The 72,089-nt window shown below is 44.3% G+C and overlaps 1 long non-coding RNA gene across 5 annotated transcripts; it reads left to right on the plus strand.

The window, feature by feature from the left end:
• The first annotated feature begins 21,234 nt into the window (after positions 1-21,234).
• On the plus strand, positions 21,235-59,523 carry LOC125754382 (uncharacterized). 5 transcript variants are annotated; one of them, XR_007408393.1, is made up of 4 exons: positions 21,235-22,713; positions 39,369-39,505; positions 40,349-42,436; positions 58,836-59,523. It is a non-coding gene; the product is annotated as an uncharacterized LOC125754382 (long non-coding RNA). The 5 variants fall into 5 exon arrangements; XR_007408392.1 differs by having other exon boundaries at positions 40,756-42,436; XR_007408395.1 differs by having other exon boundaries at positions 40,756-42,436; positions 58,849-59,523.
• Positions 59,524-72,089: the final 12,566 nt, after the last annotated feature.

A 72,089-nucleotide genomic window follows, 5' to 3' on the forward strand; every position in this document is an offset into this window, starting at 1 on the left:
TCAATACAATTCTATTCTTTTCAATACAATTCTATTCTTTTTTATTCGATTCGATTTGATTCTTTTCGATTTGATACGATTCAATTTTTTTTGTTTGGATAAGATTCAATTCCATTCTTTTCAATTTCATCTTTTCGATTCAACTCGATTCTTTCCGTTTCGATTTGGTTCTTTTCGATTCATTGCTTTTCGATTCGATTCAATTCGATTCTTTTCAATTCAATTCGATCCAATTCTTTTCGTTTCGATTTGATTCTTTTCTATTTTATTTGATTTGATTCATTTCAGTTAGATTCGATACTGTTCGATTCGATTCTTTTTGACTCAAGTCCATTGGAATCGATTCGATTATTTTTGACTCAATTCGATTCTATTCGATACGATTCCTTTCGATTCGATTCTTATTGGTTCTGTCCGATTCGATTCTTTTCGATTCAGTCAATTCGATTCTTTTCGATTCGATATGATTCGATTTGTTTCGATTTTTATCGAATCTTTTCGATTCGAATCTATTCGATCCTTTTCTATTCAATTTGATTCAATTGATTCTTTTTGATTCAATTCGATTCGATTCGATTCGATTCCATTCGGTTCTTTTCGATTAGATTCGATTCGTTTCTTTTAGATTTGATTCGATACGATTCTTTTCAATTCGATTCGATTCGTTTTGATTCGTTTCGATTCTCTTTGATTTTTTGATTCGATCTTTTCAATCGATTTGACTCGATTCGATTCTTTTCAATTCAATTCTTTTCGATTCGATCTGATTCTTTTCTATTCGATTCTTTTCGATTCGATTTGATTCATTTCTATTCGATTCAATTCTTTTCGATTGTATTCGATATGATACAATTCTTTTTGATTCCATTCGATATGATTCATTTCGATTCTTTTCATTTTGATTCGATTCGTTTCGATGCTGCTCAATTCGATTCTTTTCGATTCAATTTGATTCGTTTCGATGCTATTCAATTTGATTCTTTTTGATTCGATTTGATTCTTTTCTATTCGATTTGATACTTTTCGATTCGATTCGATTCGATTCTTTTCGATTCATTTTGATTCCTTTCGATGTATTCGATTTGATTCTTTTCGATTCGATTCAATACGATTCGATTCTTTTCAATTTGATTCGATTCTTTTCGGTTCGATTCTATTTGATTCTTTTCAATTCAATTCGATATGATTTGATTCTTTTCGATTCAATAATACCATTCGATTCTTTTCGATTCGATTCAATTCCTTTCTTTTTGTTTTGATTTCTTTTCGATTCGATTCTTTTCAATTCGATTCGATTATGTTCGATTGGATTCTTTTCGATTCAATTCGATTCGATATGATTCTTTTAGATTCGAGTCAATTCATTTTGATTCGATTTGATTCTTTTCGAATCAATTCGATTCAATTCTTTTCGATTCAATTAAATACGATTCTATTCTTTTGGATTCGATTCGATTTGATTCTTTTTGATTCGAAACGATTCAATTCGATTCTTTTCGATTTGATTCGATTTAATTCGATTCTTTTCAATTCGATCTTTTTGATCGATTCGATTCGATTCTTTTCGATTCGATTCTTTTGGATTCGTTTCGATTCTTTCCATTTCGATTCGATTCGATTCTTTTCACTTCGATTCGATTCTACTCGATTCATTTAGAATCTATTCGATTCTTTTTGATTCGATCTATTCGATTCAGTTCGATTCAATTCGATTCTTTTCGATTTGATTCGATTCTTTTCTACTCCATCTGATTCGATTCGTTTTGATTTTTTTCGATTTGTTTCAATTAGAATCTATTCGATTCTTTTCGATTCAATTCGATTCGATTCGTTTCTTTTTTATTCAATTCCATTCGATTCGATTCGATTATTTTCGATTCGATACGATTCAATTCGATTCTTTTCGATTTGATACGATTTGATTCGATTCTATTCGATGCGAATCAATTCAATTCGATTCTTTTTTTTTCGATTCGATTCGATTCTTTTAGATTTGATTTGATACGATTCTTTTCAATTCGATTCGATTCGTTTTGATTCGTTTTGATTCTCTTTGATTTTTTGATTTGATCTTTTCAATCGATTTGATTCGATTCAATTCTTTTCTATTCGATTCTTTTCTATTCGATTCTTTTCAATTCGATTTGATTCGATTCGATTCTTTTCTATTCATTTTGATTATTTTCAATGCTATTCGATTCGATTCTTTTTATTCGATTCGATTCTTTTCGGTTCTATTCGATTTGATTCTTTTCAATTCAATTAGATATGATTCGATTCTTTTCGATTCAGTTCGATATCTTTCAATTCGATTCGATTCAATTCGATTTTTTTCGATTAGATTCGATTTGATTGTTTACGATTTGATTCGATACAATTGGATTCTTTTCGTTTCGATTCGATTCTTTTCGATTTGATTCTTTTCGATTTGATTCAATTCGATTCTTTGGATTTGATTCGATACTGTTCGATTCGATTTAATTCTTTTGGATTCAATTAGATTCGTTTCGATTCTTTTAAATTCGATTCAAATCTTTTCGCTTTGCTTTGATTAGTTTCTAATCCTTTCATTTCAAATCGATCGATTCTTTTTGATTCGATCTATTTGATAATTTTCGATTCTGTTCAATTCGATTCAATTCTTTTCGATTCGATTCTATTCTTTTCCATTCGATCTGATTAGATTCATTTCGAAGTTTTTCAATTCGATTCGATTCGAATCTATTCGATTCTTTTCGATTCAATTTGATTTATTTCAATTCTTTTCGATTCAATTCAATTCGATTCAATTCCATTCGATTCGATGCTTTTCGGTTCGATTCGATTCTTTTCGATTTGATTCAATTCGTTTCAATACTTTTCGATTCGATTCGATTCGATTCTTTTCTATTCATTTCGATTCTTTTCGATGCTATTCGATTCAATTCTTTTTGATTCAATTCGATACGACTCGATTCTTTTCCATTCGATTCGATTCTTTTCGGTTCTATTCAATTTGATTCTTTTCAATTCAATTAGATATGATTCGATTCTTTTTGATTCAATTCGATACCATTCTATTCTTTTTGATTCGATTCAATTTGATTCTTTTCGATTCGATTCGATTTGATTGTTTGATTTGATTCGATACAATTGGATTCTTTTTGTTTCGATACTTTTTTTTGTTTCGATTCTTTTTGATTCGATTCTTTTCAATTTGATTCGATTCGATTCTTTGGATTCGATTTGATAATGTTTGATTCGATTCAATTCTTTTGGATTCAATTCGATTCGTTTTGATTCGAATCTTTTCGCTTCGCTTTGATTCGATTCTACTCTATTCATTTCAAATCGATTGGATTCTCTTTGATTCGATCTATTCGATTATTTTCGATTCAGTTCGATTCAATTCAATTCTTTTCGATTCGATTCGATTCTTTTCCATTCGATCTGATTCGATTCGTTTCGAATTTTTTCGATTCGATTCGATTCAAATCTATTCGATTCAATTCAAATCAATTCTTTTCGATTCAATTCAATTCGATTCTATTCCATTCGATTCGACTCTTTTCGGTTCAATTCGATTCGATCCAATTCAATTCAATACTATTCTATTCGATTCAATTCTTTTTGATTCGATTCGATTCTTCTCGGTTTTATTCGATTTGATTCTTTTATCAATTAGATATAATTCGATTCTTTTCGATTCAATTCAATACCATTCGATTCTTTTGATTCGATTCAATTTGATTCTTTTCGATTCAATTCGATTTGATTGTTTACGATTTGATTCGATACAATTGGATTCTTTTCATTTTGATTCGATTCGTTTCGATTCTATTCTTTTTGATTTGATTCGATTCTTTGGATTCGCTTCGATACTGTTCAATTCGATTCAATTCTTTTGGATTCAATTCGATTCATTTCGATTCTTTTCGATTCGATTCGAATTTTTTCACCTCTCTTCAATTCGATTCTACTCTATTCATTTCAAATCGATTTGATTCTTTTTGATTCAATCTATTCGATTATTTTCGATTCGGTTCGATTCGATTCAATTCTTTTCGATTCGATTCGTTTCTTTTCCATTCTATCTGATGAGATTCGTTTCGAATTTTTTCGATTCGATTCGAATCTATTCGATTTTTTTCGATTCATTTCGATTCGAATTCCTTTCTTTTCGAATCAATTTGATTCAATTCGATTCTTTTTGATTCCATTCAAATCGATTTTTTCGATTCAATTCTTTTAGATTCGAATCAGTTCAATTTTTTTATTTGATTCAATTCGATTCGATTCGATTCTTTTCGATTCGATTCGATTAAATTCGATTTGAATATATTTGATTAGATTCTTTTCAATTCGATTCTTTTCGATTTGATTTGATTCGGTTCTTTTTGATTCGATTTGATTCTTTTCGATTTGATTCTATTCCTTAAGGTTCAATTCGATTTTTTTATTCAATTCTATTCTTTTCTATTCGTTTCGAGTCGATTCTTTTCGATTCTAATCGATAGTTTTCTATTCTTTTCTATTCTTTTCGATTCTTTCTTTTCGATTCAATTCGATTCTTTCGATTCTTTTCCACTCAATTCTTCTCGATTCGATTCAATTCTTTTCCATTCAATTCGATATTTTCGATTCGATTCGATTCTTTTTTATTAGATTTTTTCGATTCGATTTGATTGTATTCATTTTGATTTGATTCAATTCGATTGGATTATTTTCGATTCGATTCGATGAGAATCGATTATTTTCGATTCAATTCGATTTGATGCGATTATTTTCGATTCAATTCAAATCAATTTGATTATTTATGATTTATTTTGATTGGATTCGATTCGATTATTTTCGATTCGATTCAATTATTTTTGATTCGATTCGATTCTTTTCATTTCGATTCGATTAGTTTTCGATTCAATTCGATTTGATCGGTTCGATTATTTTTGATTCGATTCCAATCGATTCGATTATTATCGATTCAATTCGATTCGATTCGATTTGATTATTTTCGATTCGATTAGATTCGATTTTTTTCGAATCAATTCGATTCGATTCAATTCGATTATTTTCGAGTAAATTCAGTTTGATTCGATTTGATTATTTTAGATTCAATTTGGTTTGATTCGGTTCGATTATTTTCGATTTGATTTGATTAGAATTCGATTATTTTCAATTTGATTCAATTGGATGAGTTTAGATTATTTTCGATTCGATTCGATACTTTTCAATTCAATTCGATTATTTCCGATTTGATTTGATGCGAATTGATTATTTTCGATTCAATTATATTTGATTCGATTCGATTATTTTCGATTCGATTCGGTTCAATTCGATTCTTTTCAATTCAATTCTATTCTTTTCAATTCGATTCGATTCTTTTTGATTCGATTCAATATTTATGATTCGAATTGAATCGATTATTTTCGATTCAATTATTTTTGATTCGATTAGATTATTTTCAATTCTATTCGTATCCATTATTTTCAATTCGATGTGAGTCGATTATTTTCTAATCAATTCTTTTTAATTCGATTTGATTCGATTCAATTCGATTTGATTATATTCGATTCGATACCATTATTTTTTATTCGATTCTATTTTTTTCTATTCGATTTGATTATTTTCGATTCGATTTGATTCTTTTCGATTTTTTCGATTTTCCATTTGAATCGATTCGATTATTTTCGATTCGATTATTTTCTATTCGAATCGGTTATTTTCGATTCAATTTGATTATTTTCGATTCAATTCAATTCGATTATTTTCGATTCGATTCGATTCGATATGAATCGATATTTCGATTCGATTCCATTCGATATTTTCGATTCGATTTGTTTCGATTATTTTTTACTCAATTCGATTTGATTCGATTATTTTCGATTTGATTCGATTCTTTTCGTTTCGATTCGATTGTTTTCGTTTCCATTCTATTTGATTGTTTTCGATTCGATTGATTTAATTCGATTACTTTCGATTCGATTCGATTCTCTGCATTTACATTCTTTTTGATTCTATTTGATTCGATACTTTTCGATTCAATTATTTTAGATTTGATTCGATTCTTTTGGATTCGATTCGATTTTCGATTCGAATCCATTCGATTCTTTTCGATTCGATTATTTTAGATTCGATTTGATTATTTTCGATTCAGTTCGATTATTTTGATTCAATTTGATTAGATTATTTCTATTCGATTCGATTCGATGCGAATCGATAATTTTCGATTCGATTCAATTCGAGGATTCGATTCAATTATTATCGATTCGATTTGATTTGATTCTTTTCGATTCGATTCTTTTCGATTCGATTATTTTCGATTCGATCCATTATTTTCTATTCGTTTCAATGATTTATATTTCAATTTGATTAGATTATCTTCGATTCGATTTGATTCGATACGAATCAATAATTTTCTATTCGATTCAATTCGATGATACAATTCGATTATCGATTCGATTTGATTCGATTTTTTTCAATTCGATTCGATTATTTTCAATTCGATTCGATTGCATTCGATTCGATTATTCCTGATTCAATTTGATTCGATTATTTTTTATTTGATTCGATAATTTTCGATTCGATTCGATTATTTTCGATTTGATTATATTCGGTTCTTTTAGATTCGATTATTTTCAATTCGATTCGATTATTTTCGATTCAATTCTATTCGATTATTTTCGATTCGATTCAATTAGATGCGAATTGAATATTTTCGATTAGATTCGATTCGACTAGGTTATTTTCAATTCTAATCGATTCAAATCTTTTTGATTGGATTATTATCGATTCAATTGAATTACTTTCGATTCGATTCGATTATTTTCGATTCAATTCGATTGGATTATTTTCGATTTGATTTGATGCGAATCGATTATTTTCGATTCAATTCGATTTGATGCGATTATTTCTTATTCGATTTGCTTATTTTCGATTCGATTCGATTTGATTTGATTCGATTCATTTTGATTCGATTCGATTATTTTCGATTCAATTCAATTCAATTTGATTATTTTCGCTTCGATTTGATTGGATTTGATTCGATTATTTTTTATTCGATTCGATTATTTTTTATTCGATCGATTCTTTTCGATTCGATTCAATTATATTCGATTCGATTCGATTGGATTAATTTCGATTCAATTCGGTTCGATTCGATTCGATTATTTTCAATTCAATTCGATCGATTCGTTTCAATTATTTTCGATTTTATTCGATTCGATTTGATTATTTTCGATTCGATAAGATTACTTTCGACTCAATTATTTTCGATTTGATTTCATTATTTTAATTCAATTCAATTCGATTATTTTCGATTTGATTCAATGTGATTCGATTCTTTTTGATTCGAGTATATAAATTCGATTCGATTAATTTCGATTCGGTTCTTTTTGATTCGATTCGATTCTTTCGATGAGTTTCAATTATTTTCTATTGGGTTCGATATTTTTCAATTCGATTTGATTCGATTATTTTTTATTCGATTCGATTCAATTAAATTCGATTCGATTGATTATTTTCAATTGAATTCGATTAAATTTGATTATATTCGATTCGATTCGATTGTATTCGATTCGATTATTTTTGATTCGATTCGATTTTTTTAATCAATTCGATATATTCGATTAGATTATTTTCGATTTCATTCGATTAGATTCTTTTGATTCGATTACTTTCGATTCGATTCGATTCTTTTCGATGTGATTCAATTCGATTCGATTATTTTCAATTCGATTTGATTATTTTCGATTTGTTTGTTTTCGATTCGATTCAATTCTTTTCTATTCGATTCGGTTCTTTTCGATTCGATTCATTTCTATTATTTTCTATTCGTTTCAATTCTTTTCGATTCGATTCAATTATTTTCGATTCTACTCGTTTCCATTATTTTCGATTTGATTCGATGTGAATCGATTATTTTCTTTTTTTAATCGATTATTTTTTAATCGATTCATTTCAATTCGAAAACAATAGAATCAAAAAGAATCAAATCGAAACAAAAGAATCGAAACAAAAAAAGAATCGAATCAAATGAAATAGAAAAGAATCAATTTGAAAGGAATTGAAAAGAATCGAATCGAAACAAATCAAAAAGAATCGAATTGAATCACATCGAAAAGAATGAATTCGAAACGAATTGAAAAGAATCAAATCGAAAAGAATCGAATTGAATCAAATCGAATTGAAAAGAATCAAATCAAATAGAATAGAAAAGAATCGAATTGATTTGAAAAGAATCGAAATGAATCAAATAAAAAAAACGAATAGAATCGAATGAAATCGAAAAGAATAAAAAAGAATCGAATCGGATCCCTGGGTGGCGCAGCGGTTTGGCGCCTGCCTTTGGCCCAGGGCACGATCCTGGAGACCCGGGATCGAATCCCACATCAGGCTCCCGGTGCATGGAGCCTGCTTCTCCCTCTGCCTGTGTCTCTGCCTCTCTCTCTCTCTCTCTGTGACTATTGTAAATAAATAAAAAAAATTTAAAACTGAAAAAAAAAACGAATCGAATCGAATAGAATCCATTCGAATTGAAATGAAATAATCATATCGAATCTAGACGAAAAGAATCAAATAGAATCGAATCGAATGGAAAAGAATCGAATCGAATCGAACCAAAAAGAATCAAATTGAATCGAATCAGAATCAAAAAGACTCGAATCCAACCGAATCGAATTGAAAAGAATCGAAACGAATTGAAAACAATTGAATCGAAACGAAAAAAATCGAATCAAAAGAATCAAATCGAATCGATAGAAAAGAATCGAATCGAGTCGAATCGAATTGAATCGAAAAGAATCGAATCGAAAAGGATCGATCTGAAACGAAAAGAAGCGAATCGAATCAAATCGAAAACATTCTAATCAGAAAAGAATCGAAACGAATCAAGAAGAATCGAATCGAATGAAATCGAATCGAAAATAATCAATTTGAATCGAATCGAAAAGAATCGAATCGTATCGAATCGAATCGAAAAGAATCGAATCGAAAAAATAGAAAAGAATCGAATCGAATTGAATCGAAAAGAACGAATCGAATAGAATAGAAAAGAATTGGAACGAATCGAATCGAAAAGAATCAAATAGAAAAGAATTGAATCGATACCACAGAATCGAATCAAATCAATTCGAAAAGAATCGAATGAATCGAATTGAAAAGAATCGAAAAGAAACGAATCGAATCAAAAAGAGTCGAATAGAAAAGAATCGACTTGAAACGAAAAGAATCAATTTGAATCGAATGGAAAAGAATCGAATCGAATCAAATTGAATTGAAAATAATTGAATCAAAAAGAATCGAATCGAATCGAAAAGAATCGAATTGAATCGAATCGAAAAGAATCTAATCGAATCGAAAAGAATCGAATCGAATTGAAAGAATCGATACGAATCTAATCGAATGGAAAAGAATTGATTCGAATCGAACCAAAAAGAATCGAATTGAATCAAATTAAAAAGAATCGAAAAGACTCGAATCAAACCGAATCGAATCGAAAGAATCGAAACGAATTGAAAATCGAATCGAAAAGAATTGAATCGAAACGAAAAGAATCGAATCGACTTGAAAAGAATCGAATCAAATCGAATGGAATTGAAAAGAATCGAATCGAATCGATAGAAAAGAAACGAATCGAAATGAATCGAATTGAAACGAAAAGAATCGAATCGAGTCGAATCGAATTGAATCGAAAAGAATCGAATCGAAAAGAATCGAATCAAAAAGAATCGATCTGAAATGAAAAGAAGCGAATCGAATCAAATCGAAAATATTCTAATCAAAAAGAATCGAATCGAAACGAATCTCGAAGAATCGAATCGAATGAAATCGAATCGAAAATAATCGATTTGAATCAAATAAAAAAAATCGAATAGGAAAGAAGCGACTCGAAAAGAAAAGAATCGATTCTAATCGAATGGAACAGAATCGAATCGAATTGAATGGAATCGAAAAGAATCGAATGGAATCGAAAAGAATCAAATTGAATCAAATCGAAAATAATCGAATTGAATCGAATCGAAAATAATCGAATTGTATCAAATTGAATTGAAAAGAATCTAAACATATCGAATCCAATCAAGAAGAATCGAATTGAATAGGATATAAAAGAATCGAATCGATTCGAATTGAAAAGAATCGAATCGAAACTAAAAGAATCGAATCGAATCGAAAAGAATCAAATCGAAACGAAAGAATTGATGCGAATTGAATCGAATGGAAAAGAATCGAATCTAATCGAATCAAAAAGAATCGAATTGAATTGAATCAAAAAGAATCGAAAAGACTTGAATCGAACTGAATCGAACTGAAAAGAATCGAAACGAATTGAAAAGAATCGAATCTTATCGAATTGAAAAGAATAGAATTTCATGGAATCGAAAAGAATCGAATCGAAGAGAATCGAAAAGAAATGAATTGAATTGAAAAGATTCAAATCGAAAAGAATCGAATCGAGTAGAATCCAAAGGAATCAAAAGGATCAAATAGAAAAGAATCGAATTGAATCGAATAGAATCGAAACGAAAAGAATCGAATAGAATCCAAAGGAATCAAAAGGATCAAATCGAAAAGAATTGGATTGAATCGAATAGAAACAAATCGAAAAGAATCGAATCAGATCGAAAAAAATCGAATCGAATCGAATCCAAATATATCGAATCGAATTGAATAGAAAGAATTGAATCGAAAAGAATCGAAAAGAATTCGAAAGAATCGAATCAAATCGAATCAAAAAGAAAAGAGGCTAATCTATTCAAATCGAATCGAATCAAAAAGAATTGAATCAAATCTAATCGAATCGCATCGAATCAAAAGAATCGAATAGCAACGAATAAAAAGAATTGAATCAAATGGAAGCGAAAAGAATCGAATGAATCGAATCGAATCAAACGAAAAGAATAGAATCAAATTGAATCAAATCAAAAATAACCGAATCGAATAGAATCGAAAAGAAAGGAATCGAATCGAAAAGAATCGAATAGAAAAGAATCAAATCAAATCGAAATGAAAAGAATCAAATCCTGCACAGGGGTTTGCAGCTTATGGCCACACAGGGCAGACAGCTGGCCCGAGTCCCACTGCTCTCAGCCGCGTTTCCGCTCCTGTGCCTGGGAACAGTTGGTGCCACCATCCTTGGGTCCCGTGGGATCCTGAGCCCACCCTGTCGCTCCAGGGACTGTACCTGACTTCTCCACCTGAACACCTTAAGGCTGGTGTGTCCCCCACTCTAGGAGACTTCTGAAAGTTCACATTTTGTGCTCTGCTGCATATAATACTGTGCGTAGAACCATCAGCTGGCTCCCTGCCCTTGTGGGATCCAGGGCTATGTCTCCCCAAGATAAACTGATTGATTTTTTTTAAGATTTTATTTTTCTGGGATCCCTGGGTGGCGCAGCGGTTTGGCGCCTGCCTTTGGCCCAGGGCGCGATCCTGGAGACCCGGGATCGAATCCCACGTCGGGCTCCCGGTGCATGGAGCCTGCTTCTCCCTCTGCCTGTGTCTCTGCCTCTCTCTCTCTCTCTCTCTGTGACTATCATAAATAAATAATTTAAAAAAATTTTTAAAAAAAGATTTTATTTTTCTGTAATCTCTACAGCCAACATTGGGGTTGAACATGCTACCCCAAGAACAAAGTCCCATGTTCTTATGAAGCACACCGAGCCAGTTAGGCTCCCTTTGATTGATACATGTTAATTGAAGCAGGGATGTTGCATGTGTCAGGGCAGTAATTGAGCCCACGCTTTGAGGTGTGGTGGAGTCATTTGGACCTTGATCAATGTTAAAGAAACCATAGCTTCCCTGGGAGCCCAGGGAGCAGGGACCACATACGTGAAAATTTGATAATTTCCTTTTCTGTAGTAGTTACCTTACTGACTATTTATTTAAAGTCTATTCAATGGTAAATGTCAATCTAGGATTGGGATACAGTGAGATCGTTCTAGGATTCGGAGGTTACTAAAGCTCCCCGTCAAGGATTCAATGTTCCAGTTCGATGCAGAGATAGGCAAGGAAGCAAAGAGTTATGAAACATGGCACTGGGGTGCCTGGCTGGCCTGGTTGGGGTATCTTGAACTCAGGGTTATGAGTTTGAACACCGTATTGGGTATAGACGGACATAAAATTAAAATATTTAACAAATAATAAATGGATGAACAAATAAAGCATGACATCAAAGGTAAGTGTTTGCTTATGTCTCACCTGCGAACTATTCTTGATGGCCCCGCTTACACTACTTGGCCCAGATGACGTCCTCCACAAGGGATAGTCCCGCCCGAGTGGAAGTGGGCGTCTTTCATTGTAAGACCTGTGGTTCCCCTCATTCTGCAGGGAGAGAAGGGCCACGAAGGCACGAGTTCGGGGGATCAGCATACACCTAGAAAATGATCATTTCTGAACCCGGTAGCCAGAGCTCAGCCTCCTTTTAGGACCGGATATCATAAAGAAGCCTCTTTGGTCATTGGTTTGGATGCAGGGTGGAGGCTAAACTAGAATTAGGAAGAACAAAGGAGGAGGAAATCCAGAAGCTGAAAGAGAGGAGGAAAGATTTCACCATCCGTAGCCTTCACAGGGACCTGGTGTCCTTTCCTAAGAGGGGCCCCCCCATTGAAGTATGCTTCCTGTCCCTCTGCTCTCCTTGTAGGAACCCAGCAGGCACATCTCCTTGCCTCCAGCACCTCTGCAGTAGTGATTTATAGCGTCTTCCATGTATCCTATTGGGGACCACAGCGTCATGTATGTAAACATTCGCCTGCTGTTTGACAACATTGGGGGATTCCGACTTTTGTTGGTTTCAGTGTGAGTGTGTGTCTATCACATGCAGCTATCACGTGCAGCTATTGGATCCTCTGGCTGGGTCACCCAAACACCAAAATGGTTGGCACAACATCATTTCTGGTGCTGGCGCTGGGCAGCTAGCTGGACTCTCCTGGCCGACCCGGGGCTGGCTCGTGCAGTGACTTTCAGCTGGAGGGTCAGCTGAGCTGGAAGTTCTGGCTCGGCCACATTCCCATGTCCGGCAGTGGGTCCCGCTGAGCACCAGCTGCTTCTCTTCTCCCCGATGCCTCTCCAGCAGGAAGCCAGACCTTGGGGCTGCCCTGGGGAGATCTCCAGAGGCGCCGGGTGCCCATTACGGAGAGCCATGGGGCAGCCTGTGTGTGGGAGTAGGGGTGGTGATGAGGCTAGGGTTCCTCGATCCCCTGTGCTGCCTGGCCTTCATGCTGAGCCCCATGCTCACCCAGCCCCGACTCACTCGGGCAAGGAGGGTGCCATCTACACGCTGGTGTGAGAGATCCAGCACCACAAGGTGTGCACACTGAGTCCACCTGGTGAGGGTGGCCCAGGTGCGTGAGCTGCAAGTGTGGGACCCAGGAAATTTAACAAAAATCCCTTACCCCTGGACAAACAGAGCAGGACTGATTCCATTTTGTGCTACACCGCCACCTCCCCTATGACCCCCACATAACCTGCTTATGTCTTAAGGCACTGCCCCAACCCAGTCAAGCCGCTGGGCACACCCTAATCGGAAATCGGCTCATAACAATGTAACCCTGCTCTGTGCCCGCCAAAACTGTGGGCCGATTCTGACCAAAGTAATAGTGCAGGTCAAGTGGATCCTATAGGTTAAGGTGTCATTCAATCGGCCACCTGCGTGTTGACCGACACGACTGTGCAACTTTCTGTGTATCCCATGGGCCACTGGCCCCTTTAAAGCTGCTATGCCTATTAGTCTCAAATGCCTATTATCCCAAATCCCTGCTCTGCTGTGTCGGGTGCACTTGGACTCAAGCTCCAGCTTGTAAAGAAATCCTCGGAGTTTGCATCGGTGACGGCTCATCAGTGGTTTCTTGGATTTGCAATCTTGGGCACAACACAAGGGCTTGCTGTCCTGACATCCCTTCCAGGGTCATGCTGACGGCCCCACAGGCCCTCTGTTCCCCAGGCACACAGGCACAGAGATGTGGGGAGGGGAGGAAGTACCTCAGAAACCAGCGAGCCCCGGCCCCCTTGACAGAGGGAGCAGAGACCTCCCAGGTCGCTTTACATAGACCCTGGTGATCTGAGGCTCCCTGGCTGTCACTCTGTCCCAGACCCTCCTGGCCCATGGGGCACAGGCTGAGTCACAGTATAGTTTGTTGGGTCCTGACTCTGGCGTCTGGCCGCCCCTAGAAGGCACGTGGGGACATCAGCTGTGTGTGCCTTGCAGTGCCCATGCAGGAGCTGTTTGGGGACTGGGTGGTGCCCCTTCCTCCTCTCTGTGGGTCTATCCACGCCCAGTGCACAGAGTTCTGGGAGACACAGAAACAGGCCGGCTGTGCATTTTCGCACCACAACACATGTCAATAGACATTCTACCGCAAACGGGCTCAGAGTCGAGGGTGCGCGCCTTCCCCTGTGGAGGGAATGTCTGTCCTTTAGGGGAGGGCAAGAATCACATGGGTGGGGTGTGAGTGCTGGAGTCCCCCAACTGGAAGCATGTGTGGACCTCGGGTGGGGGCGTGTGTCCTGAGGTTTCAGCCTGAGAGACGGTTCTGAGGACAGCAGAGCTGACCTAGACCTGCAGCTCATGGGTTCCTAGCTGGGTCCCCGCAGGGCAGCTGGACCCCAGCCACGGGGCCCCTGCGGCCCCAGCACCTGGAGGAGTCTGCCTCCTGGTGTGGGTGCGGGTGGGGCCCACCGGCCCACCTCTGCTCTCCCCAACCTTGGGTGTCCCGGGATCCCCAGGGTTGCCCTAAGTCAGCGACCTGGATCTGTGGGGAATCCCCAGGGCCCAGGACGCCACATCCAGCTGTGAGAGGGCTCGCTCAGTGTGGGGCCAGAATCCATCGCTGGACAGGGCCATGGGGGCCTGATCCCATTAGTCTTTTTCTTGGGCCTGGGGCGGGGGCTCAAATCACACCCACCCTCACAGAGCCCGGGGCCAGGGCAGTCCAGATCTCCCTGGGTTAGGGGCTGGTGTCCTGTGCAGGGTGTGCCACCCTCCAGGACGAACAGTGGGCAGAGGCAGGGCACAGTGCTTCCTCTGCACCACTCAACTGCACACACCCTGTTGGGGGCTTCCTGTCTTCCCTCCTCCCTGCAACCCCTGAGTACTCTATGGGACACCTGGGCTTCTGATGGGAGCAGGGTTTCCAGAGAACCCCGGGGAGGCTGAGCATGTCCCACAGGGGGCAACCACACCGGGTCCTTGCTGGGGGCCGATGGTGTCTGGGTGGATGGTGTGGGGGCAGGGGTATGATAGTGGTGGAGTGTGGGGGATGGTGTAGGTGGGATCCCATTGAGGTAGAGGATGTAGGTGGATGGAGTGGCAGTGGGGAATGAGGGAGATGTCGTGGGGGGCCTTCGGACACAGGGCATCCCCTTCCTCTAAGATGCACAAGGAGACGTCTACACTTAAAGGAGACTCCAGTCTGGGGTTTGCTGCAACACATGCCCCTGGGGCCGGGTGTGGTCAGTGAATGGCCCTGGCTGGACTGGGGGCATTATACAGGGTTCATCATATTATGTGTGTTTTCAAATTGCAAATTGTCTCAAATTAAATGCATAGAACTTAGAAACATGTAAAGAACTGAGAGTGGGTGTCACTCTGATCCGTCCAACCCACATGGGATCGAAGTGTGTCCTGCTCCTGCCGCGGCCATTCCACCTGGCACCCAGGTCCGGTTCCTGCCCCCCATGTCCCCCACCCCATCCCCTGCTTCTCAGGGGGTCGTCCCTCTTCCCTTTGGGGTTCAGCTCCCATGGCAAGCCCTGGAGGCCCCATCCTAGTGGCCTCCTCATCCCCGAGTCCCTGGGGGTGGGGCACAGAGGTCATCCCCAACACCCTACCATGGAGCGGTTTGTTGTTGGCTGCTGTTCTGCCCCCCGACTCGGAAGTCCCGTTTTCCCTACCCGGAATGCCCTGGTCCTCCCTGGGTCCTGATCCCCCCTAGCCCCTCAACCTCACCCTACCCCGTAGTAGTCCCAAAATATGATGTGACTGCATGAACGTCCTGTTGACGTCCAGGTCCACCTGTGTGATGTCCCTGGAGGAGACCAGGTCCTCCTCTCTCATTTCCTGTGGGAAAACCAGGGAGGAGGAGCTGGCATCAGGGACACAGACCCCGACCTTTCACCAGGTGCTCTCCTGGGCAGGGAGCCCTGGGGCCACCATGGTAGTGTGTCCTGCCGAAACCTCCTTCCTTCCCCTGGGAGCCTGGGGATGGCGGGAGTGCCCACCGTTCCCGTGGGACCTGTGTGAGGGCCTGTGCCCAGCTGTTGTGGGCGGGGAGGTGACTGAGGGTCAGCATGGGTGGGAGAGGGACAGGAGGTCAGTCCAGGTGGGGAGGGGTCATGGGGGTGTTGTGCCCAAGATGGCGAATCCGAGAATCCACTAAAGAGCTGACACTGATGCAAACACACGTGGGTTGTTTTACAAACTCGAGCATGGGTTCAAGTATACGCCACAGAGTGGAACAGGGACTTGGACCCGAGGAGTGTTTTAGCTTACTTTTAAGGGCTGGTCTCGGGGACCTCCAGAAGGGCTGGAGCAATTCCTCCAGTTCTGTTTACATTTTGATATGGGGCCTTCAGGGGCATTGAGCTCTCTTCTCATTCTAATTGGGTTTCCAGCCCTTTGCTTAGGCTCAGTTTTTATTCTATTGTGGGGCTTTCTAAGACATTAAGCTGTAAACTTTGTTTTTTTACAGTAGCTGAAGTAATGCAAATTTCAGCTCTTCTTCACAGGGGCCTGGGATTGCTGGACGTGTGCTAATACTGAACGTAAAGTAGAATGGCCGTAATGTTCTCAGCCTCCACGCATCCCGTCCCATCCTATCTAGCTCATGCCCCCCTCCCTGGAGCTCCTAAGAGAGAAATTGCAAATGACCTCAGCGTGGCTACCTGTGTTGTGGGACAGGCCCAGGGATTTGAGATTAGGAAGAACTGGGGCACGGGCTTCCCAGCTGTGCAGCAGGATTCGATGCTGCAGACTCTTATTCCCTAAGGCTATCTTGACAACTGACTTTGTACATAGAAAAGTTCTCCTTTGTCTTTAAAAGTGCAGGAGCGAGTTAAGCATTTTTTCTCTGCCCATCTGATTGCTAAGATTCCACTCTGAGACATATTTCCTGTTAATAAGGATAATTTACTATCCATAATACTATGGTTAAAATATTCTGACACAAGTAATTCAAAGGGATGAGGGTTTCTCATCTCTTTCTTCACAGCTCAGTCACTCATCAGGAAATGCATCTTTATTGATTTGGAAATGATTGAGAGACATTAGTACCAATGGTCCTATTATTACGTGAAGGATTCTTCCCTGAGATTCTTCCCGTTTCAACTGACACTGAAACACTAGGAACTCTTTGGAAGTCAAATGTCAAGGAAATAAATGTTATACATTGCTAATTTTAAATGCACTTGCAATATGGTGTCTATTATAATAGAAGTATTTTTATCTGATTTTTGCTATTTATTATCCTTTCCTGCTTCAAGGTTGAGGAGGCATTATACGTGTTCATAAGTGTTTTTCTTTCCTTCTGATATAAAATTCTTACTTTGTTCCCATCGAAGGAACTTTTTAAGAATAAGGCAAAAGATAATTCAAGGATTCTTAAAATGTCTTCACACTGGAGCCTGATTCATTTAAGTCAATTTTCAAATTAAATCTTATTTCTTAGAAAGAAAACAAAGATTTATAGGGAAATTGAGAAGATAGTACAGAGAATTCTCATGCACTTGCACTCAATTTCTCCAATTATTGATATCTTATATCAGTACGGTACAAATATTAGCTAATGAATCAATATTAAAATTTTCGCAATAACCAAAGACCATACTTTATTCAGATTTCCTTAGTTTTTGCTAAATCACCATCCCTCATACCACACTCCATTTGTCCTCATGTTTTCTTAGGCTCCTCTGGATTGTGACAGTCTTTCAGCCTTTCCTTGTTGTTGTTGAACTGGAACACTTTGAGAAGTAGAGTATTTTGTAAAATTTCCCTCAGTTGGGACATGTCTGTTGTTTATCTCATAATTGAACTGTTTTTGTGATTATATACAGAGATATACTGCCATTTTTATTATATCATGTAAAGGATAGATACTATCAACACGATTTATCAGTCTTGGTATTGATCTGATCATCTTGCTGAGGTAGTGTTTGTCAGGTTTCTCTGTAGTAAAGTGATTCTTTATTATTATTATTATTATATTATCATTATTATTTTAAGTTTTTCATAATATATTTTGTAGAAGGAAGTTACTATGTGTATTCCACACATAAGATTGGGAAGCTACGCTCAGGAACTTGAGGGTGGAATGTCTGCACAAATTATTTGAAAATCTTCTACATGGGAGATTTATTTTCCCTCTGGGTTTGTTTCTTTTTTAAAGATGCTATTTATTTATTTGAGAGAGAGAAGACTGATAAACATGTGCTAGAGGGACAGAGGGCGAGGGAGAAGCAGGTTCCCTGCTGAACAGGGAGCCTTCCTTGGGACCTGGATCATGATCTGACCCTAAGGCAGAAGCTTAACTAACTGAGCCACTCAGGTGCCACTCTTTCTTTCTTTCTTTCTTTCTTTCTTTCTTTCTTTCTTTCTTTCTTTCTTTCTTCTTTCTTTCTTTTCTTTCTTTTCTTTTCTTTCTATCTTTCTTTCTTTCTTTTACTTAATAATAAATTTACTTTTTATTGGTATTCAATTTGCCTACATACAGAATAACAACCAGTGCTCATCGCGTCAAGTGCCCCCCTCAGTGCCCGTCACACATTCACCCCATCCCCGCCCTCCCCCCCTTACATCACCCCTAGTTCGTTTCCCAGAGTTAGGAGTCGTTATGTTCTGTCTCCCTTTCTGATATTTCCCACACATTTCTTCTCCCTTCCCTTATATTCCCTTTCACTATTATCTATATTCCCCAAGTGAATGAGAACATACAATATTTGTCTTTTTCTGATTGACTTACTTCACTCAGCATGATACCTTCCAGGTCCATCCACGTTGAAGGAAATGGTGGTTATTTGTCGTTTCTAATGGCTGAGCAAGCCCACCTTTCCTCTGTCTTCATCTTGGGAGTCTCCCATGATATGAATGTTATTGTTTTAATAAGTGGCTGAGTTCCGAAGTCTGCCTTTGTGGTCCATAACCTTCCTTGTTTTTAAAGCTTCCACTTGGGACTGCATCTCAGTTATAGCATTTTTAACGTTGGCCGGACTAGATTTTAATTCTTTCATTTCTACAGTAAGGGATTCTCTAGTTCTTCTGTGCTCTTTCTCCAGCCCAGATTCTATCTTTATAATCATTGTTTTAAACTGTAGTTAGACATCATATATTTGTATTGATGGACTTCCTGGCTGTGAGTACTACCTCATATTATTTTATGGAGGTGAATTTCTCCATCTCATTATTTTTTCCAGAAACGAAAGAAGAGGGATCCCTGGGTGGCGCAGCGGTTTGGCGCCTGCCTTTGGCACAGGGCGCGATCCTGGAGACCCGGGATCGAATCCCACGTCGGGCTCCCAGTGCATGGAGCCTGCTTCTCCCTCTGCCTGTGTCTCTGCCTCTCTCTCTCTCTCTCTCTCTCTCTGTGACTATCATAAATAAATAAAAATTTAAAAAAAAATTAAAAAAAAACAGAAACGAAAGAAGAAAAAGAAAAACCAAGAAAAACAATAACAACTGCCGTCCCAAAAAAAACTACCAGATTATTTTTGCCTGGTTGTTAAAAGATTCTAAATCCCAAAATAAGAAACACAATTAAAGTACCATGAAACTAAACATAAGAAACATATAAGGTACATACATAAAAATTAAAATAAGGCAATTTATAAAATAGAATCAAAGAAAATACATGAAAATAAAGCACAAAGTACAAAGGAAGCTAGACCCTACTTTCCAGGCAGAGCTAAAGCTCTGCAGCCTCTGTGGTCCAACAGCTTGGTGGCAGCGAGTGGTCTGTGTGGGGTCTGGGAATGGGCCATGGCGCTGATTGTCAGGTGCACATCTGCCTGAGAGATGCACCTGCGGGGTCAGAGGTGGTGTGGGCTTTAGCGCCTCTGGCCTCCAGCGGGTCGCACTGTGCTGATCCCTGAGACTCAGCGCTGATGGGAGGGATACGGGTGGGGACGCTGGGTCCTCTTGCTCTGGGGCTGAGCATCCTGCCCCCCAGTCTGCAGGCCCACCACAGAAGAGCCGCGAAACCCCTGGGTCTCTGCCGCTTCTCTTAGAACCCTGCTTTCACTCTGCCTTCGTCCAAGTTTCTTTTGGTTTTCTTTTTTTATCTCAGACTGTTGTGCCCAAGATTGCGAATCTGAGAAATCTCTGAGAAGCCGACACTGATGCAAACACACGAGGGTTTATTTACCACCTCGAGCTTGTGTCCAAGTATACCCGACAGAGCGGAGCAGGGACTTGGACCCTGAGGTGGCTTTTAGCTTAGTTTTAAGGGCTGGTCTCGGGGACCTCCAGAAGGGCTGGAGCAATTCCTCAAGTTCTGTTTACATTTTGATATGGGACCTTCAAGGGCATTGAGCTCTGTTCTCATTCTAATAGGGGCTTCCTGCCCTTGGCCTGGGCTCAGTTTTGATTCAATAGTGGGGCTTTCTAGGACATTAAAGCTGTAAAAATCAAAGGATTCCACACCTGGAAGGGGGACGTCACACTGTCCCTATATGCTGAAGATGCGGAACTAGAAACAGGAAACCCGAGAGCCTCCACCGAAACCTGTTAGAACTAAGGATGGGTTCAGTAAAGTCACGGGACACAAACTGAAACTACAGAGCAGAGTAGCCTTGCTGTGTCCTGACAATGAGCACTCAGGAAGGAAAGGAAGGATGTGAAGGCCTTCTCAGGAGCATCAAGGAGAATAAATGAGACTGAACCAAAGGAGCACAAGACTTGTGCACTGAGCCATACCAGGCTCTGGGAGGCCGTCCTGGGCTTGTGGGGTGGGAGCCTCATCTTGTGAAAATGTCCACAGTTCCTGAAGCCACCCTCATTTTCAAAGTCATTCCTATCAAAATCATGGTGACAGAACTTAGAAATAGGAAAAAAAAACATAACATCCATCCTCCTCAACAAATAACCCCGGACAGCAAATCAGTATTGGAGAAGCAGGACAGAGTGAGATGCAGCACTTTCCTATTTTCCCTGTTATGCCCCACCCCTCCAGCGACCCTCAGTTCATTTCCTATCGTTAAGAGTCTGTATTTCTTGCATCTGTTTTGATCTTATTTGTCTTTCCTTCCCTTCACAGTAGTTCATCTGCTTTGCTTCTTTAATTCCACCTATGAATGACACCACACGGTCATTCTCTTTCCCGACTGATTTATTTCACTTAACATGATCCCTCTAGTTCTATCCACGTCATTGCAAATGGCAAGATTTCCTTCTCTTTGATAGCTGAGTACCATTCCTCTCTCTATGACCATCATCTATCTCCCATCCTCTTTATCCATCATCTGCCTGAGGGCACCAAGGACTCCTCCCACAGTGTGGCTACTGTGGACCCGGCTGCTGTGGACATTGGGTGCAGTTGTCCGACGTCTCACTGCATCTGTATCTTCGGAGTGAGCTCCAGGCCATACACCTGCTGGTCGCAGGGCGGCTCTATTTGTAACATCCTGAGGAGCCTCCACACTGTCCAGGGCGGCTGCACTAGCCCGCAGTCCCACCCACAGTGGAAGAGGGTTGAGTGAGTTTTGCAGGATGTGGTAAAAGTCTGGTCCACATTTCATTTCATGTCCTGTGGGCTCCAATTCCTTGTCCTTAAGTATTTCTGGGGAAACCGGGTGTTGGGCTCCGTTTCAGTGAGATGTTTCCGATGCTAACAGGCCACAGCTGGAGCCTGGATGAGGCAGGTGCGGCCTCTGGAGCACCCGACTCCTCCTGCATGGCCTCCTGCAGCACCTGAGTGTCCCGCAGGGGGCACCCGAGCCCAGGCCCCACCCAGGGGTGCGCATGCGCAGTAGTCCTCCTCTGCCTTCACTAACAGGAGCCAGCCTGTGCTGGGGAGGCCTGAGGAGGACATGGGGACGCGTCCACGCTGATGAATCCCAGCCTCCTCAGGACCCGCGGGAAGTCTCAGGGGGAAATTGGGCCGCGTTCACACTGACAGGAGCCCTGGTCTCCTCAGGACCAGCGCTGAAGTTCAGGAAGATATGGGCCCGCATCCACACTGCCAGGAGCCCTGGGCCACCTCAGGTCCCGCGGGGAGGCTTCAGGAAATTGTGGGCCCGCATCTACGCTGACAGGAGCCCCTGAGCCGCCCCAGGACCCACGGGGACACTTCAGGAAGATGTGGCACCGCTTCCACTCTGGCAGGAGCTCCCGGCCCCCTCAGGATATAAGTTGAGGCTTCTGGAAGCTAGGTGCCCCATTCACGGTGACAGGACCCCCATCCTCCTCAGCACCTGCACTTTGGCTTCGGGACGTATGGGGATGCGTCTATGCTGACAGGAGCCTACAGCCTCCTCAGGATTCGCGGTGAGTTTTCTGGGGGACGTGGGGCCATGCCCAGGCTGACAGGAGCCCCGGCCTCCTGAGGACCTGCTGTGAGGGTTCCAGAGGATGTGAGGCATAGTCCACAGTGATAGGAGAATCGGCGTCCTCAGGACCTGCTGACTATGACTCAGGAACATGTGGGGCCACGTCCGCACTCACATGAGCCTGGATTATTCAGGACCCCGTGGAGGACTCTGGAGGCGCCATTGGGGGCCACGTCCACATCAGAAGGGACTACTCACAACCATAGGGTAAGTGAATGGGTAGAATAAATGGTAGGGTCAGGGGAGGGGAGGCAGTTGGTGGTTAGGCTTAGGTTAGATGTTAGGAGTTATGATTATGCTTATGGTTACGGATTAGAGGTTAGGTGAGGCATAAGTGTAAGGGTCAGTAGTTAAGAGTTAGGATGGGGGTTAGGGTTAGGGACAGGATTTAGAGTTAGGGTTAGGGTTTAGGCTCTAGGGATTAGGGCAGGAGGTTTGGAGTTGGGGTTAGGGTTATGGTTAGAGTTAGGGTTGGGCTTAGGTTTGCATTTAAGGTTAGGGGTTAGGGTGTGAGTTAGGGTTAGGGTTAAGGGTTAGGGGTTAGAGTTAAAGAAGGGCTAGGTTTAGGGTTAGGGCGAGGGTTAGGGTTAGGATAGGGATTAGGGCTAGGGTTAGGGTTAGTGTTTGGTTAGGGGTTAGGTTTAGGGTCAGGTCATGGTCAGGGTATGGATTTGGAAAAGGGTAAGAGATACGGTTAGGGAGTGGGAAAGGGGTTAGTTTTAGGGTACAGGTTAGGGTACAGTTTGGGATATGAGATAGGATTAGTATTAGAGTGTTAGGGTTAGCGTACTGGTTAAGGTTAGGAATAGGATTTGAGTACATTAAGTTAAGGTTAGGGTTAGAGGGTAGGCTTAGGGTTAGATTTAAGGTAGGGGTCAGGCTTAAGGGTTTAGGATAGGTTTAGGAGTTAGGGTGAGGGTTGGCAGGAACATTCAGTGAATGTGTTTCGGTCTTGGGGTTTGTGTTTGGCTTTTAATTAGTGATAGTTCTTGTTTAAGGGTTAGGTTAACATTAGGATTAAGTGTAGGGTTAGGGTTATGTCTGTGTATGGTTAGAGTTTGGGTCTTGGCATGTGCCTGCACTGGGACTCCTAGTATCTTGGGCAGTTTAGTTTTATGCACTCTATTTAGGTTTTGGGTTCAAAGATAGCCTGACTCCACCAAGTCAGTGGCCTCCCCAGAGAATCAAAATCCAGGCTTCTGCTGGGGTCAGAATAGACAGGGCAGGCTTCTCCCGAGCTGAGCTAAGGAGGGGATTTGTGCCTCTAAATACTCTATTTGGATTTTCAGTTGCCTTTCTGATTTTATCTCTTGTGTGCACATGTTTCATCAATCATACCAATTATCATTTTAAAGTTTTACTTGAATTCCTGTTTGTAAACACAGTATGATATAGTTTCAGGTTTACCACATAGTGATTCAATCCTTGGATACAACTCCTGGTACTGGTCACAGGTGCCCTCCAGTATCCCCATCCCCTGATTCCCCATTCCCCACCTTCCTTTGGTGTTGATTAGCTTATTCTCTGTGGTTAAGAGTGTGTATCTTGGTTTGCTTCTCTCATCCCCCCTCTGCCCCTTTGCCAGTTTGTTTGTTTTTTTAAAATTCACATGTGAATGCCATTGTATGGTATTTGGTATCTGTCTTTCTCTGACTGACTGAGTTCATTTGGCATAAGTCCTTTCCACTTCTCCCACGTCATTTTAAATGGCTTCATTTCATCCCTTCTGATGACCCAGTGATGTCACAGTGTGTATATTTAGCACATCGTCTCTGCCCATTCTTCTGTCGATGGACATCTGGGCTGTATCCACTGATTGGCTTTTGTTGATAACACTGCTAGAAACACTGGGCTGCGTGTCCCTCTTCCAATCTACTAAACTACTTTTGTATCCTCGTGGAAAATACCTAGCTGTGCAATTTTGGAATCGTAGGGTAGCTCTATTTTTAACTTCTTTTTATTTTATTTTTATTTATGATAGTCACAGAGAGAGAGGCAGAGACGCAGGCAGAGGGAGAAGCTGGCTCCATGCACCAGGAGTCCGACGTGCGATTCGAACCCGGGTGTCCAGGATTGTGCCATGGGCCAAAGGCAGGTGCCAAACAACTGTGCCACCCAGGGATCCCCGATTTTTAACTTGTCGAGGACCCTCCAAACTGTTTTCCACAGTGGCTGCACCTGTTCGCATGCACACCAGGAGTGTAACAGGGCTCCCTCTTCTGCATAGCCTCACCAACACCTGTTGTTTCTTGTGTTGTTAATTTTAGCCATTCTGACGGCTGTCAGGTGACATCTCATTGTGGTTTGCATTTCCCTGATGATGGGTGACGCTGAGTGTCTCTCCGTGTGTCTGGTGGCCATCTGGATGTCTTGTCAGAGACAAAGTCCATTCATCTCTTCTGCCCATCTGTAGTTGGATAATTTGTATTTAGGATGCTGAGATTTATATTTGCTTTATGTATTTTGCATACTAACTGTTTATTGGATGTGTTGTTTACAAATATCTCCTTTCATTTTGTATGTTGCCTTTTAGCTTTGGTTGTTTCCTTCACTTTGCAGAAGCTTTTAAATTTGATGAAGTCCCAATAGTATTTTTGCTTTTGTTTCCCTCACCTCAGAGGCATATCTAGAAAGAAGACCCAATGGCCAATATCAAAGACGTTGCTGCCTATCTTTTCTTCTTTGTATATGGTTTCAGGTCTCACATTTAGGTCTTTCATCCATTTTGAATTTATTTTTTATATATATGGTGTAAGAAAGTGGTCCAGTTTGATTCTTCTGCATTTGGCTGCCTGGTTTTCCCAACACCATTTGTTCTTATCCTGGGGTCAGTGTTAGGGTTTGTTGAAGAGACTGTCTTTGTGCCATTGGATATTCCTTCCTGCCTTGTTGTCGATTAATGCATCATAGAGTTACAGGTTTGTATCTTGTTTCGGCTTTCCATTCTGTTCTATTGATCTAAGCGTCTCCTGTTGGGAGATTCTTGATTGATGATTCAATTTCTTTGCTGGTTATCTGCCTGTTCAAGTTTTTTATTTCTTCTTTTTCATTTTTGCTATGTTATATATTTCTAGGAATTGATCTATTTCTTCCAGGTTCGAGGTTGCTGGCATATAATTTTTCATAATGTTCTCTTATAATCGTTTGTATTTCTCTAGTGTTGGTTGTTATTTCTCTTTTCCCATTTGTGATTTTATTTGGGTCCTTTCTCATTTTTTATATTTTTTCTTTTTTAAATATTTTATTTATGTATTCATGTGAGACACAGAAAGGCAGAGGTAAAGGCAGAGGGAAAATGAGGCTCCAGCTGGCCCTGATGTTGGACATGATTCCCCAGGACCCCGGGATCATGATCTGAGCCAAAGCAGATGCTCAACCCCTGATACACCAAGGTACCTTGCTGATTCAATTCCTTTGCAAATTATGGGTCTGCTCACATTTTCTATTTCTTCCCATTTCAGTTTTGCTCATTAGCACATTTCTAGGGATTTGTCCATTTCTTCCAGGTCCCCCAGTTTGTTAGCGTATAATCATTCATAGTATTCCCTTATAATTGTCTAATTTTTCTGGTGTTGATTGTGATCTCTTCTCTCATTTGTGATTTTATTTATTAAGTCTTTTCTCTTTTCTCGTTGATAAGGCTGGCTAGGGCTTGATCCATTTTCTTAATTATTTTGAAGAACCATCTCTTTGTTTCATTATTCCATTCTACTGCTTTGTTGTTTCTGTATTGTTTATTTCTGCTCTCACCTTTTTTTCCCCTTCTTCTGTAGTCTTTAGGCTTTTTTTGCTATTCCTTTTCCAGACTCTTTAGGTGTAGTGTTAGGTAGTGTATTGGAGACTTCTTGTTTCTTGAGGTAGGCCTGTATTGCTATTCTACTTCCCCCTTAGGACTGCCTTTTCTACATCCTAGAAGTTTGGAGAAACATGTTTTCATTTTAATTTGTTTTAAATTTCCTCTTTAATTTCCTGGTTGCTCCATTCATTCTCTAGTAGGATGTTCATAATCTTCACGTATTTTTGGTCTGTCCAAATTTTTTCTAACTGTTGACTTCGAGTTTCATAGCGTCGTGGTCGAAAATGTACAGGGTGTGATATCAACCTTCTTGTACCTGTTGTACCTGTTGAGGGCTGATTTGTGGCCCATGATATGATCTGTTCTGGAGAATGTCCCATGTGCACTTGAAAGGAATGTGTATTCTGCTTTAGGTTGAAATGTTCAGACTATATCTGTTGAGTCCCTGTGGTCCAGTGTGTCAAGGCTATTGTTCCCCTGTTGATTTAATGCATAGATGATCGGTCCATTGACGTAAGTGGGTGTTAACATCCCCTGTCATTGTATTATTATCAGTGAGTTCCTGTATGTTTGTTGTTAATTGGTTTGTATATTTAGGTACTCCCATGTTGGCAGCATAAATATTTATTTGTTGGAACTTTTTTTTAAAATAAATTTATTTTTTATTGGTGTTCAATTGACCAACATACAGAATAACACCCAGTGCTCATCCCGTCAAGTGTCCCACTCAGTGGCCGTCACCCATTCACCCTCTCTTCCCGCCCTCCTCCCCTTCCAGCACCCCTAGTTCATTTCCCAGAGTTAGGAGTCTTTATGTTCTGTCTCCCTTTCTGATATTTCCCACAGGTTTCTTCTCCATTCCCTTATATTCCCTTTCACTATTATTTATATTCCCCAAATGAATGAGAACATACACTGTCGTTCTCCGATTGACTTACTGCACTCAGCATAATACCCTCCAGTTCTATCCACGTTGAAGCAAATGGTGGGTATTTGTCGTTTCTAATGGCTGATTAATATTCCATTGTATACATAAACCACATCTTCTTTATCCATTCATGTTTAATGGACACCAGGCTCCTTCCACAGTTTGGCCATTGTGGACATTCCTGCTATAAACATCGGGGTGCAGGTGACCCGGCATTTCATTGCATCTGAATCTTTGGGTAAATCCCCAACAGTGCAATTGCTTGATTGTAGGGAAGGTGTGTTTTTTTCTTTTTTTTTCTTTTTTTAATTTATTTATGATAGCCACACTGAGAGAGAGAGAGATAGAGGGGGGGGCAGAGACATAGGCAGAGGGGAAGCAGACTCCATGCACTGGGAGCCCGACGTGGGATTCAATCCCGGGTCTCCAGGATCGCGCCCTGGGCCAAAGACAGGCGGCAAACTGCTGCGCCACCCAGGGATACCTTAGTTCTAATTTCAAGGCATTATGGTCTGAGAATATGCAGGGGACAATCCCAATCATTTGGTATCGGTTCAGACCCGATTTGTGACCCAGTATGTGGTCGATTCTGGAGAAAGTTCCATGTGCACTTGAGAAGAATGTGTATTCAGTTGAGTTTGGATGTAAAGTTCTGTAGATTTCTGTGAAATCCATCTGGTCCAGTGTATGATTTAAAGGTATCGTTTCTTTGGAGATGTTTTGCTTAGAAGACCTATCGAGGGTAGAAAGAGCTAGATTGAGGGGATCCCTGGGTGGCTCAGCGGTTTAGCGCCTGCCTTCAACCCAGGGTGTGATCCTGGAGTCCCGGGATCAAGTCCCACATCGGGCTCCTTGCGTGGAGCCTGCTTCTCCCTCTGCCTGTGTCTCTGCCTCTCTCTCTCTCTGTGTCTATCATGAATAAATAAAATCTTTTAAAAAAAAGAGCTAGATTGAAGTAACCAAGTGTAAGTGTATTATTATCTAAGTATTTCTTCACTTTGTTTATTAATTGGTTTAAATATTTGGCAGCTCCCACATTCGGGGCATTTATATTGAGGATTGTTAAGTCCTCTTATTGGATAGATCGTTTAAGTATGATTTAGTGTCCCTCTTCATCTTTCACTACAGTCTTCGGGGTAAATTTTAGATTATCAGGTATAAGAATGGCTACCCCTGCTCTCTTTTGAGGACCCTTTGAATGGTAAATTTTTCTCCAACATTTCATTTTCAGGTTGTAGGTGTCCTTCTGTCTAATATGAGTCTCTTGTAGACAGCAAATAGATGGGTCCTGCTTTTTTATCCAGTCTGAAACCCTACGCCTTTTGATGGGGTCATTAAGCCTGTTCACGTTCAGAGTTACTATCGACAGATATGAGTTTAGTGTCATCATGATATCTTTTCAGCTCTTGTTTTGTGGATTGTTCCACTGAACTTCTTCTTAAAGGGGAATTTTAAGAGTCCCCCATAAAATTTCTTGCAGAGCTGGTTTGGAGGTCACATATTCTTTCAGTTCCTGCCTGTCTTGGAAGCTCTTTATCTCTCCTTCCATTTTGAATGAGAGCCTTGCTGGATAAAGTATTCTTGGTTGCATGTTCTTCTCATGGAGGACCCTGAATATATCCTGCCAGCCCTTTCTGGGCTGCCAGGTCACTGTGGAGAGGTCTGCTGTTACCCTAGTGCTCCTCCCCATAAAGGTCAGGATTTTCTTGTCTCTTGCTGCTTTAAGGATCTTCTCTTTATCTTTGGAATTTGCAAGCTTCACGATTAAATGTCGAGGTGTTGGACAGTTTTTATTGATTTTAGGGGGGATCTCTCTATTTCCTGGATCTGAATGCCTGTTTCCCTTCCCAGATTAGGAATGTTTTCAGCTAGGATTTGTTCAAATACATATTCTGGCCCTCTGTCTATTTTGGCACCATCGGTAACCCCAATTCCACGTAGGGTTTTCTTCCTCAGGCTGTCGTTTATTTCCCTTAATCTGTCTTCCTTGTCTTTTAATTGTCTGTCTCTTTTTTCCTCAGTTTCTCTCTTTGCCATCAACTTGTCTTCTATGTCACTCACTCGTTCTTCCACCTCGTTATCCCTCGTCGTTAGGACTTCTAGTTTGGATTGCATCTCATTCAATTGATTTTTCATTTCGGCCTGATTGGATCTAAATTCTGCAGTCATGAAGTCTCTTGAGTCCTTTATGCTTTTTTCTAGAGCCACCAGTAGCTGTATAATAGTGTTTCTGAATTTGCTTTCTGACATTGAATTGTAATCCAGATTTTGTAACTGTGGGAGAGACGACTGTTTCTGATTCTTTCTTTTGAGGTGAGGTTTTCCTTCGAGTCATTTTGCTGAGTGCAGAGTGGCCAAGACAAATTGTATTGGGAAAAGGAGAAAAAGAGAGGAGAGAAGGAAGGAAAGAAAAGAGAAAAACGAAAAAGAATAAAGGAAGAAAGAAGGAAAAAAGAGAATAAAAAGAGAAAGAAAAAGAAAGAAAGGGAGGAAGTGGAGGGCGAAGCAATCATAAATAAAAAAAACATGGGGGGTATCTTCTGATTCTGTATACTTTAAGTTCCTTGACTTCCCCTGGAACTTGTCCGTCTAGCCGGTCTTCTGGGGTAGGGGCATGTTGTGCTGATTTTCAGGTGTTAGCACGTGGGGGAGCTGCTCTGTCCCCTGCCTGGTGCAGGGCTCAGTGGGGGTAGTTTACCCCGTGAGGCCCCAGGAGGAACAACCCCAGTGTCAGCGACCAGCTCTGGAATCCTGTATTCAGCCCCCTCAGTAACACGGGAGCAGTCCATCTGCAGGTCCTGGAGGCTCTGGGGCTGGGCCGCTGATCTGCTCAGCTCTGGACAGGAGCGTCCTTGGTGTCCTAGGCCCTCTGGGCCTCTGTCTGTACCGGGGGAGACCGAATCCTGGGCTGTGTCCGGCGCCCTGTGCTCCGGGGCCTGCACTGTTGGATTCTCGCTCCCAGCTGTACAGCCACCTCACTGTGGAGCCACCGCCCGAGCTCCTCCAAGTTGCTCCCAGAGCTCCAAATCCCCCTCTGAATGGAGCCTCTTCCGTTGCAGGAGGCGCCGCTGCCAAGCTGCTCCTGGGCCGTGCAAACACCTCTGTGCAGAGCTGCCACCTGAGCCCCTCAGAGCTGCTCCCCAGTCAATGCATGTGCCCTGCAGCCCTTAGGGAGCTCGCTGCACTCTCCTGGGAGTGCATGTTTCTATTAGTGTCCCAGGGTGCCCTAGGGCATCCCCGCCTTCCTGGGGTCCTGCTCTGACTCCTTGAAGGGGCCATTCTGCCCTGGAAGATTGGTGAAGCTCCTCCTTCTCCCAGGACAGAGCTCTTCTGCCCTGTGAGCACTCACCCCGGCCATAGCCAGGCTCCTCACAGGGCCCCTCACCCTTGGATGCCTTTTGTTTCTTTATTTCTTTTTCCTGTCTTCCTACCTTTATAGAATCACGAACTTTTCCACTGTAGCATTCAAACTGGTCTCTGTTTAAATCTCAGGCTGAATTCGTAGATTTTCAGGATGATTTGAAGGTTATCTAGGTAATTTCGTGGGGACAGGTGATTTGGGGACCCTACAACTCCGCCATCTTGCCCCTCCTCCTGTATGTTGCCTTTTAGCTTTGGTTGTTTTCTTCATTGTGCGGAAGCTTTTCAATTTGATGAAGTCCCAATAGTATTTTTGCTTTTGTTTCCCTCACCTCAGAGGCATATCTAGAAAGAACATCCAATGGCCAATGTCAAAGACGTTGCTGCCTATCTTTTCTTCTTTGTATGGTTTCAGGTCTCACATTTAGGTCTTTCATCCATTTTGAATTTATTTTTTATATACATGGTGTAAGAAAGTGGTCCAGTTTGATTCTTCTGCATGTGGTTGCCTGGTTTTCCCAACACCATTTGTTCTTATCCTGGGGTCAGGGTTAGGGTTTGTTGAAGAGACTGTCTTTGTTCCTTTGGATATTCCTTCCTGCCTTGTTGTCGATTAATGGATCATAGAGTTACAGGTTTGTATCTTGTTTCAGATTTCCATTCTGTACTATTGATCTAAGCGTCTCCTGTTGGGAGATTCTTTTTTTTTTTATGATAGTCACACACAGAGAGAGAGAGAGAGAGAGAGAGAGAGAGGCAGAGACACAGGCAGAGGGAGAAGCAGGCTCCATGTACCGGGAGCCCGACGTGGGATTCAATCCTGAGTCTCCAGGATCACGCCCTGGGCCAAGGCAGGCGCCAAACTGCTGCGCCACCCAGGGATCCCCCTGTTGGGAGATTCTTGATTGCTGATTCAATTTATTTGCTGGTATTCTGTCTGCTCAAGTTTCTTATTTCTTCCTTTATCATTTTTGCTATGTTATATATTTCCAGGAATTGATCTATTTCTTCCAGGTTCTAGGTTGCTGGCATATAATTTTTCTTTTTTTGGCATATAATTTTTCATAATGTTCTCTTATAATCGTTTGTATTTCTGTAGTGTTGGTTGTTATTTCTCTTTTCTCATTTGTGATTTTATTTGGGTCCTTTCTCATCTTTTTATCTTTTTCTTTTTTAAAGATTTTATTTATGTATTCATGAGAGACACAGAGAGGCAGAGGGATAGGCAGAGGGAAAATGAGGCTCCATGCGGGGAGCCTGATGTGCGACTTGATCTCCCAGGTCCCCGGGATCATGACCTGAGCCAAAGCAGATGCTCAACCCCTGAGGCACACAGGTGCCTTGCTGATTCAATTCCTTTGCTAGTTATGGGTCTATTCACATTTTCTATTTCTTCCTATTTCAGTTTTGCTCGTTTGCACATTTCTGGGGATTTGTCCATTTCTTCCAGGTCTCCCAGTTTGTTAGCGTATAATTTCTTTGTATTCCCTTATAATTGTCTAATTTTTCTGGTGTTGATTGTGATCTCTCGTCTCTCATTTGTGATTTTATTTATTTAGGTCATTTCTCTTTTCTCATTGATAAGGCTGGCTAGGGCTTGATCCATTTTATTAATTATTTTGAAGAACCAGCTCTTAGTTTTGTTATTCCATTCTACAGTTTTGTGGTTTCTGTACTGTTTATTTCTGGTCTCATCTTTATTTTTTCCCTTATTCTGTAGTCTTTAGGCTTTGTTTGCTATTCCTTTTCCATCTCCTTTAGGTGTAGGGTTAGGTTGTGTATTGGAGACTTCTTGTTTCTTGAGGTAGGCCTGTATTGCTATGTATTTCCCTCTTAGGACTGCCTTTGCTACATCCCAGAGGTTTGGAGAAACATGTTTTCATTTTCATTTGTTTTTTTTTTATTTTTATTTATTTATGATAGTCACAGAGAGAGAAAGAGAGAGAGGCAGAGACACAGGCAGAGGGAGAAGCAGGCTCCATGCACCGGGAGCCCGACGTGGGACTTGATCCCGGGTCTCCAGGATCACGCCCTGGGCCAAAGGCAGGCGCCAAACCACTGCGCCACCCAGGGATCCCCCTCATTTTCATTTGTTTTAAATTTCCTCGTTAATTTCCTGGTTGCTCCATTCATTCTCTAGTAGGATGTTCATAATCTCCACGTATTTTTGGTCTGTCCAATTTTTTTTCTAACTGTCGACTTCAAGTTTCATAGCGTCGTGTTCTGAAAATGTACATGGTGTGATATCAACCTTCTTGTACCTGTTATACCTGTTGAGGGCTGATTTGTGGGACATGATATGATGTGTTCTGGAGAATGTCCCATGTGCACTTGAAAGGAGTGTGTATTCTGCTTTAGGATGAAATGTTCAGACTATATCTGTTGAGTCCCTGTGCTCCAGTTTGTCAAGGCTATTGTTCCCCTGTTGATTTTCTGCGTAGACGATTGTTCCATTGACATAAGTGGGTGTAAAAATCCCCTTTCATTGTATTATTATCAGTGATTTCCTGTACGTTTGTTGTTAATTAGTTTCTATATTTAGGTACTCCCATGTTGGCAGCATAAATATTTAGTTGTTTGATCTTGATAGAGAGTCTTTTTAATTATGAAAAAATGCCCTTCTTCATCTCTTGTTACACTATTTGTTCTTTCTTTTTTGAAATTTAAATGTTTTATTTATTTATTCGTGAGAGATACACAGAGGAGCAGAGGAAGAAACATAGCAGAGTGAGAGGCAGTCTCCCCTAAGGGAGGCCGATGATGACTCGATCCTGGGATCCCAGGATCACACCCTGAGCCGAAGGCAGATGCTCAAACACTGAGCCAACACGTGTCCCCCAGGGTTTGGTTTCAAATCTCGTTTGTCTGATATAAGTATGGGTCCTCCACCTTTCTTTTGATATCCATTAGCGTGATAGACGATTTTCCATCCCCTGACTTTCAATCTGTTGGTGTCTATAGGTCTAAGGTGAGCATCTTGTTGGCAGCGTACAGATGGATGTTGTTTTTTTAATAATAATTTTATTTATCAGAGAGACAGAGAGAGAGAGGCAGAAAATTATGCAGAGAGAGAAGCAGGCTCCCCACCAGGAGCCCAATATGGGACTCGATCCCAGACTCCAGGATCACACCCTGAGTTAAAGGCAGAGGCTCAACCCCTGAGCCACCCAGGCATCCCGGATCCTGTTTTTTAACTGCTCCATACCCTATATCTTTTTTTTAAAGATTTATTTATTTATTTATTCATGATAGTCACACAGAGGGAGACAGAGAAGCAGAGACACAGGCAGAAGGAGAAGCAGGCTCCATGCACCGGGAGCCCGACGTGGGACTCGATCCAGGGTCTCCAGGATCGCGCCCTGGGCCAATGGCAGGTGCCAAACCGCTGCGCCACCCAGGGATCCCACCCTATATCTTTTTATTGGAGCATTTAGTCCATCATCATTCAGAGTGACTATTCAAAGATATGAACTTTGTGCCTCTGTGTTACTGGAAGAGTTGGTATTTCTGGTGACGTTCTCTGGTCCTTTCTCATATTTGTTGCTTTTGGTCTCTTTTTTCTCCCACTAGAAGAGTCCCTCTTAAAATTCCTTACTGGACTGGTTAAGTGGTCATGAACTCCTTTATATGTTGCCTGTCTGGGAAAATCTTTATCTCTCCTGAATGACACCCTTGCTGAAGAAAGAATTCATACAAATTGGATGGCAATAAAAAGAAATTTAAAAACATAAAGTAAATTCTTGCTAATATAATTGAGGAAAATGTATTTAGGATGAAAACCAGAAGCAGAAAGAGAGGAGGACGGATTTCACCCTCCGTAGCCTTCACAGGGACCTGGTTTCCTTTCCTAGGAGTGGCCCCCCCTCAGGATGATGCTTCCTGCCCCTCTGCCCTCCTTGTTGGAACACAGCCGGTACAGCTCCAGCACCTCTACAGTCGTGGTTTATAGCGTTTTCCATGTATCCTATTGGGGACCACAGCGTTGTGTATGTAACCATCTGGCTGCTGTCTGACAACATTGGGGGGATTCTGACTTTTGTTGCTTTTGAGGTGTGTGTGTCTCTATCACATGCAGCTATCCCGTGCAGCAATCGGATCCTCTGGCTGGGTCACCAAAAAACCCCGAAATGGTTGGCACAAAATCATTTCTGGTCCTGTCTCTGGGCAGTTAGCTGGGCTCTCCTGGCAGTGCCGGGGCTCGCTCGTGCAGTGACTTTCAGCTGGAGGGTCAGCTGAGCTTGAAGTTCCAGCTCGGCCACATTTCCATGTCTGGCAGTGGGTCTGGCCACTCCTGGAAGGTACGTGGGGACTTCAGCTGTGTGTGCCTGGTGGCGCCCCTGCAGGGGCTTGTTGGGGCCAAGGTGGTGCCCCCTCCTCTCTCTGGGGGTCTCTACACGCTCCGTGCACAGAGTTCTGGGAGACACAGAAACGGGCTGGCAATGCATTTTGGCACCACAACACTTTATTGACTTTCTACAGCAAACGGGCTCAGAGCCGTGGTTTTGTGTCTTCCCCTGGGGAGGGAGACCTTTCTGTCCTTTAAGGGGAGGGCAAGAATCACACAGGGTGGGGGGGCAGGTGCTGGAGTCCCCCACCTGGGAGCATGTGTGGACTCCGGGTGGGGGCATGTGTCCTGAGGTTTCAGCCTGAGTGATGGTACTGAGGATATCAGAGCTGACCTGAACCTGCAACTCATGGGCTCCTGTGCTGGGTCCCTGAAGGGCAGCTGGATCCCGGCCTTGGAGCCTCTTTGGGCCCCAGCACCTGGAGGAGCCTGCCTCCTGGTGTGTGTGTGGGTGGGGCCCACCAGCTTGCCCCTCCTCTCCCCACACTGGGGTGTCCCAGGATCCCCAGGGCTTCCCTAGATCAGCGACCTGGATCTGTGGGGCACGCCCAGGGCCCTGCAGGCCACATCCAGCTGTGAGAGGGCTTGCTCAGCCTGGGGCCAGAATCCAGGGCTGGCCAGGGCCATGGGGACCTGATTCCATTAGTCTTTGTGTTGAGACTGGTGGGGGCTCAAGTCAACCCAGCCCCCACAGAGCCTGGGCCCAATCAGCCCAGGTACCTCTGGTTTAGGGCCTGGTGTCCTGTGCAGGGTGTCCTGCCCTCTAGGAGTGACAGTGGGTGGAGGCAGGGCACAGTGGTTCCTCTGATTCACTCATCTGCTCACACACTGTCAGGGGCTCCCTGCCGTCCCTCCTCCCTGCAACCCCTGGGTACTCTATGGGACACCCGGGATTCTGATGGGAGCAGGGTATCCAGAGAACCCCAGGGAGGCTGATCATGTCCCACAGGGGGCAGCTAGATTGGGTCCTTGCTCGGGGCCGATGGTGTGGTGGTGGATGGTGTGGGGGCATGGGTATGATGGTGCTGGAATGTGGGGAATGATGTAGGGGGGATGGTGTTGGGGTATACTGTGGTTGGGTATTGTGTGAGGCTGTGTGTGTTTGAGGGGGATGGGGTAGGGGCGATGCCATGGGGGATGATGATGTTAGGGGATGGTGTGGGTCTGGGGAATGGGGGGATGGCGTGGGGGCCGGCAGACAAAGGGCATCCCCTTTCTCTAAGATGCACACAGAGACGTCTACAAATAAAGGCGACCCCATTCTGGGGTTTGTTGTAACACCTGCCCCTGTGGCCCCATGTGGTGAGTGCAGGGCCCTGGCTGTACCAGGGGCATTATCTGGGGGTCATCATAATATGTATGTTTTCAAATTGCAAATTGTCTCAAATTAAATGCACAGAATTTTGAAATATATAAAACACTGAGAGTGGGTGTCACTCTGAACCGTCCGACCCTCATGGGATCGATGTGTGTCCTGCTCCAGCTGCGGACATGCCGCTCGGCCCCCAGGTCCGGTTCCTACCCGCCATGTCTCCCACCCCATCCCCTGCTTCTCAGGGGGCCGTCCCTCTCCCCTTTGGTGTTCAGCTCCCATGGGAACCCCTGCAGGCCCCATCCTTGTGGCCTCCTCATCCCTGAGGCCCCGGAGGTGTGGTCATCCCCATCACCCTACCATGGAGCCATGTGTTGTTGGCTGCTAGTGCTCCCCCTGGCCTCAGAGGCCCCATTTACCTTACCCAGAAGCCTCCGAGGCCCGGAAGCCCCCTGGCCCAGCAGTCTCACCCATTCTTAAAATGTCTTCACACTTGGAGCCTGATTCATTTAAGTCGATTTTCAAAATAAATCTTATTTATTAGGAAAAAAACAAAGATTTATAGGGAAATTGAGAAGATATTACAGTGCATTCACATGCACTTGCTCTCAATTTCTCCAATTATTGATATCTTATATTACTACGGTACAAATATTAGCTAAGGAATCAAATTTAAAATAGTCACATTAACCAAAGACCATAGTTTATTCAGATTTCCTTAGTTTTTGCTAAGTTACCATCCCTCATATCACATTCCATTTGTCCTCCTGTTTTCTTAGGCTCCTCTAGATTGTGACAGTCTTTCAGCCTTTCCTTGTTGTTGTTGCACTGGAACACTTTGAAAAGTAGAGTATTTTGTAAACTTTCCCTCAGTTGGGACATGTCTGTCATTTATCTCATAATTGAACTGTTTTGTGGATTATATACAGAGATATACTGCCATTTTCATTATATAAAGGATAGATACTATCAACATGATTTATCAGTCTTGGTATCGATCTGATCACCTTGCTGAGGTAGTGTTTGTCAGCTTTCTCCGTAGTAAACTGATTCTTTATTATAATTATTAATTATTATTTTTATTATTATATTATCAATATTATTTTAACTTTTTCATATTATATTTTGTAGAAGGAAGTTACTATGTGTATTCCACACTTAAGAGTGGGAAGCTATGCTCATGAACTTGACGGTGCAATGTCTGCACAAATTGTTTAAAATTCTTCTACATGGGAGATTTCTCTTCCTTGTGGGTTTGTTTCTTCTGCAAAGATGTTTTTTATTTATTTGAGAGAGAGAGAGGAGAGAAAAAGCATGAGCGAGAGGGGCAGAGGGAGAGAGAAAAGCATGTTCCCTTCTGAGCCTGCCTTGGGACCTGGATCATGATCTGAGTTTAATGCAGAAGCTTAACTAACTGAGCCACACAGGTGCCACTCCTTTCTTTCTTTCTTTCTTTCTTTCTTTCTTTCTTTCTTTCTTTCTTTCTTTCTTTCTTTCTTTCTTTCTGCTTTTTATAATAATTTTATTTTTGAATTGGTGTTCAATTTGCCAACCTACAGAAAAACACCCAGTGCTCATCCCGTCAAGTGTCCCCCTCAGTGCCCATCACACATTCACCCCCACCGCCCGCCCTCCTCCCCTTCCATCACCCTTAGTTCGTTTCCCTAAGTTAGGAGTCTTTATGTTCTGTCTCCCTTTCTGATATTTCCCACACATTTCTTCTCCGTTCCCTTATATTCCCTTTCACTATTATCTATATTCCCCAAATGAATGAGAACATACAATGTTTGTCCTTCTCTGATTGACTTACTTCACTCAGCATAATACCTTCCAGTTACATCCACGTTGAAGCAAATGGTGGGTATTTGTCGTTTCTAATGTCTGAGCAAGGCCCACCTTTTCTCTCTCTTCATCTTCTGAGTCTCCTATGGTATGAATGTTACTGTTTTAATAAGTGACTGACTTCCCTACTTCTGTGTCTGTGGTCCAGAACCTTTCTTGTTTTTAAGGCTTCCACTTGGAACTGCATCTCAGTTATAGCATTTTTAACATTGGCCTGACTAGATTTTAGTTGTTTTATTTCTACAGGAAGGGATTCTCTAGTTTTCTTCTGTGCTCTTTTTCCAGCCCAGCTGCTATCTTTATAATCATTGTTTTAAACTGTAGTTAGACATCATATATGTGTATTGATGAACTTCCTGGCTGTGAGTAGAACCTCATGTTATTTTATGGAGGTGAATTTCTCCATCTCATTATTTCTTCCAGAAAAGAAAGAAGGAAGAAAAAGAAAAAACAATAACAACTGCCCTCCCCCCCCACAAAAAAACCAATAGATTATTTTGGCCTGCTTGTTAAAAGATTCTAAATCCCAAAATAGAAACAATTAAGGTGGTCCGTGGGTGGCGCAGCGGTTTAGCGCCTGCCTTTGGCCCAGGGCATGATCCTGTAGACTCTGGATCGAATTCCACGTCGGGCTCCCAGTGCATGGAGCCTGCTTCTCCCTCTGCCTGTGTCTCTGCCTCTCTCTCTCTCTCTCTCTTTTCTCTCTGTTTGTGACTATCATAAATAAATTGAAAAAAATTAAAAAAAAACACAATGAAGTACCATGAAAGTAAAAATTAGAAATATCTAAGGTACATACATAAAAATTAAAATAAGGCAATTAATAAAAAAAGTCAAAGAAAATGATTGAAAATAGAGCACAAAGTACAAAGGAATCTAGACCCTACTTTCCAGGCAGAGCTGAAGCTCTGCAGCCTCTGTGGTCCGACAACTTGGTGGCAGCGAATGGTCTGTGTGGGTGTGCAGATGGGCCGTGGTGTTGATTGTCAGGTGCACATCTCCCTGGGAGTTGCACCTGCGGGGGCAGAGGCGTGGTGGGCATCAGCGTCTCTGGGCTCCAGCGGGCAGCGCTGTGCTGCTCCCTGAGACCCGGCCCTGATGGGCGGGATGCGGGTGGGGACGCTGGGTCCTCTGGCTCTGGGGCTGAGCATCCCGCCCCCCAGTCTGCTGGGGCCTCCACAGAAGAGCCCCCAAGCCCCCGGGTCTCCGCCTCTTCTCTCAGAACCCTGCATTCACTCGACTTGTGTCCGAGCTTCTTTTTTTTTTTTTTTTATCTCAGACTGTTGAGCCCAAGATTGCGAATCCGAGAAACCATCGAGAAGCCGACACTGATGCAAACACACGAGGGTTTATTTACAAGCTCGAGCTTGTGTCCAAGTATACCCGACACAGTGGAGCAGGGACTTGGACCCCCAGGTGGGTTTTAGCTTAGTTTTAAGAGCTGGTCTCGGGGAACTCCCGAAGGGTGGATCAATTACTAAAGTTCTGTTTACATTTTGATATGGGGCCTTCAAGGGCATTGAGATCTGTTCTAATAGGGCCTTCCTGCCCTTGGCCTGGGCTCAGTTTTTATTCTACTGTTGGGCTTGCTGTGTCCTGACAATGAGCACTCAGGAAGGAAATGACGGACATGACTCCCTTCTCAGGAGCATCACAGAGAATAAATAATGAGACTGAACCAAAGGAGCACAAGACTTGTGCACTGAGCCATACCAGGCTCTGGGAGGCCGTCCTGGGCTCGTGGGTTGGGAGCCTCATCTTGTGAAAATGTCCGCAGTTCCTGAAGCCACCCTCAATTTCAATGTCATTCCTGTCAAATCATGGTGGCAGATCCTATAAATAGGAAAAAAAAAAACCTGTGACATCCATCCGCCCCCACAAATGACCCCGGACAGCAAATCAGTATTGGAGAAGCAGGACAGAGCGGGACGCAGCACTTTCCTATTTCAAACGATGTCACAGAGACACAGGATAAAGCAGTGTTGTCCTCGGGATCCCACCTGGCTCTGTAAGTTAAGTATCCGGCTCCTGACCTCACCTCCGGTCCTGATCACGGGGTCGTGAGTTCTAACCCTGGGCTGGTCCATGGATGAGGCCTGACGCCTACTTAAACAAACCAGACCCACGAGGGTTGGTCCCAGCATAAGCTGAAGGAGCAGAACAGAGAGTCCAGAAGGAAACGTGCTCTGATACAACTGATTTTTTAAATTAATTTAATTTAAACCAAATTAATTAACGTATAGTGTATTATACTTTCAGAGGAAGAATTCAGGGATTCACCAGTTGGAGATAACCGCAGTGGTCGTGACATCACATGCCCTCCTTCATGCTGGTCCCCTGTTATCCCCTCCCCCAGTCCCCTCCCCTGCAGCAACACTCAGTTTGTTTCCTATAATTAAGAGTCTGTATTTCCTGCATCTGTGTTCATCTTATTTGTTTTTCCTTCCCTTCACAGATGTTCTGCTTTGCTTCTTTAATTCCACCTATGAATGACACCACAGGGTCATTCTGTTTTCCGAATGACCTATTTCACTTAGGATGATCCCTCTAGTTCTATGCATGACATTGCAAATGGCAAGATTTCCTTCTCTTTGATAGCTGAGTACCATTCCTCTCTCTATGACCATCATCTATCTCCCATCCTCTTTATCCCTCATCTGCCACAGGGCACCGAGGCTCCTCCCACAGTGTGGCAATGTGGACCCCGCTGCTGTGGACATTGGGGTGCAGTTGTCCCACGTCTCACTGCATCTGTATCTTCGGAGTGAGCTCCAGGCCGTACACCTGCTGGTCGCAGGGCGGCTCTATTTGCAACTTCCTGAGGAGCCTCCACACTGTTTCCAGGGCGCCTGCAGCAGCCCACGGTCCCGCCCACAGTGGAAGAGGGTTGAGTGAGTTTTACAGGACGTGGTAAAAGTCTGGTCCACATTTCATTTCGCGTCCTTTGGGCTCCAATTCTTTCTCCTTAAGTATTTTTGGGGAAGCCGGGTGTTGGGCTCCTTTTCAGGCAGATGTTTCCGAAGATAACAGGCCACAGCTAGAGCCTGGAAGGAGGCAGAGGTGGGCCCGGAGACGGGCACGCTGCCTCCTGCACAGCCTCCTGTAGCGACTGAGCATCCCGCAGTGGGTGCCCGAGCCCAGGCACCGCCCAGGGGGCACGCATGCACAGTAGGCCTCCTTTGCCTGCACTAACAGGAGCCAGCCTGTGCTGGGGAGGCCTGAGGAAGACATGAGGACACGTCCACGTGGATGAGCCACAGCCTCCTCAGAAACTACGCAGAGTCTTCAGGGGGATATTGGGCAGCGTTCACAATGACAGGAGCCTCGGTCTCTTCAGGACACACGGTGAGGCTTCAGGAAGATGTGGGCCAACATCCACCCTGACAGGAGACCCTGGGCCACTTCAGGCCCTGCAGGGAGGCTTCAGGAAATTGTGGGCCCGCACCCACCCTGACAGGAGCCCCTGGGCTGCCTCAGGACCTGCGGGGAGGCTTCAGTAAGATGTGGGCCTGCATCCACGCTGACAGGAGCCCCTGGGCCACCTGAGGACATAGCTGGAGGCTTCTGAAAGATGTGGTGCTGCATCCACTCTGGCAGGAGCTAACTGGCTCCTCAGGACATAAGTTGAGGCTTCTGGAAGCTGGGGGCAGCATCCACAGTGGCAGGAGCCCCAGCCACCTCAGAACCTGCGGTGTCGCTTTGGGAGGACGTGGGGCCACGTCCACACAATGGACGCTGATGTCCTCAGGACACCCGGTGTAGTCTTCGGGAAATATGGGGATGCGTCCATGCAGACAGAAGACCCCAGCCTTGTCAGAGCCTGTGGTGAGGCCTAAGGAAGATGTGGATGCTGAATCCACACTGACAGGAGTCTCCAGCCTCCTCAGGACGCACTGTGAAGGATTGGGATGATTTGGGGCCACGTCCGTGCTGACAGGAGCTCCCAGCCTCCTCAAGTCTTATGGTGAGGCAGAGGAAAATGTGGGGCCATGTCCTCCTCAGGACCTGCACTTTGGCTTCGGGACACATGGGGCTGCGTCTAGGCTGACAGGAACCCACAGCCTCCTCAGGACCCACTGTGAGTTTTCTGGGGGACGTGGGTCCATGTCCAGGCTGACAGGAGCCTCCGGCATCCTGAGAACCTGCTGTGAGGCTTCCAGAGTATGTGAGGCATAATCCAGGTTGACAGGAGACCCGGGTCCTCAGGACCCGCTGACTATGACTCAGGAACACGTGGGGCCACGTCCCCACTCACAGGAGCCTGGCTTCCTCAGGACCCCCTGGAGGACTCTGGAGGCGCCGTTGGGGGCCACGTCCATGTCAGAAGGGACTCCTCAGAACCATAGGGTAAGTGAATGGGTAGAATGAATGGTAAGGTCAGGGGAGGGGAGGCAGTTGGTGGTTAGTCTTAGGTTAGATGTTAGGGGTTAGTGATTATGCTTATGGTTACGGATTAGAGGTTAGGGTGAGGGATAAGGGTAAGGTTCAGTTGTTAGGAGTTAGGATCGGGGTTTGGATTAGGGACAGGAGTTAGAGTTAGGGTTAGGGTTTAGACTTTAGGGATTAGGGCAGGAGGTTAGGAGTTGTGGTTTGGGTTATGGTTAGAGTTAGGTTTAAGCTAGGTTTGCAGTTGGGGTTAGGGGTTAGGGTGTGAGTTAGGGTTAGGGGTTAGGTTAGGGTTTAGAGTTAAAGTTAGGGCTAGGTTTAGGGTTAGGGCGAGGGTTAGTTTTAGGATAGGGGTTAGGGCTAGGGTTAGGGTTAGTGTTTGATTAGGGGTTATGGTTAGGGTCAGGTCAGGGTCAGGGCACGGTTTTGGAAAAGGGTAAGAGAGGGTTAGGCAGTGGGTTAGGGATTTCTTTTAGGGTAGGGTTAGGGTACACTTTGGGATATGAGATAGGATTAGTATTAGAGGGTTAGGGTTAGGGTACAGGTTAAGGTTAGGAATAGGATTTGAGTACATTAAGATAAGGTTAGGGTTAGAGGTTAGGGTTAGGGTTAGATTTAAGGTAAGGGTCAGGGTTAAGGGTTTAGAATAAGTTTAGGAGTTAGCGTGAGGTTTGGCAGGAAGGTTCAGTGAATGTGTTTCAGGTCTTGGAGTTTGTGTTTGGTTTTTGATTAGTGATAGTTCTTGTTGAAGGGTTATGTTAACATTAGACTTAAGTGGAGGGTTAGGCTTATGTCTGTGTATGGTTAGAGTTTGTGTCTTGGCATGTGCCTGCACTGGGACTCCTAGCATCTTGGGCAGTTTAGTTTTATGCACTATATTTAGGTTTTGGGTTCAAAGATAGCCTGACTCCACCAAGTCAGTGGTCTCCCCAGAGAATCAAAATCCAGGCTTCTGCTGGGGTGAGAATAGGCATGGCAGGATTCTCCTGAGCTGAGCTAAGGAGGGGATTTGTGGCTCTAAAGACTCTTTGTTTGGATTTTCAGCTGCCTTTCTGACTTTATCTCTTGTGCGCACATGTTTCCTCTATACTACCAATTATTATTTTAAAGATTTATTTGAATTCCTCTTTATAAACACAGTATGATGTAGTTTCAGGTTTACACATAGTGATTCAACCCTTGAATCCAATGCCTGGTGCTGGTCAGAGGTGACCTCCACTATCCCCATCCCCTGATTCCCCATCCCTCGCTCCTTCCTCTGGTATTTATTAGTTTATTCACTGTGGTTAAAATGTGTTTCTTGGTTTGCATCTCTCATCCCTCCCTTGGCCCCTTTGCCATTTGTTTGGTTTCTTAAAATTCACATGTGAATGCAATTGTATGGTATTTGGTATCTGTCTTTCTCTGACTGACTGAGTTCATTTAGCATAAGTCCCTTCCACTTCTCCCACGTCATTGTAAATGGCTTCATTTCATCCCTTCTGATGACCGAGTGATGTTGCAGTGTGTTTATTTACCACATCGTCTCTGCCCATTCATCTGTCGATGGACATCTGGGCTGTATACACAGTTTCGCTGTTGTTGATAACACTCCTACCAACACTAGGTGTGTGTTCCTCTTCAAATCTACTAAACTACATTTGTATCCTCAGGGTAAATACCTAGCTGTGCAATTTTGGTATCGTAGGGTAGCTCTATTTTTAACTTCGTTTTTTTTTAAGTTTTTTTTATGATAGTCACAGAGAGAGAGGCAGAGACACAGGCAGAGGGAGAAGCAGGCTACATGCACCGGGAGCCCAAAGTGGGATTCGATCCCGGGTCTCCAGGATCACGCCCTGGGCCAAAGGGAGGTGCCAAACGGCTGTGCCACCCAGGGATCCCCTATTTTTAACTTCTCGAGGACCCTCCAGACTGTTTTCCACAGTGGCTGCACCTTTATTTATGTATTCATGAGAGACACAGAGAGGCAGAGGTATAGGCAGAGGGAAAATGAGGCTCCATGCGGGGAGCCTGATGTGTGACTTAATTCCCCAGGACCCCGGGATCATGACCTGAGCCAAAGCAGATGCTGAACCACTGAGGCACACAGGTGCCTTGCTGATTCAATTCCTTTGCTAGTTATGGGTCTGTTTATATTTTCTATTTCTTCCTATTTCAGTTTTGCTCGTTTGCACATTTCTAGGGATTTGTCCATTTCTTCCAGTTCTCCCAGTTTGTTAGCGTATAATCTTGCATAGTATTCCCTTATAATTGTCTTATTTTTCTGGTGTTGATTGTGATCTCTCTTCTCTCATTTGTGATTTTATTTTTTAGGTTTTCTCTTTTCCTGTTGATAAGGCTGGCTAGGGCTTGATCCATTTTATTAATTATTTTGAAGAACCAGCTCTTAGTTTCGCTATTCCATTCTGCTGTTTTGTTGTTTCTGTATTGTTTATTTCTGCTCTCATCTTTATTTTTTCCCTTCTTCTGTAGGCTTTAGGCTTTGTTTCCTATTCCTTTACCAGCTCCTTTAGGTGTAGGGTTAGGTTGTGTATTGGAGACTTCTTGTTTCTTGAGGTAGGCCTGTATTGCTATGTACTTCCCTCTTAGGACTGTCTTTGCCACATCCCAGAGGTTTGGAGAAACATGTTTTCATTTTCATTTGTTTTAAATTTCCTCTTTAATTTCCTGGTTGATCCATTCATTCTCTAGTAGGATGTTCATAATCTCCACGTAGTTTTGGTCTGTCCAAATTTTTTCTTACTGTCGACTTCGAGTTTCATAGCATCGTGGTCCGAAAAGGTACATGGTGTGATATCAACCTTCTTGTACCTGTTGTACCTGTTGAGGGCTGATTTGTGGCCCATGATATGATCTGTTCTGGAGAATGTCCCATGTGCACTTGAAAGGAATGTGTATTCTGCTTTAGGAGTAAATGTTCAGACTATATCTGTTGAGTCCCTGTGGTCCAGTGTGTCGAGGCTATTGTTCCCCTGTTGATTTTCTGCATAGATGATCGGTCCATTGCCATATGTGGGTGTTAAAATCCCCTGTCATTGTATTATTATCAGTGAGTTCCTTTACGTTTGTTGTTAACTGGTTACTATATTTCGGTACTCCCATGTTGGCAGCATAAATATTTAGTTGTTTGGACTTTTTTTAAATTATTTTTTATTGGTGTTCAACTTACCAACAAGCAGAGTAACACCCATGCTCATCTAGGCAAGTGCCCCCCTCAGTGCCCGTCACCCATTCACCCGCACCCCCTGCCCTCCTCCCCTTCCAGCATCCCTTGTTTCTTTCTCAGAGTTAGGAGTCTTTATGTTCTGTCTCCCTTTCTGATATTTCCCACACATTTCTTCTCCATTCCCTTATATTCCCTTTCACTATTATTTATATTAACCAATTGAATGAGAACATTTGTTTGTCCTTCTCCAATTGACTTACTTCTCTCAGCGTAATACCCTCCAGTTCCATCCACTGTTGAAGCAAATGGTGGGTATTTGTCGTTTCTAATGGCTCAGTAATACTCCATTGTATACATAAACCACATGTTCCTTATCCATTCATCTTTCAAAGGACTCCAAGCCTCCTTCCACATTTTGGCTATTGTGGACATTGCTGCTATAAACATCGGGGTGCAAGTGTCCCTGCGTTTCATTGCATCTGAATCTTTGAGGTAAATCCCCAACTGTGCAATTGCTGGGTCGTAGGGCAGGTCTATTTTTAACTCTTTGAGGAACCTCCACACAGTTTTCCAGAGTGGTTGCACCAGTTCACATTCCCACCAAAAGTGTAAGAGTCTTCCCTTTTCTCCGCATCCTCTCCAACATTTGGTTTTTCTTGCCTTGTTAATTATCCCCATTCAGTGGTGTGAGGTGGTTCTCATTGTGGTTTTGATTTGTATTTCCCTGATGGCAAGTGATGCAGAGCACTTTTTCATGTTCATGTTGGCCATGGCAATGTCTTCCTCTGTGAGATTTCTGTTCATGTCTTTTGCCCATTTCATGATTGGATTCTTTGTCTCTTTGTTGTTGATTTTAAGAAGTTCTGTATAGTTCTTTGAAACTAGCCCTTTATCTGATACGTCATTTGGAAATATCTTCTCCCATTCTGTAGGTTGTCTTTTAGTTTTGTTGACTATATCCCTTGCTATGCAAAAGCTTCTTATCTTGATGAAATCACAATAGTTCATTTTTGCTTTTGTTTATTTTGCCTTTGTGGATGTATCTCCAAGAAGTTACTGTGGCCAAGTTCAAAAAACATGTTGCCTGTGTTCTCCTCTAGGTTTTTGATAGACTCTTGTCTCACATTTAGATCTTACATCCATTTTGAGATTATCTTTGTGTATGCTGAAAGAGAGTTGTCTAGTTTCATTCTTCTGCATGTGTATGTCCATTTTCCCAGCACCATTTATTGAAGAGACTGTCTTTCTTCCAATCGATAGTCTTTCCAACTTTATTGAATATTAGTTGAGCATGAAGTTCAGGGTCCACTTCTGGGTTCTCTCTTCTGTTCCATTGATCCATTTGTCTGTTTTTGTGCCAGTACCACACTGTCTTGATGACCACAGCTTTGTCGTACACCCTGAAATCTGGCATTGTGAAGCCCCCATATATGGCTGTCTTTTTTAAAAATTGCCTCGCTATTCAGGGTCTTTTCTGATTCCACAAGTCTTTTTTTATTATCATAGTCACACTCACAGAGAGAGAGAGGCAGAGACACAGAGGGAGAAGCAGGCTCCATGCACTGGGAACCTGACATGGGATTCGATCCCAGATCTCCATGATCGTGCCCTGGGCCAAAAGCAGGCGCCAAATGGCTGCACCACCCAGGGATCATGATTCCACACAAATCTTAAAATAATTAGTTCTAACTCTCTGAAGAAAGTCCATGGTATTTTGATAGGGTTTGCATTAAAGGTGAACATTGCCTTGGTAAAATTGACATTTTCACAATGTTAATTCTGACGATCCATGAGCATGGAATATTTTTCCATCTCTTTGTGTCTTCCTCAATTTCTTTCAGAAGTGTTCTATAGTTTTTAGGGTATGGATCCTTTAACTCCTTGGTTAGGTTTATTCCTAGGTATCTTATGCTTTTGGGTACAATTGTAAATGAGATTGACTCCTTAATTTCTCTTTCTTCAGTCTCATTGGTAGTGTATAGAAATGCCATTGATTTCCGGGCATTGATTTTGTATCCTGGAATGCTACCAAATTGCTGTATGAGTTCTAGCAACCTTGGGGTGGAGGCTTTTGGGTTTTCTTGGTAGAGTATCATGTCATTGGCGAAGACGGAGAGTTTGACTTCTTCTTTGCCAATTTGAATGCCTTTATTTCTATTTGTTGTCTGATTGCTGAGGCAGGACTTCCAGTATTATGTTGAATAGCCATGGTGAGAGTTGACATCCGTGTATTGTTCCTGATCTTAGGGGAAAGGCTCCCAGTGCTGCCCCATTGAGGATGATATTTGTAGTGGGCTTTTCATAGATGGCTTTTAAGATGTCGAGGAATGTTCCCTCTATCCCTATGCTCTGAAGTGTTTTGACCAGGAATGGATGCTCTATTTTGTCAAATGCTTTCTCTGTATCTAATGAGAGGATCATATGGTTCTTGGTTTTTCTCTTGCTGACGTGATGAATCACATTGATTGTTTTGCGAGTGTTGAACCAGCCTTGTGTCCCGGGGATAAGTCCTACTTGGTCATGGTGAATAATTTTCTTAATGTACTGTTGGATCCTATTGGCTAGTATCTTGTTGAGAATTTTTGCATCCATGTTCATCAGGGCTATTGGTCTATAATTCTCCTTTTTGGTGGGGTCTTTGTCTGGTTTTGGAATTAAGGTGATGCTGGCTTCATAGAACGAATTTGGAAGGACTCCATCCTTTCTACCTTTCCAAACAGCTTTAGTAGGATAGATATGGTTTCTTCTTTAAACGTTTGATAGAATTCCCCTGGGAAGCCATCTGGCCCTGGACTTTTGTGTCTTGGGACGTTTTGGATGACTGCTTCAATTTCCTCCCTGGTTATTGTCCTGTTTAGGTTTTCTATTTCTTCCTGTTCCAGTTTTTGTTGTTTGGGGCTTTCCAGGAATGCGTCCATTTCTTCTAGTTTGCCTAATTTAACGGTGTATGGCTGTTCATAATATGTTTTTAAAATCGTTTGTACTTCCTTGGTGTTGGTAGTGACCTCTCCTTTCTCATTCATGATTTTATTAATTTGAGTCTTCTCTCTCTTCTTTTTAATAAGGTTGGCTAATGGTTTATCTATCTTATTAATTTGTTCAAAGAATCAACTACTCGTTCCGTTGATCTGTTCCACAGTTCTTCTGGTCTCGATTTCCTTGAGTTCTGCTAGAGGTTTAATTAACTCTATTCTTCTGTTGGGTGTAGGATCTATCTGCTTTTTCTTCCTCTAGCCCCTTTATGTGTAAGGTTAGCTTTTGTATTTGAGTAGTTTCCTGTTTCTGAATGGATTCTTGTATTGTGATGTATTTCCCCCTTAGGACTGCTTTTGTTGCATCCCAACGATTTTGAACGGTTGTATGTTCATTCTCATTAGTTTCCATTTACCTTTTAAATTCTTCCTTTATTTCCTGGTTGACCCTTTCGTCTTTTAGCAGGATGATCCTTCACTTCCACGTGTTTGAGGTCCTTCCAAACTTCTTGTTGTGATTTAGTTCTAATTTCAATGCATTATGGTCTGAGAATATGCAGGGGACGATCCGAATCCCTTGGTATTGGTTCAGACCCTATTTGTGACCCAGTATGTGGTCTATTCTGGAGAAAGTTCCATGTGCACTTGAGAAGAATGTGTATTCAGTTGAGTCTGGATGTAAAGTTCTGAAGATTTCTATGAAATCCATCTGCTCCAGTGTATCATTTAAAGCTCTTCTTTCTTTGGAAATGTTGTCCTTAGAGACCTATCGAGGGTAGAAAGAGCTAGATTGAAGTCACCAAGTATAAGTGTATTATTATCTACGTATTTCTTCACTTTGGTTATTAATTGGTTTAAATATTTGGCAGCTCCCACATTCTGAGCATATATTGAGGATTGTTAAGTCTTCTTGTTGGATAGATCCCTTAAGTATGATTTAATGTCCCTCTTCTTCTCTCTCTACAGTCTTCTGGGTAAATTTTAGTTTATCTGATATAAGGATGGCTACCCCTGCTCTCTTTTGAGGACCATTCGAATGGTAAATGGTTCTCCAACCTTTTATTTTCAGGTTGTAGGTGTCCTTCTGTCTAATATGAGTCTCTTGTAGACAGCAAATAGATGGGTCCTGCTTTTTTATCCAGTCTGAAACCCTGCGCCTTTTGATGGGTTCATTAAACCTGTTCACGTTCAGAGTTACTATCAACAGATATGAGTTTAGTGTCATCATGATATCTTTTCAGCTCTTGTTTTGTGGATTGTTCCACTGAACTTCTTCTTAAAGGGGAATTTTAAGAGTCCCCCTTAAAATTTCTTGCAGAGCTGGTTTGGAGGTCACATATTCTTTCAGTTCCAGCCTGTCTTGGAAGCTCTTTATCTCTCCTTCCATTTTGAATGAGAACCTTGCTGGATAAAGTATTCTTGGTTGCATGTTCTTCTCATGGAGGACCCTGAATATATCCTGCCAGCCCTTTCTGGGCTGCCAGGTCACTGTGGAGAGGTCTGCTGTTACCCTAATGCTCCTCCCCATAAAGGTCAGGATTTTCTTCTCTCTTGCTGCTTTAAGGATCTTCTCTTTATCTTTTGAATTTGCAAGCTTCACTATTAAATGTCAAGGTGTTGAACGGTTTTTATTGATTTTAGGGGGGGATCTCTCTATTTCCTGGATGTGAATGCTTGTTTCCCTTCCCAGATTAGGAATGTTTTCAGATAGGATTTGTTCAAATACATATTCTGGCCCTCTGTCCATTTTGGCACCCTCGGGAACCCCAATTACACGTAGGTTTTTCTTCCTCAGGCTGTCGTTTATTTCCCTTAATCTGTCTTCCTTGTCTTTTAATTGTCTGTCTCTTTTTTCCTCAGTTTCTCTCTTTGCCATCAACTTGTCTTCTGTGTCACTCACTCGTTCTTCCACCTCGTTATCCCTCATAGTTAGGACTTCTAGTTTGGATTGCATCTCATTCAATTGATTTTTAATTTCGGCCTGATTGGATGTAAATTCTGCAGTCATGAAGTCTGTTGAGTCCTTTATGCTTTTTTCTAGAGCCACCAGTAGCTGTATAATAGTGCTTCTGAATTGGCTTTCTGACATTGAATTGTAATCCAGATTTTGTAACTCTGTAGGAGAGAGGACTGTTTCTGATTCTTTCTTTTGAGGTGAGGTTTTCCTTCTAGTCATTTTACTGAGTGCAGATTGGCCAAAAACAAATTGAATTGAGAAAAGGACAAAAAGAGAGGAGAGAAAGAAGGAAGGAAAAGAGAAAAACGAAAAAGAATAAAGGAAGAAAGAAGGAAAAAAGAGAATAAAAAGAGAAAGAAAAGAAAGAAAGTGGGGAAAGAGGGTGGGGGAAGCAATCAGAAATAAAAAAAAAAATATGGGGGAGTATCTTCTGATTCTGTATACTTTAAGTCCCTTGACCTCCCTTGGACTTGTCCGTCTAGCTGGTCTTCTGGGGGAGGGGCCTGTTGTGCTGATTTTCAGGTGTTAGCACTTAGGGTAGCTGCTCTGTCCCCTGCCTGGTGCAGGGCTCAGTGCCGTTAGTTTACCCCATGAGGCCCCAGGAGGAACAACCCCAGTGGCAGCGGCCAGCTCTGGAAACCTGCATTCAGCCCCCGCAGTAACTCAGGAGCAGTCCATCTGCAGGGCCTGGAGGCTCGTTGGCAGGGCCGCTGATCTGGTCTCTGAGCAGGAGCATCCTTGCTATCCTGGGCCCTCCGTGCCTCTGCCTGTCCCAGCGGAGGCCAAATCCTGGGCTGTGTCCTGGCGCCCTGTGCTCCGGGGCCTGCGCTGTTGGATTCTCGCTCCCAGCCGCACAGCTGCCTCACTGCAGAGCCACCGCCTGAGCCCCTCCGAGTTGCTCCTGGAGCCGTGCAGCCCCCTCCACACGGCGCCTCTTCCTCTGCAGTAGGTGCCACCGCCAAGGTGCTCCCGGAGCCGCGCAAACCCCTCCACGCAGAGCTACCACCGGAGCCCCTCAGTGCTACTCCCTGTCAATGCATGTGCCCTGCAGCCCTTAGGGAACTTGGTGCACTCTCCTGGGAGTGCAGGTCTCTGTTAGTGTCCCAGGGAGCCCTAGGGCATCCCCGCCCTCCTGGGGTTCTTCTCTGACTCCTTGAAGGCGCCATTCCGCCCTGGAAGATTGGTGCAGCTCCTCCTTCTCCCAGGACAGAGCTCTTCTGTCCTGTGGACACTCGCCCCGGCCTTAGCTGGGCTCCTCTCAGGGCCCTTCACACTTGGATGCCTTTTGTTTCTTTATTTCTTTTTCCCGTCTTCCTACCTTCATAGAATCATGAACTTTTCTCACTGTAGCATTTGATCTGGGCTCTGTTTAAATCTCAGGCCAAATTCGTAGATTTTCAGGATGATTTGAAGGTTATCTAGGTAATTTGGTGGGGACAGGTGATTTGGGGACCCTACAATTCCGCCATCTTGCCCCTCCTCCTGTATGTTGCCTTTTAGCTTTGTTTGTTTCCTTCACTTTGCAGAAGCTTTTCAATTTGATGAAGTCCCAATAGTATTTTTGCTTTGTTTCCCTCACCTCAGAGACATATCTAGAAAGAAGATCCAATGGCCAATGTCAACGACGTTGCTACCTATCTTTTCTTCTTTGTATGGATTCAGGTCTCACATTTAGGTCTTTCATCCATTTTGAATTTATTTTTTATATATATGGTGTAAGAAAGTGGTCCAGTTTGATTCTTCTGCATGTGGCTGCCTGGTTTTCCCAACACCATTTGTTCTTATCCTGGGGTCAGGGTTAGGGTTTGTTGAAGAGACTGTCTTTGTGCCTTTGGATATTCCTTCCTGCCTTGTTGTCCATTAATGGATCATAGAGTTACAGGTTTGTATCTTGTTTTGGCTTTCCATTCTGTTCTATTGATCTAAGCGTCTCCTGTTGGGAGATTCTAGATTGCTAATTCAATTTCTCTGCTGGTTATATGTCGGTTCAAGTTTCTTATTTCTTCCTTTTTCATTTTTGCTATGTTATATATTTCCAGGAATTGATCTATTTCTTCCAGATACTCGGTTGCTGGCATATAATTTTTCTTAATGTTTCTTATAATCGTTTGTTTTTCTGTAGTGTTGGTTGATATTTCTCTTTTCTCATTTGAGATTTTATTTGGGTCCTTTCTCATCTTTTTATCTTTCTTCTTTTTTAAAGATTTTATTTATCTATTCATGAGAAACACAGAGAGGCAGAGGTATAGGTAGAGGGAAAATGAGGCTCCATGCAGGGAGCCTGATGTGTGATGTGATCCCCTAGGACCCTGGGAACATGACCTGAGCCAAAGAAGATGCTCAACCACTGAGGCACCTAGGTGCCTTGCTGATTCAATTCCTTTGCTAGTTATGGGTCTGTTCACATTTTCTATATCTTCCTATTTCAGTTTTGCTCGTTTGCACATTTCTAGGGATTTGTCCATTTCTTCCAGGTCTCCAAGTTTGTTAGCGTATAATTTCATAGTATTCCCTTATAATTGTCTAATTTTTCTGGTGTTGATTGAGATCTCTCTTCTCTCATTTGTGATTTTACTTATTTAGGTCTTTTCTCATTGATAAGGCTGGCTATGGTTTGATCCATTTTATTAATTATTTTGAAGAACCAGCTCTTAGATTCGTTATTCCATTCTACTGTTTTGCTGTTTCTGTATTGTTTATTTCTGCTCTCATCTTTATTTTTTCCCTTCTTCTGTAGGCTTTAGGCTTTGTTTGCTATTCCTTTACCAGCTCCTTTAGGTATAGGGTTAGGTTGTGTATTGGAGACTTCTTGTTTCTTGAGGTAGGCCTGTATTGCTATGTACTTCCCACTTAGGACTGCCTTTGCTACATCCCAGAGGTTTGGAGAAACATGTTTACATTTTCATTTGTTTTAAATTTCCTCTTTAATTTCCTGGTTGATCCATTCATTCTCTAGTAGGATGTTCATAATCTCCAAGTATTTTTGGTCTGTCCAATTTTTTTTCTTACTGTTGGCTTTGAGTTTCATAGCGTCATGGTCCAAAAATGTACAGCGTATGATATCAACCTTCTTGTACCTGTTGAGGGTTGATTTGTGGGCCATGATATGATCTGTTCTGGAGAATGTCCCATGTGCACTTGAAAGGAATGTGTATTCTGCTTTAGGAAAAAATATTCAGACTATATGTGTTGAGTCCCTGTGGTCCAGTGTGTCAAGGCTATTGTTCCCCTGTTGATTTTCTGCATAGACGATCGGTCCATTGCCATATGTGGATGTTAAAATCCCGTCATTGTATTATTATCAGTGAGTTCCTGTACGTTTGTTGTTAATTTGTTTTTATATTTAGGTACTCCCATGTTGGCAGCATAAATATTAAGTTGTTGGATTTTTTTAAAATAAATTTATTTTTTATTGGTGTTGAATTGACCAACATACCGAATAACACCCAGTGCTCATCCCATCAAGTGTCCCCCTCAGTGCCCATCACCCATTCACCCACACTTCCCGCCCTACTCCCCTTCTAGCACCCCTAGTTCATTTCTCAGAGTTAGGAGTCTTTATGTTCTGTCTCCCTTTCTGATATTTCCTACACAATTCTTCTCCATTCCCTTATATTGCCTTTCACTATTATTTATATTCCCCAAATGAATGAGAACATACACTGTTTGTCCTTTTCCGATTGACTTACTTCACTCAGCATAATACCTTCCAGTTCCATCCATGTTGAATTAAATGGTGGGTATCTGTCATTTCTAATGGCTGAGTAAAATTCCATTGTATACATAAACCACATCTTCTTTATCCACTCAATTTTCAATGGACACCGAGGCTCCTTCCACAGTTTGGTTATTGTGGACATTCCTAATATAAACATCGAGGTGCAGGTGTCCCGGCGTTTCATTGTATCTGAATTTTGGGGTAAATCCCCAACAGTGCAATTTCTGGGTCCTTGTGCAATTCTATTTTTATCTCATTGAGGAACCTCCACAGAGTTTTCCAGAGTGGCTACACCAGTTCACATTCCCACCAACAGTGGTTTCTATATTTAGGTACTCCCATGTTGGCAGCATAAATATTTTGTTGTTTGATCATAATAGAGAGTCTTTTTAATTATGAAATAATGCCCTTCTTCATCTCTTCTTACATTATTTGTTCTTTCTTTTTTGAAATTTAAAATATTTATTTATTTATTCATGAGAATTACACAGAGAAGTAGAGGAAGGAACATAGAGTGAGAGGCAGGCTCCCCAAAGGGAGGCTGATGTGGGTCTTGATCCTGGGATCCAGAATCACACCCTGAGCCGAGGGCAGGTGCTCAACCACTGAGCCACCAGGTGTCCCCCAGGGTTTGGTTTCAAATCTCATTTGTCTGATATAAGTATGGGTCCTCCAGCTTTCTTTTGATATCCATTAGCATCATAGATGATTTTCTATCCCCTGACTTTCAATCTGTTGGTGTCTATAGGTCTAAGGTGAGCATCTTGTAGTCAGCGTACAGATGGATGTTGTTTTTTTAATAATAATTTTATTTATGATAGTGTGAGAGATAGCGAGAGAGAGAGAGAGAGAGAGAGAGAGAGAGAGAGGCAGAAAATTAGGCAGAGAGAGAAACAGGCTCCCCACCAGGAGCCCAATATGGGACTCGTTCCAAGTCTCCAGGATCACACCCTGATTCAAAGGCAGAGGCTCAACCCCTGAGCCACCCAGACATCCCAGATCCTGTTTTTTAAGCCCCTCTGATACCCTATATCTTTTTATTGGAGCATTTAGTCTATCAGAATTCAGAGAGATTTTTCAAAGATATGAACTTTGTGCATTTGTGTTACCGGAAGAGTTGCTGTTTCTGGTGACGTTCTCTGGGCCTTTCTCGTCTTTGTTGCTTTTGGTCTCTTTTTTTCCCCCACTAGAAGAGTCCATCTTAAAATTCCGTACTGGACTGGTTAAGTGGTCATGAACTCCTTTATATGTTGCCTGTCTGGGAAAATCTTTCTCTCTCCTTCTCTCCTGTATGACACCCTTGCTGAAGAAAGAATTCATACAAATTGGACTCCAATAAAAAGAAATTTAAAAACATAAAATAAATTTTTGCTATTATGATTGAGGAAAATGGCATTTAGGAGGAAAAGCAGAAGCTGAAAGAGAGGAGGAAAGATTTCACCCTCCGTAGCCTTCACAGGGGCCTGGTTTCCTTTCCTAGGAGGGCCCCCCCCCCTCCGGAGGATGCTTCCTGCCCCTCTGCCTCCCTTTTTGGAACACAGCAAAGACATCTCCATACCTCCAACACCTCTGCAGTCATGGCTTATAGCGTTTTCCAAATATCCTATTGGGGACCACATCGTAGTGTATGTAACTATCTGGCTGCTGTTTGACAACATTGGGGGGATTCCGACTTTTGGGTTTTGAGCTGCGTGTGTGTCTATCACATGCAGCTATCCCGTGCAGCCATCAGATCCTCTGGCTGGGTCACCCAAAACCCTGAAATGGTTGGCAGAACATCATTTCTGGTGCTGGCGCTGGGCGGCTAGCTGGGCTCTCCTGGCCATGCCGGGGCTCACTCATGCAGGAACTTTCAGCTGGAGGGCCAGCAGAGCTGGAAGTTCCAGCTCGGCCACATTCCCATGTACAGCAGTGGGTCCGGCCTCCCCTGGAAGGCACGTGGGGAGGTCAGCTGTGTGTGCCTGGTAGTGCCCCTGCAGGGGCTGGTTGGGGCCTAGGTGGTGCCCCCTCCTCCTTTCTGGGGGTCTCTCCACGCCCCGTGCACATAGTTCTGGGAGACACAGAAATGGGTTGGCTCTGCATTTTCACACCACAACACTTTATTGACTTTCTACAGTAAAGGCTCAGAGCCATGAGTTCGTGCCTTCCCCTGGGGAAGGAGACCTTTCTGTCCTTTAAGGGGGGGGGCAAGAATCACACGGGGTGGGGGGGCGGGTGCTGGAGTCCCCCACCTGGGAGTATGTGTGGACTCCGGGTGGGGGCGAGTGTCCTGAGGTTTCAGCCTGATTGACGGTTCTGAGGACAGCAGAGCTGACCTGGACCTGCAGCTCATGGGCTCCTGCTCTGGGTCCCCGCAGGGCAGCAGGACCCCGGCTTCGGGCTCTCTGGGGTCGGAGCACCTGGAGGAGCCTGCCTCCTGGTGTGGCTGTGGGTGGGCCCCACCGGCTTACTCCCCCTCTCCCCACACTGGTGTGTCCTGGGATCCCCAGGGCTGCCCTAGATCAGCGACCTGGATCTGTGGGGCACGCCCAGGGCCCAGGAGGCCACATCCAGCTGTGAGAGGGCTCACTCAGCCCAGGGCCAGAATCCAGGGCTGGCCAGGGCCATGGGGGCCTGATTCCATTAGTCTTTGAGTTGGGACTGGTGGGGGCTCAAATCAACCCAGCCCCCAAAGAGCCTGGACCCAAGTCAGCCCAGGTCCCTCTGGGTTAGGGGCTGGTGTCCTGTGCAGGTTGTGCCGCCCTCCAGGAGGAAGAGTAGGAGGAGGCAGGGCACAGTGCTTCCTCTGCTCCAAGCACCTGCACCCACCCTGTCGGGGGCTCCCTGTCTTTCCTCCTCCCTGCAAACCCTGGATATACTATGGGACACCGGGCTTCTGATGGTAGCAGGCTGTCCAGAGAATCATGGGGAGGCTGACCATGTCCCACAGGGGGCAGCTGCACCGGGTCCTTGCTGAGGGGCGATGGTGTGTGAGTGGATGGTGTGGGGACAGGGGTATGATGGTGGTGGATTGAGGGGGATGGTGTAGGGGGGATGGTGTTGGGGTATAGTGTGGGTGGGTTTTGTGTGGGGGTGTGTGGGTGTGAGGGGGATGGTGTAGGGAGGATGCCATGAGGGATAATGATGTAGGGGGATAGTGTGTGGGTGGGGAATGAAGGGGATGGCGTGGGGGGCCTGCGGACACAGGGCATCCCCTTCCTCTAAGATGCACACCGAGACATCTACAGATAAAGGCGACCACAGTCTTAGGTTTATTGTGACACCTGCCTCAGGGCCCCGTGTGGTCAGTTCAGGGCCCTGGCTGGACTGGGCGCATTATCTGGGTGTCATCATACTATGTATGTTTACAAATTGCAAGTTGTCTCAAATTAAATGCATAGAATTTAGAAATATATAAAGCACCGAGGTTGGGTGTCACTCTGACCCTTCAGACCCTCATCGGATCAATGTGTGTCCTCCTCCAGTCACAGCCATGCAACCTGCCCCCAGGTCCCCTTAATGCCCCCCATGGCCACCACCCAGGCACCTGGTTTTCAGGGTGCCGTCCGTCACCCCTTTGGGGTTCAGCTCACATGGCAACCCCTGGAGGCCCCATCCTAGTGGCCTCCTCATCCCTGAGACACCAGGGGTAGAGACACAGAGGTCATCCCCAGCACCCTACCATGCCGCTGTGTTTTTTTGGCTGCTGTTCTTCCCCCGGCCTCAGAAGCCCCATGTTCCCTACCCAGAAGCCACCAGCCCTCCCCCGGGTCCCAATCCCCCCTGGCCCCTCAGCCTCACCCTACCCTGTAGTAGTCCCAAAACATGATGTGACTCCTGAACGTCATGTTGATGTCCAGGTCCACCTGCTTGATGTCCCTGGAGGAGACCAGGGCCTCTTATTTCATTTCCTGTGGGAATACCGGGGAGGAGGAGCCAGCGTCAGGGACTCAGACCCCGACATGTCACCAGGTGCCATCCTGGGCAGGGAGCCCAGGGGCCACCATGGGAGTGTGTCCTGCCGCATCCTCCTTCCTTCCCCTGGGAAGCTGGGGATGGCGGGAGTGCCCAGCATGCCCATGGACCTGTGTGAGGGCCTGTGCCCAGCTGTTGTGGGTGGGGAGGTGACTGAGGGTCAGCCTGGGTGGGAGAAGACAGGGGGTCAGTCCAGGTGGGAAGGGGACATGGGGGTGTTGTGCACAAGATGGCGAATCCGAGAAACCACTAAGGAGCCGACACTAATGCAAACAAACGAGGGTTGTTTTACAAACTCGAGTATGGGTCCAAGTATACCCCACAGAGTGGAGCAGGGAGTTGGACCCCGAGGACGGTTTTAACTTAGTTTTAAGGGCCTGGTCTCGGGGACCTCCAGAAGGGCTGGAGCAATTCCTCAAGTTCTGTTCACATTTTGATATGGGGCCTTCAAGGGCATTGAGCACTCTTCTCATTCTAATAGGGGCTTCCAGCCCTTGGCTTGGGCTCAATTTTTATTCTATTGTGGGGCATTCGAGGACATTAAGCTGTAAATTTTTGTTTTTTTCCTGTAACTGAAGTAATGTAAATTTCAGCTCTTCTTCACAGGGGCCTGGGATTGCTGGACATGTGCAAATGCTGAACTTAAAGTGGAATGGCCGTAATGTTCTCGGCCTCCACGCGTCCCGTCCCATACTCTCTAGCTCCTGCCGCCCTCCCTGGAGCTCCTAAGAGAGCAATTGCAAATGACCTCAGCGTGGCAGCCTGTGTTGAGGGACAAGCCCCGGGATTTGGGAACAGGAAGACCTGAAGTTCGGCGTATCAGCTATGCAGCAGGATTTGATGCTGCAGACTCTTATTCCCTAAGGCTATCTTGACAACTGACTTTGTATGTAGAAAAGTTCTCCTTTGCCTTTAAAAGATGAGGAGCAAGTCAAAGCGTTTTTTCTCTGCCCATCTGATTGCTCAGATTCCAATCTGAGATGTATTGACTGTTAATATGGATAATGTAGTATCCGTAGTAGTATTGTTAAAATATTCTGACACAAGTAATTCAGAGGGATGAGGCTTTCTCAACTATTTCTTCACAGTTCAGTCACTCATCAGAAAATGCATCTTTATGGATTTGGAAATAACTGAGAGACATTATTACCAATGGTCCTATTATTATGTGAAGGATTCTTCCCTGAAATTCTTCCCCTGTTTCAACTGACACTGAAACACTGTGAACTCTTTGGAAGACAAATGTCAAGGAAATAAATGTTATGCATTGCTAATTTTAAATGCACTTGCAATATGGTGTCTATTATAATAGAAGTTTTTTAATCTGATTTTTGCTATTTATTATCCTTTCCTGCTTTTCAGGTTGAGAAGGCATTGTACGTGTTCATAAGTGTTTTTCTTTCCTTCTGATATAAAATTTTTACTTTGTTCCCAACGAAGGAACTCTCTAAGAATAAGGCAAAAGTTACTTCAACTATTCTTGAAATGTCTTCACACTTGGAGCCTGATTTATTTAACTCAATTTTCAAAATAAATCTTATTTATTAGAAAACAAACAAAGATTTATAGGGAAATTGAGAACATAGTAAGAGAATTCTTATTCACTTGCACTCAATTTTTCCAATTATTGATATATTAGTATGGTTCAAATATTAGCTAATGAATCAATATTAAAATATTTGCATTAACCAAGGACAATGCTTTATTCAGATTTCCATAGTTTTTGCTAAGTTACCATTCCTCATATCATACTCCATTTGTCCTCATGTTTTCTTAGGCTCCTCTGGATTGTGGCAGTCTTTCAGGCTTTCCTTGTTGTCGTTGAACTGGAACACTTTGAGAAGTAGAGTATTTTGTAAAATTTCCCTCAGTTGGGAAATGTCTGTTGTTTATCTCATGATTAAACTGTTTTTGTGGATTATATACAGAGATATACTGCTATTTTTATTATATCATAAAGGATAGATACTATCAACATAATTTATCAGTCTTGGTATCCATCTGATCATCTTGCTGATGTAGTGTTTGTCAGCTTTCTCCGTAGTAAAGTGATTCTTTTATGTTATTATTATTATTATTAATATTATATTATCATTATTTTTTAAGTTTTTCATAATATATTTTGTAGAAGGAAGTTACTATGTGTATTGCACACATAAGAGTGGGAAGCTATGCTCATGAACTTGAGGGTGGAATGTCTGCACAAATTGTTTGAAATTCTTCTACATGGGAGATTTCTCTTCATTCTGGGTTTGTTTGTGTCTTTTTCAAAGACACTATTTAATTAATTGAGAGAGAGAGGAGAGAAAAACCATGAGCGAGAAGGGCAGAGGGAGAAGGAGAAGCAGGTTCCCTGCTGAACAGGGAGCCTTCCTTGGGACCTGGATCATGATCTGAGCCTAAGTCAGAAGCTTAACTGACTGAGCCACCCAGGTGCCACTTTTTCTTCCTTCTTTTTTTTTCTTAATAATAAATTTATTTTTGTGTGTGTGTTCAATTTGCCCACATACAGAATAACACCCAGTGCTCATCCCATCAAGTGCCCCCCTCAGTGCCCATCACACATTCACCCCCACCCCAGCCCTCCTCCCCTACCATCACCCCTAGTTCGTTTCCCAGAGTTAGGAGTCTTTATGTTCTGTCTCCCTTTCTGATATTTCCCACACATTCCTTCTCCCTTCCCTTATATTCCCTTTGACTATTATTTATATTCCCCAAGTGAATGAGAACATACAATGTTTGTCCTTCTCCAAATGAGTTACTTCACTCAGCATAGTGCCTTCCAGTTACATCCACCTTGAAGCAAATGGTGGGTATTTGTCATTTCTAATGGCTGATCAAGGCCCACCTTTTCTCTCTCTTCATCTTCTGAGTCTACTATGATATGAATGTTATTGCTTTAATAAGTGGCTGAGTTCTCTATGTCTGCCTCTGTGGTCCATAACCTTCCTTGTTTTTAAGGCTTCCACTTGGGACTGCATCTCATAATAGCATTTTTAACGTTGGCTTGACTAGATTTAACTTCTTTTATTTCTACAGTAAGGAATTCTCTAGTTTTCTTCTGTGCTCTTTTTCCAGCCCAGCTGCTATCTTTATAATCATTGTTTTAAACTGTAGTTAGACATCATATATGTGAATGGATGAACTTCCTGGCTGTGAGTACTACCCTACCTAACCTAACTACCTAACCCTAACCCTAACCCTAACCCCAACCCCTAACCCTAACCCTAACCCCAACCCCTAACCCTAACCCTAACCCCAACCACAACCCTAACCCTAACAACCCAAACCCTAACCCTAACCTCTAACCCCTAACCCTAACCCCTAACCCTAACCCTAACCCTAACCCTAACCCCTAACCCCTAACCCTAACACCTAACCCTAACCCTAACCCCTAACCCTAACCCCTAACCCCTAACCCTAGCCCTAACCCTAACACCTAACCCTAACCCCTAACCCCTAGCCCTAACCCTAGCCCTAGCCCTAGCCCTAACCCTAGCCCTAGCCCTAACCCCTAACCCTAGCCCTAGCCCTAGCCCTAACCCTAACCCCTAACCCTAACTCTAACCCCTAACCCCTAACCCTAACCCTCTAACCCTAACCCCTAACCCTGACCCTGACCCTAACCCCTGACCCTGACCCTAACCCTGACCCTAACACCTGACACTGACCCTGACCCTGACCCTAACCCCTAACCCTAACCCCTAACCCCTAACCCCTAACCCTAACCCCTAACCCCTAACCCTAACCCCTAACCCTAACCCTACCCCTAACCCTAACCCTAACCCCTAACCCCTAACCCTAACCCTACCCATGTGTTTGCTGTATCGTGTTGTCCAGGTTCCAGTCACCCAGTACCTCGGAGTGACACAGGGATATTTATGCCACAGGTCATTGTCGCTGGGAGTCATGGTGAAGTCCCCAATCTCCAAAACCCAAAAGGAGGCACCTTGGTCTCATTCTAAATAGAACAGGAAACAATTGGACGGTTTGACGACAGAAGATGACCATGTCTGCACCTTGGAGCATTCCTACCCCATCATGGTGCCCCCATTGACATGAGGCCTGAGGTAAAGTGACCATTGTGATATGATGTTGCTGAAACCCAGGCCACGTTCACATGGTCCTCCGTGCCACATCGCACCTCTTCTTGTCAATCCACCATCCTTAAAATTGCGCCTCAGGTACACAGGGCACCAGCTCACGTGCGTTACAAATATCATCCACAGACCCCTGATGATGTCCCTAGGAAGCAGGTTCTGCCTCTTCTATCATGTGCAGGGCAGGAACCTGGGGACTATGTGAGAGACACGGGGGGGTAGAGAGGTCACAGATCTGGGACGGCAAGCATAGAAAGGTCTGAATTCAGCTCCGTCTCCAGAAAAGTAGGACCTGCCTTGCATTTTCAGAGAGTTGTGGCTGTGGCATTTTTGGCTCCTGCTGTACAGTTAAGGAGAGGGCGTGGGGCAAGCAGTCATCTGCCCAGAAGGGGCTCTGGATAGGTCTGACTGAAGGGAGGGGCCCAGGGGCTGGAATTTGACAAAGTGACGTCACTTCCTTGGGGACAGGCCCACAATTGATTGAGAGCTCTGGTAACCAGGAAGCTGCGTTCTAGAACTCCCTGCTTTCCAACTCACTTAACTGGAGCCGGTCAAGAGAGCAAGATGTTCTGTTGCTGTTGCCCTACTTTCAGGCGCTCTGGGCTCAGGAGAGTCCAGACGGACAGATGTTCATGTCGCTGTCAACGTCAGCTCGGCCCTCTTCTCCGAAGCTTCTGGTTATGGGTCGGGAGACCTCAACAGGTACCGCAAGGCACCTGGGGGAGGCCACTGGGGAGCAGGCCACACTGTGATCTCAGCTGAGCGGGGTCGCACCTCTTTAACCCTCATTGTGTGTGTGTAAGTGTGTGTGTGTGTGTGTGTGTGTGTGTGTGTGTAGAGGGGACAGAGGAGAGGAACATGCCCTTCCTGGGCAGAAACCAGCTGCCAGGGCTTGGAAGCCTGACACATCTTTGGTGTTCAGACGCCAGGTCATAGCAGGCAAGATGAGAAGGTGAGTGCTGAGGACAAGCTCAACTTGGAGTATGTTAGTCATGAGCGTAAGAGTGTCTTTCATCTGACTTCTCCTTGCCAGATGTCTCTTCAGCTGTCCCTGTGATGTGAAGCGGAGAACACGATTTCTAAAGGGGATGTCCCCTTGGAGTGTTGTGGAGGGAGTACCCTAATGTCTCTTGGCCCTGTACATACGGGGCACTGTATTTGCAGAGCTGCACCCAGGAGATCTTGGAGGAGATGTTCTGTGGCTTCAACTCTTCTAACTCCCTAGACCATGATCGGGTCCACCAGGCAAACGAGGATCAGTGCTGTTCTGAGGTGAGAATGGGAAGAGGGTTCTCCACAGAAAGATGGCCCCACACAAACATGGAGAGACACCTGGGCCCTTCCGTAGTGTTTCCACATGAGTGACGCACAGGCCCAACCGCAAAGAGACCTGAACCTCCACTCCTAACCCTTACGTATGAGGCTACGTATGAGGTGATAAGACACCCTTCCTCCAGGCTGGAATGGTGCAGGATATAGTTCATGTTTTTGAGGAGTGGGGGTGGTTTGTTTGTTTCACTCAGAGCAATGAGTGTCTTTTCCTTATTTCACCCACGTGTCCCAGATATCCTGTGTAGAACGCAGCTCCACTGTCGTTGCACGTCGGCAGGCCTCACAAAACATCACACTAAAGAGGGTGATTTAATACAAAAGGAAGGGTGGGATGAAGCCATTCTCTATGTTTATCTATAAGGTGTCGTATGACAGAACACATCAGATCATTGTAGGCCCAACAAGTCATGAGCTGTGTCCTTATGGATCTTCATAGTACTCCATCAATGGGGCCATCTGCCACAGTGATTCAGCCATTCAAGGCCCTTGGCACTTGACCTGATGCTATTCTCTTGCCATGTCTGCCGTGCTGCAAGGAGCACCTTGTGTGTCCCCACAGACTGTTTCAGTTGCTAGATCTGCCATAACCCGGAAGCCCAGTTTGGGTGGAAGCCCTCGGATGTCTCCTGACCCAAGTAGCTGACTCTGTCTTTTCTGTTCAGATCCACACAGGAAATATTGGATGAGTTGCTCCAAGGGTTCAATTGCTCCATCTCCCCCTGAGACACACAGGTGCATCAGGCCACAAGCATGGCCGGTCTGGGCTGAGAACAGGTCCCATTCATGGTGAAAATCAGGACCCACATATGATCAGGGCAAGCCAAGAACCCAGACTAGAAACAACTGGCTCCCCTGGAGCCTGCCGGAGAAGGTGCTCTCCCCTGATCCTTCCTCCCTAGGTCAGGAACAGACCAAGGAACATCAGCTTAGGGGAAAGGCCACACAGCCCAGCCCATGCTTTGGTCTCTTCTCAGGCCCAATATGTGGGATCTTGAGCAGCATTTGAGGTGCTAACCCTCTGTGTTCTATCTGCAGTGGGATGTTTACGGATGACTCCATGGAATACTGGTCTTCGTAAAAGCTCTGAGTTGAGAGAAATGCGGATGTTGCTCAGCTACTTGAATGTGTTGAAGTTGCCAATGCTCTGCCCTGCGTCCCAACCAACCAATGGTACTTTGAAGCCTAGAACCTTTTTCTGTGTGGGCCCTGAAGTCCTTTGTCCTGCACAACTTCCCGAGGGGATGGGTGTCTCTGGGCTGAGCGCCAGACCCTGATCTTCCCAGTGGCCCGTGGTTGGGAAGCTGACTACAGTGCCCCTCCTTGTGTCTCTGGTGTGGAAAGGAATCATCCACCCTGACCCTGGGTGAGGCCTGGACCATGCGGACGCTCCAAGAAGGCAGAATGGATACTTTTGTACAGTCCCTGCTGCGATCCTTCCAGGAGAGGAGCCTCTCAGAAAACGCAGTCGTTTCCTGTCTCTACCAGGTGTTCAGCACAGCCCAAAGGGTCCTGGGCCAGCATCTCCACAGGTGAGTGACCACCCCATACACAGCACAGGGCCTGAGGCTCGCCTCTACTACTGGTATGTTTTGGGAATGTCACTGCACCTCTCTGAGCTTCCTTTTCCTCCTGTGAAAAGTGCTGTGGAAGAGGATGAACCTCATGGGGCTACTGTGGGCAATCCTGGCAGAAAACATGGCCTAGACTTCTCTGGTGCCCGGCCCTGTAGAAAGGGCTGCTGGGCGTCTTCCTGTGGAGCAGTTGTCTCTCCCCAGCAAAGAAGCTCTCCACATCAAGCCTCATGGGCCTGTGGCACCCTGGGTGGACAGAAGCACGTGGAAAGCAAACCGTTTTCCTGTTTGCAAAGACTTCTGGGATTCCATCTAACTGGCCCTGCTCCTTGTCCTTCATGTGCTCAGAGCAGAGGTCACTGGGGAAGGCAGAGCAGCTCATGGTCCACTCAGTAGACGGAAAGTGCTGGTTGGGATTCCTTTCTCCAAGAATAGAGATAAAGCGCCTAGGATTGCAGACACATTTCTAAGCACTAAGATCATTGGAGGAATACAGTAGATACACTGTCTCAGTCTCAAGTCTAATCAGAGTGTCAGACCGTCAATCACTCTACCTGTCGTAGGACGCATGTCCACAGTTGGTTAGATGTGACATCTTCATGGCCGCCGCACGGGATGAATGGATCCACCCACATTTCGACCACTCGGATGGACGATAATATCAAGTAAGGGAACTGGGTGGCTCAGTCAGTGAGGCCCCTGCTTTCAGGACAGGCCATGATCCCGGGGACCTGGCTTGAGACCTCCATTGGGCTCCCTGCTCAGTGGGGAGCCTGCTTCGCCCTCTCCCCCTGCAGCTCACCAGCTTATTCTCTCTCTCTCCAAGAAATTAATAAATTTCCTTAAAAGATTTTTTAAGGGATCCCTGGGTGGCGCAGCAGTTTGGCCCAGGGCACGATCCTGGGGTCCTGGAATTGAGTCCCGCGTCGGGCTCCCTGCATGGAGCCTGCTTCTCCCTCTGCCTGTGTCTCTGCCTCTTTATCTCTATGTTTATCATGAATTTAAAAAAATCTTAAAAAATTTTTGTAAAATATCAAGTAAAACTAGGATTGGTCTTTGGATCCAGAAGGAGAACTTTGATGCCTTCACAGAACACATTGCTAGACTACAGGGGTTGTTGTTGGGGAGTGACTCTCAGAGCCCAGATTCACATAGATCTCTTGATTTCCATGGGGAGGGCTTCATTTTGGGGTCTTCCTGTGAAGAGACATATGAGTCAAAGGGAGCAGCATGTGGGGTCCGTCACCTGAACCTGAACACTAACCCTAAAAAACCCTATTCCCTAAACCGAAACCTATCGCTAACCCTAACCCTAACCCTAAACCTAATGCTAACCCTAACTGAATACTAACCCTCACCTTCAACCTCGCCCTAAGCAATACATGAACCGTAAACCAACCCTAACCTTTCCCAAACCCTAACCTGAACCCTAAACCTGAACCTAACCCTAAAACTGATTCCTAATCCCAAACCCTAAATGGTAAACCCAAACGCTAAACTCACCATAACCCTAACCATAACCCTAAACCCTAATCCTAACCCTAACACTAACCGTAGCCCGAACCCTAACCCTAAACCGAAGAACCCAAACCCTAAACCGAACCCTGACCCTAACCCCAAACCTAACCCTAACTCGATACGTAACCTGAACACTAACCCTAATCCTAACTCAAACCCTAACCACCTTAACCCTAACCCCTAACCCCTAACTCCTAACCCTACCCTAACCCGTAACCTAACCCATACCCTAATCCGTACCTTAACCCGTACCCAAACCTAACCTGTACCCTAACCTGTACAATAACCTTAACCGGTAACCTTAACCCTAATACTATCCTTAACTCTTCCCCGTATCCTAATCCGTAACCTAACCCTTACCCTAACCTGTACCCTAACCCGTTCCCTAACCCGTACTCTTACCCATACCCTAACCCCAACCCGTATCCTAACCCTTAGCTGTACCCCATCCTGTACCCTAACCCTAACCCTTCCCTGACCCTAACCCTTAATCCTAAACCTAACCCCTAATCCTACCTTAACCCTAATTGTAATCCTGATCCTTAACCCTTACCTTCGGTGTAACCCCAGTACCTGAACTCGGTCCCGAACCCTGACTCTACCCCAAACACGAACCTAACCGCGAAAGAAACCCTAATCCCTAAGCTCTAACAGTAACTGGACCACTTCACCTACCGTTGGTTTCTAGTGTCCTTCCTCCTGCTGATGTGGCCGGACCAATTTCTCCATCATCCTCCAGGGCGTTCTGAGGAATCCTCGGCCGTCCTAGTGGACGTGGCCCTGTTCCCTCCCTGCGGGTCCTTAAGTTCCATTTTTGTACGCACTTCGGGCCTCCGTCAGCGCCCCTACTCTCCCCCTCGGGTCATGCGGGGTGGGGGGCTTCTCTCTGCACGGGCGCGGCCCCACATGGTCCTTAACCCTCCCCGCGGGTCCTGAGGAGCCGGGCCCTGTCAGCGTGGACGCGGCCCCACGGCCTCCCGAGCCTCCCCGCGCACCCAGGCTCCCGTCAGCAGGCGGACGAGGCTACTGCGCACGCGCCCCTGGTCCGGGCCTGGGCTCGGGCGCCCCCTGCGGGACGCGCAGGCGCTGCAGGAGGCCGAGCGGGAGGCGGCGTCCCCGCGCCTAGGGCCGCCCCTGCCTCCGTCCAGGCTCCAGCCGAGGCCTGTGAGCTGCGGAAACGTCTCCCCCACGCGGAGCCCAACCCCGGCTTCCCCAGGACACTGGCGGACGGTGACCTGGAGCCCAGGGACGCGACGTGACATGTGGACCAAACTCACCACGTCCCGCAAAACCCCCTGCACCCTCCTCCGCTGCGGGCGGGGCCGCGGGCCGGTGCGGCCGCCCTGGAGACAGCGCGGAGGCTGCTCGGGGAGTTCCCGCTGGAGCCGCCCTGGGACCGGCAGGTGTGCGGCCTGGAGCTCCTGGGCGATAGAGACGCGGGGAGACGCCGGACACCTGCGCCTCGATGTGCACGGCAGCCGGGTCCACAGCAGCTGTAGGAGTAGGGCTACAGGTGTAGGCTCAGGTGAGGTGGAGCTGTGGTGCTAGGGTTTGGTTAAAGAATGGGGTAGTGGTTAAGAGTAGGGTTAGGCATAGTTTAATGTGTAGAGGTAGCTGTACGATTAGCAATAGAAGTAGGCATATGGGTAGGGGTAGCCTCAAGTGTAGGGGCCAGGTTGTGTTGGGTTAGAGGAAGTGTAGGGTTAGGTGTAGAGGTAGCATAGGTGTGGAGTTAGTAATAGGGCTATGACTAGGGTTAGGGGTAGGTTTGGGTTAGGGGTATGTTTAGGAATAGTTACAGGCCTAGGTCTAGTGGTACATGTAGGGTATGTCTAGAGGTAAGAGTAGATGTAGGGTTATGGGTAGTGGTAGGTTTAGGGGTAGGGTCAGGTGGGGTAGAGGTAGGTGTATGGGTACTGTTGGAGTAGGGTCAGGCATAGAGTAGGTTTTGGAGTACGGTTATGGTGGGTTTAGTGTTATGTGTAGCTGTAGGAGTAGAGTTAGGGGTAAGGTTAATGGTAGGGGAGGGGTCGGGGTAGGCATGGGTAGTAGTAGGGGCAGGCATAGTGTTAGCATTTGTGTTATGTGTAGGCATAGGTCTTGGAGTATGAGTAGGGGTAGGATTAGGTGTACTGGTTGGGGTAGGCTTCGGGTTAGTTGTAGGGTTAGGGGAAGGGTTAGGTGAAGGGGTAGGTGTAAATGTATTTTATGAAGGCCTCTAAAAACAACACTTATTGTCTTATTAGGGACTAAATGAAGAGACAAGTTCCCAGGCTGATCCTTCAGCTTTCCTAAGGCCATATGGTCACGGCTCATGGTCCAAAAGGAGCATGTATCCAGGGTGGGGTAGGGAAGGACAGCATCATTCTGGAAGTCCCCACCACCATAGATCTTTATCCACTCCTGTGTCAGTGGACGTCTGGGCCCTTTCCGTAATTTGGCAAATGTGGACGTTGCTGCTATAAACACTGGGGTGCAGGTGCCTATTCGAATCACTGCTTGTGTCCTTTGGATAAATACCCAGTAGTGCAATGGCCGGGTCGTAGAGAAGCTCTGATGTTTCCTTTCTGAGGACCCTCCATGCCGATTTCTAGAGTGGCTGCACCAGCTTGGGTTCCCACCAATAGTGTAAGACGGTTCCCCTTTCTGCGTCCTTGTCATGGACAATTTTTCAAGTTGTTATTCTGTCCCTGGTTCTCACCATTCATCAAGCTGGATATTGAAAAACCCTCCTTTTTTCTAGAAGGTGGCATTATAGCTGAAGTGAATGCTTTCTTCCTTGCCATTGAGGGTGGCTTTCTGTGTGTGCTCCCGTCCATCCGAGCTTGCTCTCAAGTCTTACTGGGGAGTGTGTTCAAGGAGCCAGCGGGAGAGTGGGGAGAGGTATGGGTTTGGCATTTGGCATGTTGTGGGTGCCCTGTATCCTGCAGGCACATCTCCAGGGGTAGTACTCACAGAGGTTCATGGGACTTTCTTTTAAGCAGTCCCTTTAATGGCTTTGAAATTAATCTTCCTTTTCCCCAATATCTTCCCTCCCTTCAGCGATACAGCCTCCACCTTAGTACTCTGGGTGCTGCTGAAGACAAATGGGCTTCTGCACCGGTGTCCTGCCTGCACGAGGTAACCAGGCGTTCACTTACTGACATCCACTCCTCCCATGGGAGGGGTCGCCTCCACCACACGAATCAGCTATATTCGGCGTTTCCTTAGGAGAGGGACAGCGTCGGGAAAGTTCCTCCAAGCGCTTCCACTGCAACCAACTTTTCTCCCCCTCCAATAATGTGCCGGAGTCTCCCTTTGGGAAGCTGGTCTTCTACCGTTTCTGTCTCACATGGGGGTGCCTACTTAGGTCATTTCTTGCCTGACAGTGATGGGCAGGGTCCATGCTGTCTCCCTGGCTTAGCTGGTTCTGTAGCCCGTATGGAGGTTTGTCTGCTCCTTACTGGCTGCACTGGTAAATGAGGTGCTTCCTGGGTCCCTTTGCTAAGTTCCCAAAGACTTCCCAAGGTGCTTTTTTTCACTTTTTAAAAAAGATTTACTTATTTTATTTATCTTTAAAATAATTTTTTTATTGGAGTTCTATTTGCCAACATATAGCATATCACCCAGTGCTCACCCAGTCACCGCATCCCCCCGCCCACCTCCCCTTCCACCACCCCTTGTTCGTTTCCCAGAGTTAGGAGTCTCATGGTCTGTCTCCCTCACTGATATTTTCCACTCATTTTCTCTCCTTTCCCCTTTATTCCCTTTCACTGTGTTTTATATTCCCCAAATGAATGAGACCATATAATGTTTGGTTTTTTTGTTTATACATGAATGTCTAATCCATTGATTAAAAAGGGAGATTAAAAAAAGGAATGTCACACTGCCATGTTGTTGATGTCACTCCTATGCATTTTGTCTTTTATACCAAATAGTAAAACCAAAGAAGTTTACAAACCAAAATAAAATAACCCTGGCTTTTACATTTACCTATATAAATGGTAGCTATCTTTACCGTCCTTCATTTCTTTGTATGCCTTTGAGTTTCTGTGTAGTGTCTCCATTCCAGCCTGAAGAACTCCCTTTAAGAATTATTTAAGGGCAGATATGCTAGTAAAATATTCCCTTAGTTTTTGTGTATTTGGGACTGTCTTAATTTCTCCTTCATCTGTGCTGGATATATTCTTTATTGGCATATATTTCTTTTATCATGATGCTTCTGGCTTCCCCGTTTATGAGGTAAAATGGACTATGAATCTTGTTGAGAATCTCTTGTGATGAGTCACTCTACTCTTGCTGTTTTCAAGATTCTCTTTGTGTTTGGTTTTCCACAATGTGATTACAATCTTCCTTGATGTGGATCTTTCTTGAGTTTATTCTATTGGGCATATGTTTGGTTTCTTTGTTGTGTATGTTCATGTCTTTCAGAACATTTGGGAAGTTGCTGATCTTTATTTCTTCACATAATCTCTCTGCCCCTTTCTCTCACTTTCCTTCTAGGACTCACATTGGGCATGTGCTGATCTTCTTGACCAATAACCCTTAGCTTCTGTTCACTTTTCTTCTTTAATTTACTTTTATGCTTCCCAGTTAGATCATTCAATTCTCCTGTATTCAGGTTTGCTGAGTTTTTTCTTCTGCTTGTTCACTCTATTCTTATAACCCTCTAGTGAAACTCTCAGTTAATTTCAGCTTTAAAATTTGGTTCCTTTTGTTTTTTTTTAAATCAGTTTTATTTCTTTTTTTTATTTTTTATTTATTTATGATAGTCACACACACACACACACACACACACAGAGAGAGAGAGAGAGAGAGAGAGGCAGAGACACAGGCAGAGGGAGAAGCAGGCTCCATGCACCGGGAGCCCGACGTGGGATTCGATTCCAGGTCTCCAGTATCGTGGCCTGGGCCAAAGGCAGGCGCCAAACCGCTGCGCCACCCAGGGATCCCCTCAGCTTTAAAATTTGGTTCCTTGGGATCCCTGGGTGGCGCAGTGGTTTGGCGCCTACCTTTGGCCCAGGGCGTGATCCTGGAGACCCGGGATCGAATCCCACGTCGGGCTCCCGGTGCATGGAGCCTGCTTCTCCCTCTGCCTGTGTCTCTGCCTCTCTCTCTCTCTCTGTGTGACTATCATAAATAAATAAAATAAAAAAAATAAAATTTGGTTCCTTTTGGGCAGCCCCAGTGGCGCAGCGGTTTGGCGCTGCCTGCAGCCTGGGGTGTGATCCTGGAGGTCCGGGATCGAGTCCCGCGTCAGGCTCCCTGCCTGGAGCCTGCTTCTCCCTCTCCCTCTGCCTGTGTCTCTGCCTCTCTCTCTCTCTCTCTCTGTGTCTATGAATAAATA

Source organism: Canis lupus, chromosome 35 (genome assembly GCF_003254725.2).
Source record: "Canis lupus dingo isolate Sandy chromosome 35, ASM325472v2, whole genome shotgun sequence".
Taxonomy (NCBI): Eukaryota; Metazoa; Chordata; class Mammalia; order Carnivora; family Canidae; genus Canis; species Canis lupus.